Source organism: Schistocerca nitens, chromosome 9 (genome assembly GCF_023898315.1).
Source record: "Schistocerca nitens isolate TAMUIC-IGC-003100 chromosome 9, iqSchNite1.1, whole genome shotgun sequence".
NCBI lineage: Eukaryota > Metazoa > Arthropoda > Insecta > Orthoptera > Acrididae > Schistocerca > Schistocerca nitens.
In genome coordinates, this window is record NC_064622.1 from 444811015 (window position 1) to 444883103 (window position 72089).

General features: G+C 44.8%; 1 non-coding gene across 1 annotated transcript; it reads right to left on the reverse strand.

The window, feature by feature from the left end:
* Window positions 1-28884: 28884 nt before the first annotated feature.
* LOC126204731 (U6 spliceosomal RNA) lies at window positions 28885-28989 on the reverse strand. Its single transcript, XR_007540532.1, has one exon. It is a non-coding gene; the product is annotated as a U6 spliceosomal RNA (small nuclear RNA).
* Window positions 28990-72089: the final 43100 nt, after the last annotated feature.

The following is a 72089-nucleotide window of genomic DNA, read 5'->3' on the forward strand; positions in this document are numbered from 1 at the left end:
GCTCATTTTACAACAGCCGACGGCAAAATGCAAAACTAATCTTCGTTTACGTATAGGCGGGACCGAAGGTGCCCAACAATACTAGGAAGTACACGACTGACGCAGTCTCCACATTGTACGGTCAGGTTACAGTCATACTGCGTCACTACTTCTGCGTACTCTTAAAGTCTGCTAAAACTGACTCTTCGCACAAATGTACGTTATCGTACGCTCACATGGAAAAGTGTTGATTAACGTAGTTCAGTTATGACGACAAGAAAAACGGGAAGGTTTGCTTCGTTTAGAAAAAAATGTAAAAATAGTACATTTCTGGTTGAGAGTCAGGACGTTCTAGCTTGCTGAGCACACTTTCTTAGAAACAAGAGAACGGTGCGAAGAAACGTGCAACTGTCATCTGAACCCCAACTCCAGTTGTCAGATCGTGAAACAACAGTTTTCTTCCAATGGCTCTGAGCACTATGGGACTTAGCTTCTGAGGTCATCAGTCCCCTAGAACGTAGAACTACTTAAACCTAACTAACCTAAGGACATCACACACATCCATTCCCGAGGCAGGATTCGAACCTGCGACCGTAGCGGTCGTGCGGTTCCAGACGGAAGCGCCTAGAACCGCTCGGCCTCTTCAGCCGGCAACAGTTTTCTTTTAATTAATTTTAATTGATAGCACGTGTATTACACATACGCTTCAGTTATTAGACAGTAACACAAGCTTTTTTTCCCCTCACGCTTTCCAGTAGAACAATATGTTAAAAGCAAAAGTACCGTCGTCTCTTAACATTCACAGCGGCACTGTTTGACCTGGAACAAGTTTTATTTTTCTGTTGTTCATTTAGATTTTTTTTCTGCAGACGTGTGTTAACAGAATGTATGTTTATTTTATTTGTTCCCCGTATACCAAGTACAGTTCACGAACCGTCTTACATTTCGATCGAACGCAGTGATTTCGCCCGTGCGTCATTCGAAACAACCAGTAGCAGAACATGTCAACAGTTCGCAGCGCGCTCAGCTTAAACGACAATTGTAAAGTGAATACGTTATACATAAATGAATGAATAAATTCAATAATATAGGTAATGTCGTGAACAAAATAATATGGGTAACACTGTTTACTGAAACCAGGAGTCCGCAGCTCGTGGTCGTGCGGTAGCGTTCTCGCTTCCCACGCCCGGGTTCCTGGGTTCGATTCCCGGCGGGGTCAGGGATTTTCTCTGCCTCGTGATGACTGGGTGTTGTGTGATGTCCTTGGGTTAGTTAGGTTTAAGTAGTTCTAAGTTCTAGGGGACTGATGACCATAGATGTTAAGTCCCATAGTGCTCAGAGCCATTTGAACCATTTTTGAAACCAGGAAGTATAGACTGAGAAAAACATGCAGCCAGCGTGATGTGCTGATGACTCTCGGTGTCTTTCCCTTTCATTAAGTTTTTCTTTCATTTCCAGCTTCGGTTTGTATCTGTAGCAAACGAAGACGAAAAACGCGAGGTGCTCCCTCCGAACAAAACTACAGCCCTTGATTAACACGTAGCTGCCAATCTCCTCACGGACAATCTCCAACATTTCATGTATTTTCCCGACAATGGAGAGACGTAGACTTTTCTTCCAGCGTTAAAAGCAATTTCGATATGTTAGCTACATTTCGTATGCGGTAGTGGTTGGCATAAAACGCACCAGACGTAAACAGGCCAGAGACTACATTTTTCACTGCAAACTTCTCAAAATATAAACGGTGTTGTATTTTGCTTCAAAGTATCACAATAACTACGAGCCACAACGAAAAAAAAAAGAACAAGTACATTATGAAGATGCAATGTATAGTTATAAGATGCGGAAAAGTAATCGTTTCAAATGGTTCAAATGGCTCTAAGCACTATGGGACAACATCTGATGTCATCAGTCCCCTGGACTTAGAACTACTTAAACCTAACTAACCTAAGGACATCACACACATCCATTCCCGACGCAGCATTCGAACCTGCAGCAGTGCGGTTGCGGACTGAAGCGCCTAGAACCGCTCGGCCACAACGGCCGGCCCGAATAGTTTTTTCGAAGTCGAATGACAAAGATGGCATAGCGGAGAACACGTGCAGATACCAAAACAGCGATTTATATATATATATATATATATTGTAAAATTATTACTGAGAACCTCAGAGGTGGATGTAGCCTCGTTTCATCTACATGTAAGCCGGGTGGAGTGGCCGTGCGGTTCTAGGCGCTACAGTCTGGAACCGAGCGACCGCTACGGTCGCAGGTTCGAATCCTGCCTCGGGCATGGATGTGTGTGATGTCCTTAGGTTAGTTCGGTTTAAGTAGTTCTAAGTTCTTGGGGACATGACCACAGCAGTTAAGTCCCATAGTGCTCAGAGCCATTTGAGCCATCTACATATAAAACAATTTCTTGCAGGCAAATCGGATGACCTCAAATTTCACTCCCCATGTACGAGCACTGTGTGATTCGTGTTGTTTGGAGCGACCGGCACCTCAGTGGCGAGGGGAAGTTTGACACACCTTGTGCTGTCCGAAGCCTCCTCTATTTACTTCTATGCTCTGTGAAGCATATTTGCCACAGCATCCATGATTGTGCTTTCTTTCATTATTCTGAGAGATGGCTCCTCGGGACTACAAGGTATGAAATATTAGTTCACTTTATTACATGAAAGAATAGAAAGATCTAGCTAACTTGATACAATCCTTTCCACAGGAGTGCTTGACAATTTACAGCTGTCACTGACTATTAAAACATCGCTTGATGCACTGATTCACAAACGGTTCTCTTGAAGTTCAATGTTCAACATTTACAAAAGTACATTGCCAACTGAGACTTGAACAGCTCTTTAGTCCCAATCGATGATGCTGACTGCTTCAGCTGCGGTCACGAACTGGAGCGGAGTGCTTCCGTGCTCGGCTCTATATTGACCTCCGTGCTACACCGCTGCTGTGCTGACAGAGAGTGTGTGTCTTTTTCAGCCTCTCCCACTCCACATAGCGGAATGCAGAGAGACATCTTTAATGCTTCTGGTGTCGATGTGCATTCCCGACTATGGTGTGGCACCGCCATCTCTGGACGATACCTCACTAGCCAGGGCCTAAACTGTGACTTCCAGCCCGCATCTCGTGGTCGTGCGGTAGCGTTCTCGCTTCCCACGCCCGGGTTCCCGGGTTCGATTCCCGGCGGGGTCCTTAGGTTAGTTAGGTTTAAGTAGTTCTAAGTTCTAGGGGACTGATGACCATAGCTGTTAAGTCCCATAGTGCTCAGAGCCATTTGAACCATTTTGTGACTTCCAGATATCAGCGATTTCTGTGAAAGCTGCTTTTCGGTACCTGCCATTGTAACACGTGTATATTTCTATTGTCTATTGTCAAACCACAATTTATGAAAGATGTTTATATTTTATTAATAGGATTAAGTACGAAAAATTAATATTTGTCATTTTGGAAATAATTGTGGTAGCAGGGAATGTCTGCACCAAAGTATTGTTGGCGGGAGAGACCGCACATTGATATAATTTTAAAAAGGGCGGGAGAGGCTGCGCATGGATACATTTTAAGAAAAGAGCGGGAAAAACCGCGCTTTGATACATTTTGTAATGGTAGCAGGATTTGTCTGCACCAGAAAGCATTGTTGGCGGGAGAGACCGCACTTTAGCGTTCGTAGGAAGTCAGTAGTAAGCGAGATGTGAAGCGAGTTGGTAGCAGGTCTGAAGCGAGAGGTTGAGAGGAGCGGTGTGCCTGCCAGCCACCAGCTATGATTTACAAGAGATTATAAACGGCTGTACAGAGACATCAGCTAACTATTATCATAAGAGGAACTAATATTATTTAATTTTTTTGTTTTGAGAAACTCAGTGCTTGTAGAAAGATTATTGTAAAAAGTAAGTCCCATTTGAACTTTTGTAAAATCATTTCATTACCAACAGTAAATATTTGAAGAATCGTTTTCAAAATATAATTAATTTTTGCCAGCAAAATTGCATTACTGATTATAATCCATCCGAAAAACCATCAACGTAAAACTTTGCAAAATTTTATTGTAGTCAAGAAATAGTTTAAGTATGAATTACGTAACTTCAGTCAATTTAAAGAATAACGTCAGCTTTGCTATTAAAGAATAATGTCAGCTTTGGTAATAAATACAGCCACTTATTATGACAGCCCACCAGCAGCTAATAGCGTACAGTAAAACAGAGTAAGTATATTCATGTTGCAGTTCGATGTAGCAGTCAGATGGCGATCCAGTAACAGTAAAAAAGGTAAGGAACAGTTTTGGGTTATTGCAGGTAACGACTGAGGGCCACGACGACGACACATTCTATATTTCGTCGAAATAATCAGAAAATCACTTTTAATAAGCAGCATTTTAATTTGTATGCGAAGATTGCACTTATTGTTATTGAGAAAGAGAATTAATTTCAAAGGGAAGATTTCATTTGTTATCGTTAAGCAAGAGATAGAAATCCTAAGGGAAGGTTTCATAGGTTATTGTAGAAGGGAAGGTTGCGTAACAAAAGAGATATAGAGGAGACGGGAAGGTTTCACAATTCTTAATCGCAGTTTGTCACAGTTTCAAATCGTAGTTCAGAAATTCACAACTTGTATTCATACGCACTCTACCAAAGGTGAATGGGACTTACGCGATTTATCGCCGTAGATGTTACCGTCCGATTAGCAGCAAGTAGCAACTAACAGGCACTTGCATGCATTCCTGCTAACTGATATTTCTGGCTAGGTGAACTGCGTCAGAGCAACGAATGTGATATATTCACGCCTGTAACGTGTAAACTCAGTGTTCTAATAATGTATCATAGCAGTCGATAGTGAATTGAAAGGAATGGTAACTAAATGTGAAATAGACTGTGAGTGAATAATGGATATTACATTCTCTCCTTGTTTAAACACTCAAATACCCCTAAATTATCTGTTCAAATGTTCAAATGTGTGTGAAATCTTGTGGGACTTAACTGCTAAGGTCATCAGTCCCTAACACTATTTAACCTAAATTATCCTAAGGACAAATACACACACCCATGCCCGAGGGAGGACTCGAAGCTCCGCCTAAATTATCTGCCAAGTAATTTTTGATAAAGACTTGCTTATGTTTTAATGTTGATGGTATATTCGTGGAAAGAGTCAGAAGTACATATTTTCCAGTTCAAAGTTGACACTAGATTAAGTGCAATACTTGAAGATACACACAAAACTTTACCCGTGTATTGTACTGTTAAAAAATAGTGGACAACGACTGCAATTTTAGTATGCACATCACGTGTGCATAATACGCATCAAAATGCTGGTTGGAGCCTTGTCCATTACGTAATACATCTTTTTCTGAATGTACTATGTAGTTTTAGTAGGTCTTGTGATGAAAACTGCGTTTTTGTCGTTAAATATATCGGGATCATAGACATTAGGCTGCACTATATGCCAACTAGCTCTGCAGATGATGAAGAGACTTAAGAAATGTATGATGAGATAAACGAAATTATCAGATAGTTAAAGGAGAGGAAAATTTAGTTGTGATGGGGGAATGGAATTCGATAGTAGGAAAAGGAAGACGAGGAAAATAGTAGATGAATATGGAGCAGGGGGAGGAACGAAAGAGAAAGCCGCCTTGTAGAATATTGCACAGAGCATAATTGAATCATCACTGACACTTTATTTGAGGATTATAAAAAGAGGCTGAATGCTTGGAAGAGACCTGGAGACACCGGGCGGTTTCGGATTGATTATATAATGGTAAGGCAAAGTGGTTCAGATGGCTCTGAGCACTATGGGACTTAACTTCTGAGGTCATCAGTCCCCTAGAACTTAGAACTACTTAAACCTAACTAACCTAAGACATCACACACATCCATGCCCGAGGCAGGATTCGAACCAGCGACCGTAGCGGTCACGCGGCGCCAGACTAAAGCGCCTAGAACCGCTCGGCCACACCGGCCAGCTAATGGTAAGACAGACATTTACGAACCGTATCTTAAATTCTAAGATATTTCCAGCGGCAAATTTGGACTCTCGCCACATTTTATTGGTTATGAAATCTAGATTAAAACTGAAGGAGCCGGCCGCGGTGGCCTAGCGGTTCTATGCGCGCAGTCCGGAACCGCGCGACTGCTACGGTCGCAGGTTGGAATCCTGCCTCGGGCATGGATGTGTGTGATGTACTTAGGTTAGTTAGGTTTAGGTAGTTCTAAGTTCTAGGGGACTGATGACCACAGATGTTAAGTCCCATAGTGCTCAGAACCATTTTTTTGAAACTGAAGGAAAGGTAGTAAATAGAGGAGATATGTCCTGGATAAGTTGAAAGAACCAGGATTGTTGAGAACTAGATAACGTCTGGCTAGAACAGGGGAAAGGAATATAGTAGAAGACCAATGGGTAGCCTCAAGATATGAAGTCGTGAAGGCAGCAGAGGATGATGTAGGTAAAAAGACAAGGCCTAGTATAAATCCTTGGATAACACAGGAGATATTGAATTTAATTCTTGGAAGGAGAACATATAAAAATTAAGCAGGCAAAAGAGAATATGAACGTCTAAAAATGTGACTGACATTCATTGCAAAATGGCTGAACAGGAATAGCTAGAGGACAAATGTAAGGATTTAAAAGCATATTTCACTAGAGGAAAGATACATACCGCCTACAGGAAAATGAAAGAGGCCTTTGGGGCAAAGAGAAGCAGCTGTATGAATATCAAGATCTCAAATGGAAAACTAGTCCTAAGCAAAGAAGGAAAAGCTGTAAGGTGGAAGAAGTACACTATGTGATCAAAAGTACCCGGACACCCCCTAAAGCTTACGTTGCTCATATTAGGTGCATTGTGCTGCCACCTACTGCCAGGTACTCCATATCAGCGACCTCAGTAGTCATTAGACATCGTGAGAGAGCAGAAAAGGGCTCTGCGGAACTCAAAGACTTCGACCGTAGTCAGGTGATTGGGTGTCACCTGTGTCATACGTCTGTACGTGAGTTTTCCACACTCCTAAACACCCCTAGGTCCACTGTTTCCGATGTGATGGTGAAGTGGAAACGTGAAGGGTCACGTACAGCATAAAAGCGTACCGGCCGGCCTCGTTTGTTGACGGACAGAGATGTTCAAATGTGTGTTAAATCTTATGAGACTTAACTGCAGAGGTCAACAGTCCCTAAGCTTACACACTACTTAACGTAAATTATCCTAACGACAAACACACACACCCATGCCCGAGGGAGGACTTGAACTTCCGCCGGGATCAGACGCACAGTCCATGAGTGCAGCGCCTAAGACCGCTCGGCTAATCCCGTGCTGCACGGACAGAGACCGCTGACGGTTGAGGAAGGTCGTAATGTGTAATAGGCAGAAGTCTATCCAGACCATCACACAGGAATTCCAAACTGCATCACGATCCACTGAAAGTACTATAATGGTTAGGCGGGTGGTCGAGCGGCTGCTCACAAGCCACACACCATGCCGGTAAATGCCAAACGACGCCCCCTTAGTGTCAGGAGAGTAAATATTGGACGACTGAACAGTGGAAAAACGTTGTGTGGAGTGACGAATCACGGTACACAATGTGGCGATCCGATAGTAAGGTGTGGGTATGGCGATTGCCCGGTGAACATCATCTGCCAGCGTGTGTAGCTCCAACAGTAAAATTCAGAGGCGGTGGTGTTATGGTGTGGTCATGTATTTCATGGAGGAGGCTTGCACCCCTTGTTGTTTTGTGTGGAACTATCACAGCACAGGCCTACATTGATGTTTTAAGAATCTTCTTGCTTCCCACTATTGAAGAGCAATTCGGGGATGGCGACTGCATCCTTCAACTCGATCGAGCACCTGTTCATAATGCACGGCCTGTGGCGGAGTGGTTATACGACAATAACATCCCTGTAATGGACTGACCTGCACAGAGTACTGACCTGAATCCTAGAACACCTTTGGCATGTTTTGGAACGCCGACTTCGTGCCAGGCCTCATCGACCGACATCGATACCTTTGCTCAATCCAGCACTCTGTGAAGAATGGGCTGCCATTCCCCAAGAAACCTCCCAGCACCTGATTGAACGTATGCCTGCAAGGGTGGAAGATGTCATCAAGGCTAAGGGTGGGCCAACATCATATTGAACTCCTGCATTACCGATTGAGGGCGCCACGAACTTGTAAGTAATTTTCAGCCAGGTGTCCGGATACTTTTGATCACATAGTGTATGTATAGGATCGGTATCAAGCGAGGTATTGTAGAAACAGAAGAGGACTTAACTGAAGATGAATAGGAGATATGATACTGCGAGAACAATCTGACAGGGCTCTGAAAGATATAAGTCGAAACAGGATAATGGGAGTACACGATATTCCGTCAGAACTACTGATAGCCTTGGGGGAGCCAGTCATAACGAAACTCTTCCATCTGGTTTGCAAGATGTGTTAGACAGGTGAAATACACTCTGACTTCAATAAGAATGTAATAATCTCAATTCCGGAAAAATCTGTTGCTGACAGGCGTGAAAATTACCGAACTGTAATACGTCATGGCACTGAGGATTGCATAAAACGACAACGGCAGGGGCAGCTGAATAACCCAATATATATCATCAGAAGTTATCAAAAATAACTTTATTTACGCTACTAGTTTCCACGTCTCAGTATCGTCTTCTTCACGTCATGATACATGGAACGTCTGGAGTATTCCAATTGTATGTATACGTAATATGGCAACTACTGTAGTAACCGGATTTCACAGAACTCTTTCGAACAGTGTGTGCTCTCCGCCCATGTAACAGCAACTCACTATTTCTCTTACACGTGCTGAGATTACACACAATTCTAGACTTCTACGGAATCCAGTTACTACTGTGGTTCCTGTATTACGTACACATACGACTGGAATACTCTGGACGTTCCATGTATTGTGGCCTGAAGACGAGGGCACTGAGGCGTTAAAACTAGTTGTTGTTGTTGTTGTGGTCTTCAGTCCTGAGACTGGTGTGATGCACCTCTCCATGCTACTCTATCCTGTGCAAGCTTCTTTATCAAAAATGGTTCAAATGGCTCTGAGCACTATGGGACTCAACTGCTGAGGTCATTAGTCCCCTAGAACTTAGAACTAGTTAAACCTAACTAACCTAAGGACATCACAAACATCCATGCCCGAGGCAGGATTCGAACCTGCGACCGTAGCGCTCTTGCGGTTCCAGACTGCAGCGCCTTTAACCGCACGGCCACTTCGGCCGGCGTCCTTCTTTATCTCCCAGTACCTACTGCAACCTACATCCTTCTGAATCTGTTTAGTGTATTCATCTCTTCGTCTCCCTCTATGATTTTTACCCTCCACGCTGCCCTCCAATACTAAACTGGTGATCCCTTTATGCCTCAGAATATGCCCCACCAACCGATCCCTTCTCCTAGTAAAGTTGTGCCACAAATTTCTCTTCTCTCCAATTCTATTCAATACCTCCTCATTAGTTATGTGATCTACCCATATAATCTTCAGCATTCTTCTGTAGCACCACATTTTGAAAGCTTCTATTCTCTTCTTGTCTAATCTATTTATCGTCAACGTTTCACTTCCTTACATGGCTACACTCCATACAAATACTTTCGGAAACGACTTTCTGACACTTAAATCTATACTGGATGTTAACAAATTTCTCTCCTTCAGAAATGCTTTCCTTGCCACTGCCAGTCAACATTTTGTATCGTCTCTACTTCCACCATAATTAGTTAGTTTGCTCCCCAAATAGCAAAACTCATTTGCTACTTTAAGTGTCTCATTTCCTAATCTAATTCCCTCAGCATCACCCGACTTAATTCGACTACATTCCATTATCCTCGTTTTGGTTTTGTTGGTGTTCATCTTATATCCTCCTTTCAAGACACTGTCCATTCCGTTCAGCTGCTCTTCTAGGTCCTTTGCTGTCTCTGACAGAATTACAATGTCATCGGCGAACCTCAAAGTTTTTTTTTCCGTGGCTTTTAACACCTACTCCGAATTTTTCTTTTGTTTCATTTACTGCTTGCTCAGTATACAGATTGAATAACATCGAGGATAGGCTACAGCCCTGTCTCACTGCCTTCCCAACCATTGCTTCCCTTTCGTGCCCCTCGACTCTTATAACTGCCATCTGGTTTCTGTACAAATTTTAAATAGCCTTTCGCTCCTTGTATTTTACCCCTGCCACCTTCACAATTTGAAAGAGAGTATTCCAGCAATCTAGTCAAAAGCTTTCCCTAAGTCTACAAATGCTAGAAACGTAGGTTTGCCTTTCCTTAATCTATTTTCTAAGATAAGTCGTAGGGTCAGTATTGCTTCACGTGTTCCAACATTTCTACGGAATCCAAACTGATCTTCCCCGAGGTCGGCTTCTACCAGTTTTTCCATTCCTCTGTAAAGAATTCGTGTTAGTATTTTGCAGCCGTGGCTTATTAAACTAATAGTTCGGTAATTTTCACATCTGTCAACACCTGCTTTCTTTGGAATTGGAATTATTACATTCTTCTTGAGGTCTGAGGGTATTTCGCCTGTCTCATACATCTTGCTCACTAGATGGTAGAGTTTTGTTAGGCCTGGCTCTCCCAAGGCTGTCAGTAGTTCTGATGGAATGTTGTTGAAACTAGTAGGCTAAGTAATAATAATAATAAAAAAACGGCTGTTGGTATATATTTCCATAACAGTCCGACTGGCCCCTGTTGTTCATACCATATTTTTGTGGTGTCAAATCTTCCCTTCTTAAATTTACTGGCGACCCCTGGCTCGTATCGCTTCTCAGCTTTCCGCTCGGTGTGTTCTTTGGCCGCGTGCATCTGCAGCGACGTGGAGCGCCAGCCAGCCAGCACCGCGCCCGCTGCCTGGCACCGGGTTCTGCAGCTCTCTGCAGGCCGTCGGAGGAAGTTGTTCGGCCCGCGCGGCGCTTGTTTCGCAGCCTGACAAGGCAGGCGGACGGACACACAAGAAACCCCGGGCGGGCGCAATCAAGCCGACGCCGACCAATCTGCGCATCTGGCGGAGCGGTCCCCGGCTCTTACAAGCTTCATTTACGCTACGCTGCGTTTCGTAATTTTCTGATGCAAATCGACATCGCGCATGCGCCGGCTCCTTCCTCGCTCTCCGGGCCCCGCCGGCTGCGGCTGGCGAGAATCGCCCGTCGGGTGGTACTGACGGCTTCTCCGGGTCCTTTTCTTCCTTTTCGGTTTAATGACTGCTCCGTGTTAGATGCGGCGTGCGTATCTCGCGAAAGCGGGAGGTTGTTCAACTCTGCGCAGCAAACAAATACCGTTATATCGCATAGGCGAGTGCGCCTGCTAACTTTCGATTTTATCAGGGACGGAGTAGCCCAGCACCGTTCAGAGTGACCAGGGAGCTGGCTGCGCTGTGGTCGTTACTCGTACTGCGAGTGGCGGCCTTAGACAAATCACTAAGAAAAAAAATGGCTCTGAGCACTATGGGACTTAACATCTATGGTCATCAGTCCCCTAGAACTTAGAACTACTTAAACCTAACTAACCTAAGGACAGCACACAACACCCAGCCATCACGAGGCAGAGAAAATCCCTGACCCCGCCGGGAATCGAACCCGGGAACCCGGGCGTGGGGAGCGAGAACGCTACCGCACGACCACGAGATGCGGGCAAATCACTAAGATGGGAAGGCTAGGAGGGGTGACAGGAAAGTACTGTAATCTAGCGCGACGCGTAGTGACGTACGGAAAATGGGGCCACATTTACGCGGTTTTCTTCTCGGAACTTTTAAAAATTTTTTGGGGTAGATTTGTCGTGTTTAAAATCGTTTAGTCTTATAACATGGTTTTTAAAGTATAACTTAGTATGTATGCTTCATATCACATTTAAGAGTGCAAAATAATCTTATACAGCCTTAAGTCGAGTGCACAAACGTGCCACGGCATGGGGCAGGTTTACGTCCCTGTCGGGCATGTTTGCGCAGAACATAGAACACAATATGAATACACTAAGGCGGCCGGTGTGGCCGAGCAGTTCTAGGCACTTCAGTCTGGAACCGCAGGTTCGAATCCTGCCTCGGGCATGGATGTGTGTGATGTCCTTAGGTTAGCTAGTTCTAAGCTCTAGGGGACTGATGACCTCAGGTATTAAGTCCCATATTGCTCAGAGCCATTTGATTTTTGAGTACACAAAACATACTACTACACTTTGCAAAATATGTTTGGTTTGCAGTAAAGAAAATTATAGCTCACATGGTAAAACAAAATAATATTACTGACACTAATGATTGTTTTGACGTGCTTCCACCTGTTAGCATAACACGGTCTACATAGAAGTATCAGTGTTAATTAGGGGGCCATTCATTATCTTTGTCAGAGTAACAGTTTATGCACAAGAAAAATAATATGTTTCCTGTGGTACAATCGTCGTGAACCCAGCTTTTCCATCAAAGGTACTGAGCCAGTTCTTGATTTCTTTTTGGTTGGGTGCATCGTTTCAAGCCGTAAATACGAGGGAAATTTCCTTCCTCTTCGTCTGACTGCTGCAAGCTACAGGAGAAAGAAAGAAGGATGGAGCATAGGCGGGGACGGGAGTGGTTTGTTGAAAGATGCTTTGGATGGAATAGTTTGTGACAAGAAGCGTAAATTATGCGTACGTTAGTGGATGACAGAAGACAGGAGAGCATGGAGACTTACCATGTGAAAATCTGACTTTCTGCAGAACGCTAATGATGACGCAGAAGTAAGCCTATCCACATTTTTCCTTATTGTTGCTTTCAAAAAATTTCTTATCCTTCTTGCTTCAGGTTCATTAGGTTCAAACAGTTTTTATAGCAATTTCTATCTTTTAATGCCCTGTCTCTTCATTTTGTAAGACAGCGTTTCCAGCTGCTGTTCTCTTCAAGTTTCCTTTACTCGGGTATCAGTTAGGATGTGAGTAAGTGTGGCATATGCCTTCAACCAGACAATCGTCGGAGACATGTTTGGAGGCAACCCGGTCAGGCTGAACGCCTTAGACACCCTGTCCAGTGAGTGCAGCAAGGTGGAGGTTCCCTGCTGTTTAGGGGTGGCATTATGTGGGGCCGACGTACGCCGCTGGTGGTCATGGACGGCGCCGTAACGGCTGTACGATACGTGAATTGCCATCCTCCGACCAAAAGTGCAATCATATCGGCGGCACATTGCCGAGGCATTCGTCTTCATGGGCGACAATTCGCGCCCCCATCGTGCACATCTTGTGAATGACTTCCTTCAGGATAACGACATCGCTCGACTAGAGTGGCCAGCATGTTCTCCAGGCATGAAACCCATCTAACATGCCTGGGATAAATTGGAAAGGGCTGTTTATGGACGACGTGACCCATCAACCACTCTGAGGGATCAACGCCGAATAGCCGTTGGGGAGACTGGGAAAATCTGGACTAACAGTGCCTTGATGAACTTGTGGTTAGTATGCCACGACTAATACATGCATGCATCAATGCAAGAGGTCGTGCTACTGGGTACTAGAGGTACTAGTGCGTACAGCGATGTTTACCACCACCTCTGTATGAAGGTCTCGCTGTATGGTGGTACAACATGTGGTTCCATGAGCAATAAAAAGGGCGCCGGCCGCTGTGACCGGGCGGTTCTAGGCGCATCAGTCCGGAACCGCGCTGCTGCTACGGTCAATTATCTCTGGACTTGTTTCATTACTTGAGTATTTTGGCTACGGGTTGGTCTTTCAGGCCGGTAATGCACGATCGCACGACGCCCGCCGACGGACATGTTCATCCAGGAGGCGGAAATCAACCGCCTGGTACCTGCTGACATGCTGACTTGGGCCCGATTAAACATTCTTGGCATCACATAGAACCTACAGTGTGTTGTGGGAGGAACCCCCCTGAACGCCCCCCCCCCCCCTCACCCATTGCATGGGCTGAGGAAGACCACCACCGATGAGACGTACAAGCTAGAGCAGTAATCACCAGCTGCGACACAGTCGCATATACGAACAATGATCCAATACTGTCAAAGTTTTTGTATTCCAGTATTTGATCACAATATCAATTCTTCTGACGATGACCGGTTTCAGTCCGTAATGACCAACCTCAGATCTTTTCTAAACCATGTCCTAAAGTGATAAGGCCATAAAGGCGCCCGCCGGAGTGGCCGAGCGGTTCTAGGAGCTACAGTTTGGAACCGCGCTACCGCTACGGTCGCAGGTTCGAATCCTGCCTCGGGCATGGATGTGTGTCATGTCCTTACGTTAGTTAGGTTTAAGTAGTTCTAAGTTCTAGGGGACTGATGATCTTAGAAGTTAAGTCCCATAGTGCTCAGAGCCATTTGAACCATTTTTGAGCCATAAAGGCATCGTCAAAACAAATAAATCTAGTCAGCAGACGATGCCATTATGGCGTAGAAAAGATCTGAGGATGGTCATTATGGACTGAAACCGGTCATCGTCAAAAGAATTGATATTGTGATCAAACACTGGAATAAAAAACATTAGAGCAGTAATGTCTCGCCGGCCGGGGTAGCCGAGCGGTTCTTGGCGCTACAGTCTGGATTTTCGAATTTTCGAATCCTGCCTCGGGCGTGGATGTGTGTGGTGTCCTTAGGTTAGTTAGGTTTAAATAGTTCTAGGGGACTCATGACCTCAGATGTTGAGTCCCATAGTGCTCAGAGCCAGTAATGTCTCTACCACCTTCTAGACACGACTTCAGAGAGGATTCAGTTACAATGTACGGGGTAAAGCAACACGGCATTCAGTGCTATCCAGCAGCAGACTAATTTTACAAACGTGCGCTTTCAAACAGAGTGTGTTTATTTTGGTTATTGTTAGGGATTTATTCCACTGTACAGCTACTTTTTTTCAGTTTCGCAATGCTTTTCCTTCATTCCCTCCTTCCATCGGATGTCAGCCCACACACATCCACGAGTTCGCAGACATCCAGGCGGGGCACAGTTCCTTTTTGAGGAGTTCAGAATCGAGACGGTGTTTTCAAACGAACTGATTCTTTGCACGATAAGGTGTTGCCTTGGGCGAGGGACAGGCGTGAACCCCGACCGCTGTTAGTACGGGGAATAATTTAGTGTCTGGTTTCTGGTGAGGGACTTAACTAGAAACGACGCAGGCGCGAAATCCCGCCGGGCAGCTTGTCAGCGGCAGACGGCTGAATTACAACTGCGAACACGCGAGCAAGCAATAGCTGTCCGCCGCCGTACCTACCTAGCTCGGCTGCGCCCGTCTCTCGTGCTGCTCGCACAGTAGGCAGCTGGCTAAGCAGCCGGGCCGCACACAAGTCTCACCTCACAACTCTCCCCCTCTCGCTGTTAGCTAGCCGTGTAGCACTGAGACCGGAACTTTTATCCGATTATAACTCGTCCGATTCCGCATGCATGCCACACTGAATGAGCAGTATCAAAGAGCCAGAGCGCGTGTATGTTAGTAATCTGAAGCCTGTGGCATCTACAGTAATGAAAATGGCTGTGGTGTGACATACGGTTGAAGCATCGTTAAGTAGGGGTGCCTCAAGGGTCAGTGCTGGGACCACTGCTGTTTTTTATATCCAGGGCCTTCAGACACCAAACTATTAGTCTCACAGGAAAAGTGAACAGGGCCTTTTTGTGGGCAATTTAGTGTAGTTAAATTCTGTACTGGATACGTTTTCGCTAGAGCCCACGGTCTCATAGCTATGCATCTGAAGGTCACGTTTTTGTGTTCTCCTTGAATAATTCGAAAACTACGGCCTCCAGCGAAAACGCATCTCAATACAATCTACAGAGCTAGTAGCTTATGGATCGCAGAGAATTCGTGTAAATTTTATTTTCATTATTATTAACATTTCTACATGACCCTGCAGATTGGCTCCTTAATTTGTTCTTACAGAAGTGGAAGTGCAAACAAATAAATAAAAAGTTCTGGAAGTCATGGATCAGGGTAATCAGATGGATGTGTAATCCTTTACTTATGAAAAGAATTTGTGACTTAATTGAAGATTTCTTGATAGGCAGGGCGCAGGATGTTATCTTGGATGCCAAATCATCGACGGATGTAGAAATAACTTCAGGAGTGTCTCAGCCAAGTTTGTAGTCTTCTTCATGTTGAGTATTAATGACCTTAGGCTTCACAGACAGCGCCAATACGAACGTCACAGCTATTACAGATGATTCAGTTATCTGTATGTAGTGATGAAGACGTTGGTAACTTGGTTTAAAATACAGAAATGTAAAACTGTTCTCTTTTACTTAAAAAAAAGAACAGAAATAAAAAAAAAGCTGAAAATTAATACCCTAAGACTGCAACATCACTGAGTCATCACTAGAATCAATCAACTTATCAAATTATACAGACGCTTGGGTCCAACAATTTGTAGGTATATGCTCTCAGTCACACGAAAGTCAGATGCCGGACTTCAGTTCAATAGCAAGATACTCGGATAACGCAGTGAGACTACAGAGGGGAACGTTTACAAACCAGTTGCGTGTCCCTTCTTGCAGTATTGCTCAACGGTTTGTGACCCACAATAAATGAGAGCACTGTGGTATATTGATATTTCTTTGTTTCGTTTTAGGGAGCAAAAACAAATAAGGACATACGCGTCCATGTCAGAACCGTAGAATTCGAAGACGAAACATAAGTTAAAAGCGACTACACGTTAAGGCCAATCTACGAAAGGAAAGACAGCTAAAGACAGAGACTCTCTCTTAGGAAAAGGTCCATAAAATACACCATAGAGAGATCTGAGACCCTAAAACTAAAAATTAAATGTCTTTCGCCATATTTCTACGATGGATAAAAAGTAAAACGCGGCCGGTAACTCAGACGGCGAACATAAATTACAAATGGTTCTAATGGCTCTAAGCACTATGGGACTTGACATCTGAGGTCATCAGTCCCCTAGACTTAGAACTACTTAAACCTAAATAACCTAAGGACATCACACACATCCATGACCGCCGGCCGGTGGTGGCCGAGCGGTTCTGGCGCTACAGTCTGGAACCGCGCGACCGCTACGGTCGCAGGTTCGAATCCTGCCTCGGGCATGGATGTGTGTGTTGTCCTTAGGTTAGTTAGGTTTAAGTAGTTCTAAGTTATAGGGGACTTATGACCTCAGCAGTTGAGTCCCATAGTGCTCAGAGCCATTTGAACCATTTTTGAACATCCATGACCGAGGCAGGATTCGAACCTGCGTCCGTAGCAGCTGCGCGCCTAGAACCGCTCGATATAAATTACAACGTACGCGGTTAAAAAAAGGGCGTGACCCTTCAAAGGTTGATGACAATGGGCACAAAGTGGTGTGGAATCATCACTCAACAAATGGCAATGGCTAAAACGATAGTGCCCAATACGCAACCTAGCTAAAATCTCCCGGCGAGAGGACCGAGAGGAGGTAGGCTAATGCACAGCTTGCAGTCCCGGAGCTTGTTTCCATTACGGGAAGACCAGTGGGAATGCCACAGTGACATCACCTGCTGACAGACGGTAACACAGAGATCATTGGAGGCAATGGAAGGACAAGCGGGTCGAGGCACTAGGACAGCAGCCTTGGCAGCAGTGTCAGCAGCCTCGTTTCCCGTCAGACAGACGTGGTGAGAGCTTTCCTGGACCCGTTGCACTAAGGGATTGACGGTGTGCAGTACACAGAGGCCTCGAAGAACACAGAGTGTTGGAGCAAATGACACAACTGAAAAGCCTGCGTCGCCGGATGTACTGTATACAGGGCGAAGAGCTCTGCTGTAAATACTGAGCAGTGTGGGAGGCAACGCAGGAGTTATCAGAGTGGGACAGAAATAGGGTAGAGGTGATGTACATTTACCAACAAACGGATGATTACAATTTCAGAAATATTGGATGGTTTATTCAAGAAAAAGAGATTCAGAAATCGGGCAAATCAATAACCCATCGATCCCCATCTGGCCCTTATGCAATCAGTTATTTGGTTTCGCACTGATTGATACAGTTGCTGTATGTCCTCCTGAGTGAAATCGCACCAAAGTCTGCCTGACTGGTGCGTTAGATCGTCGAAATTTCGAGCTGGTTGGAGGGCTCTGCCCATAATGCTCCAAACTTTCTCAATTGGGGAGAGATCCGACGACCTTGCAGGCCAAGGTGGGGTTTAGCAAGCCCGAAGACAAGCGGCAGAAATTCCTGCCACATGCGGAAGGGCATAGTCTTGCTGGAATGTAAGGGTACTGCGAATAACAACCAAAGTGGTCGTCCTGTGCTGGCGTAAGCTGCCACCAGTACACCGGTCGGCAAAGATGCAGCGCGTAGATTAACAGTAGGAGCTGGATTAAGTGCGCCTATCACGAGAGAGGCCAGAGACACACCCGCAAGCAACAGGCCGCCAACGTCCTCTCGACCGCAGGTATTTAGGCCGCCGCCGCTGACTGGAGGGCCTCAGTTACTCAGGCACTAACTCACTGACTATTCTATTTTGGTGTCTGTTTTTCATTCACAGAGAGGGCTCAGCTTATGACAGTACATAGCAGAGCCAGATTAGTGTAACAGCTAGAGTACCGATATCGTCTGCAAGAGGACTATTACAAAAGAGCTTGTACCACAACACATGGACTCTATTGAAGATAAGTAGCTTCCTGTTTATGCAAATAAAGAACGCTGTTAATCCATGCGTACAGTTGTGTTGTAGAAAGAGGATACCGGCCACCTGTGACATCTTTGCTTCTTGAGGTACAAGACTACAGTGGTGATGAGGATGCTACACCTCCTATGAAAAGAAATGTTATCCCACCGCAGTCCAGGCCGTCTCCAGATACGTTTTTCGATCTGGAACCTCACTGACTGGAATAAAATTGTATTCAGTGATGAATCTCATTTCGAACTGAGTTCCGATGTCCACCGAATATGTCTCTGGAGACGCCCCAGACAGTGGTTGGATACCAATCTGAGTGACGCCCACCGTGCGGCTGTACAATTAGATGTGATGATCTGGGGTGCAATCTCTTTTCGTGGCAGGACCCTTTGGTTGTCATCCGTGCCACTCTTGTAGAACAGTGGTACGTCGGCCATATTCTACTCCCTGTTTCGTTGTCGTTCATGGTAAAGTCACCAGATCTCTCTCCAGTTGAGAACGTTTGGGGCACTATGGACAGGGCCCTCCAACCCACTCGGGATTTTGACGATCTAACGCGCCGATTGGACAGAATTTGGCACAATATCCCTCACGAGAACATCCAACAACCCTATAAGTTCCAAGCCGAGTAACTGGTTACACGAGCGCCTGTGGTGGACCAACGCATCATTGACTTGCTCGATTTGTGGAGCCCTTTCTTTTGAATAAATCCTCCAATTTTTGTGAAATTGTAATCATTTGTTTGGCTGTACACGTACATCAACATCAAACGATTTCCGTCCCATTCGGATAATTCCTTCGTGGCGTGTCATTTTTTTAAAGTGTATTTCAAAGCTTCAAACGGTGAATGAGATGTGCTAGTTGTCACCTCCGGCAGAATACAGCGTTAACGTACTAGTACCGAGCGAAGTCATGTTGTAGTTAAGATAGTGGACTCGTGTTTGTGAGGACGACGGTTAAAATTCCCATCAGCCAATCTGATTTAAGTTTTCCCTTGTTTTACTAAATCGCTTAAACTAAGTTCCGGGATTGTTACTTTAATTTCCTTCCCCATCTTTCCCCAACGGAGGTTGTCGACGCTACGTTACGTTAGACTCCCACCGGTGGCTTCCTTTAAATCAGCCAGCAACAGGGAATCTACGATCCGACGTTATTTTGACAGCAACAAGCCTCTAACCTACCAGCGACGACGACTATACCTGCTGGCCAGTCACTGGCACTCTGTTAGCTCGCAGTGAGTGTCTGACAAAAGGCCGGCCGAACGGAGGCTTGAAATTTCCTCGAGAGCGCAAAGCCGCGAGGCAGCGAGTGGTAGGCTGGTGACACAGGGGTGATTAGCGAGCCTGCCGCAATCAGACACGCAGTCGCGGAAATAAATATTCGCGAGACGAGAATAGTGCGCACTCCGTGCAATCATTATAGTCAGGGGCTAACGCGAGTACCTAAGCTCTACGACCACTTGCAGCAGCAAGTAAATACACACAGTTCGCCAGAGGCGCTCGAAGGCACTGCTAATAACCCTGCCGTAATCGGCAGGTTCCTAGTTCTGCCTTATTAGAATATTTAACCAGTTTTCCAGTAATTCCCACTCCTCCAACTTTTTCTTTTTCCCCCTTTGACTGGTCTCAAGGACTCATCCACCTGTTCTTACCCTCCGCTAGACTTTTTTTTTATCTCTTCCGTACCTACACCACACTCGATATTTCCTGTACGTAGTCTTTGCGCACCACTGCAATTTTTTTTCCTCCACTGCTGTTTGAAATGTTTCTTTAGAAAATATACATTTTCTCTTATTAATATTAAGAAGAGAGCCAACCTCTAGTGCCTATGCGCACCACCTTTCCTTAATTGCCGGCCGCTATGCCCGAGCGGTTCTAGGCGCTTCAGTCCGGAACCGCGCAGCTGCTACGGTCGCAGGTTCGAATCTTGCCTCGGGCATGGATGTGTGTGATGTCCTGAGCTTAGTTCTTTTTAAGTAGTTCTGAGTCTAGGGGACTGATGACCTCAGATGTTAAGTCCCATAGTGCTTAGAGCCATTTTTTCCCTTAATTAAGTAAGTATAAATCTAGCCTGAGTCGACACCGTAAAACGCAAACATCGTATTAAAAATACCAACGACATTTAGTTCAAGTCAGAACTTTCGGACGATCAAGAACAAGCGATATTCGTATGCTAAAACTGTTATGGTAATTCTACAGTTTTATGAGCGCTGGCTCATTTCTGCCTGGTCTCCCGTCTCCAGCTCTGCAGACTGTCGTGTATATATTTCTCCACTCCCATTTGCTAATATTAAACTTGACTATGTAATTTACTCGAGTCTTATAATTTATAGAATGATTTCCTTTCCTCGGTCTTTGACATGTATGTATATTATTTCACTGCTTTTCAGAATGTTCAATGGCTGCTACAACAATTTTTTTTTACTTAATTGGCTTTTGCACTGCCCATTCAGACACATGAATAGTGTAATGACAATTATGACAATACGAACGTGAGGAAAACACAACACCCAGTCCCCGAGCGGACCGGTGTGGCCTTGCGGATCTGGGCGCTTCAGTCTGGAACCACGTGACCGCTACGGTCGCAGGTGCGAATCCTGCCTCTGGCATAGATGTTTGTGATGTCCTTAGGTTAGTTAGGTTTAAGTAGTTCTAAGTTCTAGGGGACTGATGACCACAGATGTTAAGTCCCATAGTGCTCAGAGCCATTTGAACCATTTTTTTGAACCCCGAGCGGAGAAAAATCTCCACCCGGCCGGCAGTAAAACCCGAGCCCCTTCGCTTAGCAATCTGCCACGCTGACGAATTGTTGAGAGACGAAATGACCACAAAATACAAAGTGGCCCTGAGATATACCACCTACCATGTAAAGTATCCTGCTGTAATTTTCATGCGAGCTATGATGAGAAATATTCGGTAATTAGTCTCCACTCGATGACGTTGTCGATCTTCAATAGACACAGGCGCCACTATACTATTTTACAGCGATGATGGTAGAAAAAAAAGCTTTAATATTGTCATACTGCGTATCTTGTGCCGAACACACGTACTTCCCTTTCAAAGCACGAACTCGGTGTGATATCAGAATCGCCGTCAAATGAAATGTCGTCGTCTCGAGGCGATTGCTGTCTAGATGAGTTACATACATGCCGTTTCATTTAATTAATACAACTGAATCGGCTCTCTGAAAACTTTTACTACAATAGAGAAAGCGGAGGGAGGAAACATTTCATGTTGCATCTCGCACTATCCTGTCCCTTCTTAGGGCGAGGATTTTCTATAGGCGTTAGCACCGCTATCGCAAACGTCTTAAAATGTGAAAATCCTTTATTTGCATCCGTGAAGATAACAGAATTGTAAACCAATTTAACATAATCGATACGCAGGATGTCTGGCGGTAGGGCTGTTCTGAATTCACCGACAACCGTCGCAGAGGATGACCTCATACCATCCACTCTGAGGAAGGAAGGTCATAATAAATAAACCTCTATCTTAATAATTATTTTCAGATACTTTATTTGATAAAAAGTATGATGGGCCTTGAACGAGTTCAGAAGATCTCCTACCAGAGATCCTGTCATATAAAGGGTGTCCCGTGAAGAACGCGCAACTTTTGAAACCTACGTCATACTTGTGTTAGTAAATTGGCAGCCCTAAACATCTCACGATTTCATCTGTTTTCTTTGTGGTTAGTAATGGAGCGGTTGACGACGGTACAGCGTATCGTCATGGGGAAGATTTAGTAAATCTTATGTTATGCGCAGACGGATCGTAAACTCTGTGCAAAGTTTGGTCAACATTATGCAGCGAATAAGTCGGCCGTAATGAAAGTAACTGCTAAATTTCAGAAAACAGGTTCGGTTGTTGACGTTAAACCTTTGGGGCGCCCTTGTGTAAGTCGTTCTGCGGAAAACGGCTCCGGTGAAATGTATTCGCCGACGTTCACAACACTTGGATAGTTGAATGTATTCTGGAAATCGTCTTAAATAGCTAATTCTGTCATTTTATGATAATAACATGCTTTCTTTGCTTCATGAAATTCATTATTTGTAAAAGAAGGTAATAATATCCAAATAATTTGAAGGCCCGCTAAAACGCTTCATTTGGGTCATGTGATGCCTTTGACGTCATCATCTAGCACGCTGCTCCTGCCGTCTCAAAGCTCATTCAAAGTGATATCTTGTTTCGGGACTTATGTTTCGGAAACAAACATTGTACAAACGCATCTATAAAGACTCATGTAAAATTGTTCTGAGTGCTCCAAAGAAGATGCGTAAAATGTTGCAACTTGCTCGTAGAGATCCAAATGAGTTAGTGGTCATAACGTGCATTTATTTCTGTCAGGTTCATTTTCCGCCTGAACACGTTGTCGATGGCAGTTGTAATAGGTAGCGTGCTGGGCTTCACAAGATTAGTTATTCGGTTCAAGTTTTTTTTTTCTTTTCTTTTCTTAGTGTTTTCCCTTAATACTACGGTATTTTCAAGTTTACTTTATTCGTAATACAGTTATGTAACAACATTAAACTCGGTATCATATTACATTTTAATATATATTTTTATTTATTAGATTCATTTTACACATGATCAGTTTAAGACGTGTAATAAGGGTGGCGTGAAAAAACTGTGTTTCATGCCTGATGTTATTCTGTAAAATCTGAAAAACAATTTCCGACTGCACTCTTCTTTCGAAACAAGTCTTGAAAATAATTTGCCACTTCCACCTATCTCCATTGAGCGTGTTGTAAAACTACATAATTCTGACAAAAGGAGAAATTGAAGACTTTGTTCATAGCTGTAGTTCAGCTGCTGCAGAATATTTGTAAACAAACAGAAAAAGGCAGTCGTCAGCTGCACAAGAAAACCTTTATTGGTTCACTTTACCGTTTTCTTAAAATAGGCTCAAATCATTGATGAACCAGCATCAAAATAAGAATTCGGAAAGAAGTACGTATAAAACAAGTATGTTAAAATCAAATGGACAAAGAATGAATAGCAGAGGTAAAACAGGTTTGTTAAAACAGATGTAAAATAGTTAAGCTTAAGAACTACAACATAACTTTCATACAGAGTCAAAAACAGATCGACATCTCTAAAAATACGAGGGCAGTTCAATAAGTAATGCAACACATTTTTTTTCTGAAACAGGGGTTGTTTTATTCAGCATTGAAATACACCAGGTTATTCCCCAATCTTTTAGCTACACAACACTATTTTTCAACATAATCTCCATTCAATGCTACGGCCTTACGCCACCTTGAAATGAGGGCCTGTATGCCTGCACGGTACCATTCCACTGGTCGATGTCGGAGCCAACGTCGTACTGCATCAATAACTTCATCATTCGCGTAGTGCGTCCCACGGATTGCGTCCTTCATTGAGCCAAACATATGGAAATCCGACGGTGCGAGATCGGGGCTGTAGGGTGCATGAGGAAGAACAGTTCACTGAAGTTTTGTGAGCTCCTCTCGGGTGCGAAGACTTGTGTGAGGTCTTGCGTTGTCATGAAGAAGGAGAAGTTAGTTCTGATTTTTGTGCCTACGAACACGCTGAAGTCGTTTCTTCAATTTCTGAAGAGTAGCACAATACACTTCAGAGTTGATCGTTTGACCATGGGGAAGGACATCGAACAGAATAACCCCTTCAGCGTCCCAGAAGACTGTAACCATGACTTTACCGGCTGAGGGTATGGCTTTAAACTTGTTCTTGGTAGGGGAGTGGGTGTGGCGCCACTCCATTGATTGCCGTTTTGTTTGAGGTTCGAAGTGATGAACCCATGTTTCATCGCCTGTAACAATCTTTGACAAGAAATTGTCACCCTCAGCCACATGACGAGCAAGCAATTCCGCACAGATGGTTCTCCTTTGCTCTTTATGGTGTTCGGTTAGACAACGAGGGACCCAGCGGGAACAAACCTTTGAATATCCCAACTGGTGAACAATTGTGACAGCACTACCAACAGAGATGTCAAGTTGAGCACTGAGTTGTTTGATGGTGATCCGTCGATCATCTCGAACGAGTGTGTTCGCACGCTCCGCCATTGCAGGAGTCACAGATGTGCACGGCCGGCCCGCACGCGGGAGATCAGACAGTCTTGCTTGACCTTGCGGCGATGATGACACACGCTTTGCCCAACGACTCACCATGCTTTTGTCCACTGCCAGATCACCGTAGACATTCTGCAAGCGCCTATGAATATCTGAGATGCCCTGGTTTTGCGCCAAAAGAAACTCGATCACTGCCCGTTGTTTGCAACGCACATCCGTTACAGACGCCATTTTAACAGCTCCGTCCAGCGCTGCCACCTGTCGGAAATCAATGAAACTATTCGAGACGACGCGGGAATGTTTGAAAATATTACACAAGAAATTTCCGGTTTTTTCAACCAAAATTGGCCGAGAAAAAAAATGTGTTGCATTACTTATTGAACTGCCCTCGTATATGATCGAGCGGTGAGTGACAAACAATTACATCTTACGTAGTATGTGCGAGAAAGGTCAACCACCAAACTGATGACACGAAGGGTATAGATCACGCCTATATACAAAGCGCGAGCGCTAATGTACATACAAACTGTAATAAATGGTGCGACAATCGAAGCGCAAGTACATGTTAAACCTTATAAAACCTCATAAAATGATTAGCAAAAGACAATAAACCATGGACCAAGTGTTAAGCAAACAGGCATATAAAAATAACGGCATTACTGTGTAAAGGGACAAACGAAGAAAGGTAAACTGTTGAAATTTTACTATCATTTATTGGCGGCGCCATGGGCCACTGCAACAGCGGCGATGCGTTGAACTGTTCAGCATCGTGGAGGCCGGCTGCTGGACGCACGTTAGCAGGAAAGAAAAGTAAGCGACCTGCAGTCCGGCTTCGATAGCAGGAAATTTTGACATCCATAGGAAATCTACGACGGGTAACACCTCCATGCTTCTTACTGTCACGCGTTTAGGCAAAAAATGTAATTTTTTCATGCTGTGATTGACCGCATATTTGAAGTTCCTATGCTATTGCCACAGAGCTTATCAACCTTAAGTGCATTGCTGTCAACAGCGGCTGTCCGGCTTGTGCAAAAACTATTTGAGGCTAAACCTAGTAAGCACACTAGTTCTTAATCCCTTAACAGATTGCAACGGCATGTCGGCTCGAAATTCAAAAACTTCTCTCTGCCTCTACATACACTCCGGTACAAACTGTTCTGGCCGTACACATCACCCGAACAGGTGACAATCTTCCGCTAGTCGGTACTTCTTTCCTTCAGTCCCAAAATGCAAAAACGAAATTCAGGTACATACAGCAACTGTGATTTATCTCAGAGGTTCATTTCGGCGTACACCGGGGTGAAGTGTGCGAGCTTCGTCTCAAGTGAACGCAGCATATTGCCTTCTATAATGTCTTGTATTTTTACTGGAAACTCGAGAAGTTCGAAGCTCCCATGGCTGCAACAGAACTACGCGGATGCTGATATATAGTACTCATTATACTGCACAGCATAATTGCAGTTAGTTAGCAGGAACACCGTTTCTCTACTCTGGAAAGACACGGGACGTAAAGCTGGCAGGAACAAATTTTAAGGCCGTAGTATAAAGCGCCCTGTAGACGGCGAGAAATGAACCTTTCCTGTTCTGCAGTCACTCAGTGTTATAGCTAACTAAGAGGCACCTACTGCAGCGAAAGGTGTCATTTTATGAACGGTTGAGCCTAGCTTTCGCGGCCCGTAGCACAAGTAAAGCGACACACAACACCGCGTATGTGATAATTAGACGAGGAAACTTGATTTACGGTTTGCTTGTACAGCTAATCTTCGAGAGTATTGTAATTACTCTGTGGTTGCCTGTCTCCGTATGGATAGAGCTATTCTCGTGCGGTATTTTAATTACAGACGAGCACGTGTTAGGGGGTGTTCGTGAGAACTATCTCGAAAGGTAATCATCACTTAAAGAAATGCTCAGTTGGCAACGATTTCCGAGATAAAAAAGATATCTGAAGCACACGTCGCTCACTAAGAGGTGAAGGGGTGGATTGTACTGTACTGACTTGTGTAACTTAGAAAGATGGAAACAATTTTCTGAGTGCATTTCACATTCTGCACTGTCATGTCACGGGTATTTACACATGCAAAGAAATTGGGAAAGCTACTGGTTGAGAATATCAACGACTGTTTCATGAACGAGGAATATGCTTTGAAACGATGTCCTCTTCCCAGTAACAGGGTTGTATCGGAAAAATAGGACCAGAAAAACATTAATGTTGTTGTTGTTGTTGGTGGTGGTGGTAGTGGTGTTCTGCCGTCAGCAGTCCAAAGTCTGGCTCGATGCACCATTTGAACTTGCTTACTGGATGGAGACTAGTATTCGGCACTCCCACACTTCCGGTTAATCATCAAAATGGTTCAAGTGGCTCTGAGCACTATGGGACTTAACTTCTGAGGTCATCAGTCCCCTAGAACTTAGAACTACTTAAACCTAACTAACCTAAGGACATCACACACATCCATGCCCGAGGCAGGATTCGAACCTGCGACCGTAGTGGTCGCGCGATTCCAGACTGTAGCGCCTAGAACCGCTCGGCCACGTTAATCATCAGATCAGCTGTTTATTTAATGAACGTTTGAAAAAAAGCGTAATTCCGACATTTTAAAACATATTACAATGTAATCCAGACCTTTAGCTGCTTACAGCCGTTGATAAATATCAACGGGGACAGTTGAAAATGTGTGCCCCGACTGGGACTCGAAACCGGGATCTCCTGCTTACATGGCAGACTATCCGTCTGAGCCACTGAAGATACAGAGGATAGTGCGACTGCAGGTACTTATCTCTAGCACGCTCCCCGTGAGACCCACATTCCCAACTTACTGTCCACACAATACATTTGCGTGCCCCTGCCCATTATACTCATTACGCGCGGCAGTCAAATGGTTGAAATGGCTCTAAGCACTATTGTACTCAACTTCTGAGGTCATCAGTCCCCTAGAACTTAGAACTACTTAAACCTAACTAACCTAAGGACATCACACACATCCATGCCCGAGGCAGGATTCGAACCTGCGACCGTAGCGGTCTCGCGGTTCCAGACTGTAACGCCTAGAACCGCACGGCCACTCCGGCCGGCCGCGGCAGTCATTCTATCAATTCCCGTAAGAGTTCGGGCAATGTGAGTGCATCCGCACTGAAGAAGATCATTGGCCGGTAAGCCTTATCTATATGAAGATTCATATATTTTAAAACATATGTAAATGTTCTTCATTTTTTAAATTTTTGTATCGCCACTTGTATCTTAAAAATGTTTGCCTTGAGAGCAGGATCTTAAACCACGAAACCGCCGTGCTGTTCGCGTCCACACTCTTGGAGACATTGCAAAGATGAATAATCGCAGACCAATAATTGGAATGAAAGAAATAGAAAGGAAAGGGGCTGGGAAAGAGACAGGAAGGAAATAATGATTTCTAGCCTCACAGTGCTTTGCGGCAATGCAACGGTGAGAGTTGAAAGCTAATGGCGCACCAAGACTTGGTCCCAGATGCTCCGCTTCACTGTCACGGTTGTCTTAACCGCCTATTTTTTTCGTTTTCTCCTTTTTGTTTTTTTCCTGATTGCCCAAAAGAAATCATTTGGCCGAAAAATTAAAGTAAACTCTGTGTCAGTCCAAGAGCAATGTTAAAAAAGTTTTCTTTGCTGGGTTGCAAAAATGATCATTGCATTTGTGCAACCTCTTGTGCAGTGGAACGGAACAGTAAATTTAAAACAAATGCATCGCTCGGGAATCGAACTCAGGCCGCCCACCGAGTTTAATTTTTTATTTAATTTTTTTCTTTTTTATATAATTGAGGAGCACAGTTGGCGCCAGGGTGGAGGAGGCAAAGCTAGAAAATAATCAGCAAGTACAAGGGAGCCATACGCCAAAAGATATGACGATAATGTGAACGAAAAAGGGCCATATTCAATCGATGGAATGTCCGGCGCCGCTGCACACTGTCAGAGACTGTTTCTGTTAGCGAATGGGAATCGTGGAAACATCACTGCTGCAGGTCATCTTCTTCTCACACCCGCCACACACCAGCTGGGCGGTGGGTCCACGAATGAGGATCCCAAATAGTTACGAAAAAGGTTGCGGTATTGGGTTCTGTTCGTTAAGATCATGAACTCGTCCATCATGTATAGCCACAAACCGAGCACTTCCTTTCCACCATCGGGGTACACGTAGTGTATCGTCATTACTTGTACGTAGTTGACCACATTCATCCGGGTCAGCGGGAAATGGACGGCGTCGGGATGAAAGAGGTCCAAGGGCACAATTGAAGCAAAGGGCGGGGGGGGGGGGGGGGTGTTAGGAGGAAAGCCAGTACCTGGCGGATCAGTTTCCAGCACTCGGGTTTAAAAAATGCGGAACGCTTCACGATTTTACGTGTCAACCACGCGCGGAGGACACGCTAATTTTCTCTCTATGGTTCCAAGCCGAAGCGAGTACTTTTCTTTGATTGCAAGGTTGTTACCGCCTAGCTCATCCCGACACGCTCTCACGCAAATTCAAATTCCCAACTTCTTGCTAGCCGCCCAATACTCTCGTACTTGGAGATTTCTGACTTTCGTAAGAGTTCGGACGTTGGTTGTGCATCCGCACTGGAACTTTTTCATCAAATAGCCGTCGCGCCTATCCAACAAAAGAGACACCAGTCATAACTATAACTCCTTCCGTTGTATCACATATTATGATCCATTTACATTGCATTCCCGTAGAGAGCGCAGGGAGAGTGACTAATGTCATTTCCGCAGACCTCGCGGGAGCAGCACGCAGAGGTATTGGTAAGCATTGTCTGATTCCAGCTCTGACTCATTGATGTGTTTTCACGTTTTGTGAAATGCAAGTTCTGCTTCTCTTAGCATGTTATGCAAGTTGCCAATCTTTGCAAGATCTGAATTGATATTTTGTGCCCCTATTACGGATAGTACTTCGCTGTAGATAATTGCATCATCTGTAAGGAGCCTCAGGTTCCTACTATCAGAATAGTCTGCAAGGTCATTGATATACAGCGCGAACAGTACGGGCTCGCGGCACCTTTTCCTAGCTCACGTTAGTTCTGAATCTATTGGTAATACTTCATACAAGATAACATGCTGCGTCCTCTGTGACAAGAAAATCTCATTCAAATCTTCTCATATGAACGGCATTTTTTTTTTCATTACTACAAAAAAGCCATTTCCATCTGCGCGTTGCTGTAAAACACACGACTTACTCGTGGCAGAACTTTTAAATTATAGATTTCCGTTTTTCCTATTACTTTTGCATCTCCTTGTATGTTCACCTTGGGCCAACATCAATATGCCATTAGTCGCACGTTGCTACAGCTGCGCAGCTTTATAATGAACAGAAGAGGAGAACACGTAATGTTACAGAGCCAAGCATGTCGGAACGATTTACCTCGCTTTCGCTCCGCATGTTTACAAAACTGCGTTAATCTATGAGAGAGGCTCTATTAAAACGTTAGGCCGTGAAACTGCTGTCTCCTCCAGAGGGGTCGTTGACGTCTGCCTTTCCTGTTAGGCGCAAAGTTAAGACGTTCAGTATACGCTTCAGCACCGTCAAATAAACGTCCTGGATATAGCTTAATAACACGTTCTGTTCCCAAGTCGAGACTGAGCGGGCAGTCGGCTCTTTTTTACCAAAGTCATCGCTTCTCCCTGTGCCATTTGTGGTGTACTATAACGCACTATGGATTCTTGCAAGTATCCTTTGTTTCATCGTAACGATACGCAAGTTCGCTTCCATTAAAGGACCAGTGGAGCATAACTAAACCGCTCAAAAAGTACTGTTACTCCTGAATATCTGCGGACATGTGTCTGTGATTCAATGGGAGCAAAGAATAAAACAATGGTGATTAGAACATAAAAGAATGAGTTAACTTAAATCAAACACACAAAAATAATCGAAATAAAGGCAGTCCGTACCAAACTGCAAATTTTCCACATCATCTAAATCAAAATGTGTTTTGGATAATATTGTACACCGTGCTGCAGCTCCAAATTCTGTAACGCGTTTTCCCGCATCTCGTGGTCGTGCGGTAGCGTTCTCGCTTCCCACGCCCGGGTTCCCGGGTTCGATTCCCGGCGGGGTCAGGGATTTTCTCTGCCTCGTGATGGCTGGGTGTTGTGTGCTGTCCTTAGGTTAGTTAGGTTTAAGTAGTTCTAAGTTCTAGGGGACTGATGACCATAGATGTTAAGTCCCATAGTGCTCACAAGGGGAGGCCGCCAATTGTGAAATTCAGATTCAATTCATACTGCGCATAATAAAAGCTCATGGCCAGAGGTGTAATGTGGCAAAGCACCAAGACGCACTTCTCAGCCGTTGTCGAGAAAATCGACAGTTAAAATAAACCGTTGCTGTGAAATACTCTCTACGATTAATAATTTTCTACAGCCTCGTGGCGCAGCGGTAAGCGCTCGGGTTCGTAATCCGAAGGTCGCCGGATCCAATCTCGCACCATGCAACTTTTTTTTTTAGTATTTGTTTTTTGTAATTCAAATGTGTGTATACACACACACACACTATATATATATATATATATATATATATATATATATATATATAAAATTCCCGGCAATCAGTTGCAACAATTGTGCAAATAATAAGTTTGTCGTGGAAAAACTGGCGACTTCGAACATCCTTATGTTTTCCGCAAACAAAGTTGTATTTCAACAAATGTTATTAATTATCTTCATAATGTTAACCACGTATAGTTAACGGAAGACGTAGAAACGATATTCCGAAACGAATACGTATAGCGAAGTCAAACGTGCGAATTAGAATAGAATTTTCTGTGGCAGGTATGAAATATAAACTCCGTTACTCGCTCGTTACACTTGAAGGACAGATGTTGAATGGGCCGAAACGAGCCGCCGCATACTGTCGATTTTCTCGACAACGGCTGAGAAGTGCATCTTGGTGCTTTGCCACATTACACCTCTGGCCATGATCTTTTATTATGCGCAGTATGAATCGAATCTGAATTTCACAATTGGCGGCCACCCCTTGTCAGAGCCACTTGAACCAGCCTGTAACGCGTTTGGCTCCTCCTGGCACCCCCCCTCCCCCTCCCCTTCCCAGAAGGTGGTCGTCTGCTGCTTGCTGTGGAAGTCATCCAGTGTGTGGGGAGCGTTCTTGTGACAGCGCACAGCAAGTGTCTACCTGTCCCAAATTTGCTCAATCAAGTTCATATCTGCCGACTCCAGGCCTTTCGACTGATTTCTGCCTCTATTATCTTGAAAGACGAACCGTGTTAACTGTACGGCTGGACAATAGGTTAGAAAATAGTCCCGACACTGCACAGTCCTCGAAATACCGCTGGCAACGAACAGAGGCGTCTGACATCCGTACGTGGTACCGAACCAAAACATGGCCGACCCACCTCCATTACGAACGAATGCTGAGCCGCGTTACAATACGTGCACGCCAGCACGGTCTTCTGCATCTACATATCTACTGTGCTATTCACACTTTAGTGAGTGGCAGAGGGTTCGTCGAAACACTTTCAGACTGTTACTCTATAGGATGAGTCAAAAAGGACTTTACAACTTTGGAATGATATAGAAATTTACTGAGGTAACTTACAGAATTGGTACATGTGTCACTTTGTCGCAAACTAATTTCACAGGAAAGTATCAAGTGTCAGTTTTGTTCTATGTAACTACCATTTGTGATGCAGAAAATATCCCTCCGTAATTAATTTCTTCCCACACTCTTTGCAGCGAATCGGGCGTATCTTGTGAACAACCCGTCTTAACAAAGATCTTGTGCCAAGAGTAAATTGTAGGTTCCTTAGCGTATTCGGTGTGACATTTACGCCGAACAGTTGGTGCAGATTTCGTTTCATAAAACCAAAACATACAGCGAGCACGCTCCGCACCAGCGAAAAATAGCCATTTTAACTGTGCACTACGCTCGCATTCCTGGTGGTGGAATGGTGTACTGATGTACTACGTGGATCAAACTTTAGGTTGTTTGCTGTAAAATGAAACATCTATCGATTCCCGTAAGTTATCTCAATAAATTTTTATATCGTTCTAAAGTTGTAAAGTCCTTTTTGACTCACCCTGTATTTCCGAGCGACCTCTAATTTATCTTATTTCATTACAATGTTCATTTCTGCCTATGTCCGTTGGCTTCAACAAAATATTTTCGCATTCATAGGAGAACGTTGGGGACTGAAATTTCGTGAAATGATTTCGCCGCAACGAAAAACACCTTTGCTTTAATGATCGCCACCCCAACTCGCGTGTCATATCTGTGATACTCTTTGCCCTATATCACAAAAGCAGAAAACGAGTTGCCCTTCTTTGAACTTCTTCAATGTCCTCCATCAGTCCTACCTGGTAAGGATCCCATACACTGCATAGCAGTACTTCAGCAGAGGACGGACAAGCGTAATGTAGGTAGTCGCTTTAGAGGATTTGGTGCATCTACTAATTGTTCTGTTAATAAAAGGCAGCCTTTCGTTCGCCCTACTCACGACATTTTATATATGTCCAGTCCAGTTGAAGTTGTTCACAATTGTAATACCTCGGTATTTAGTTGAATTGACGGCCTTTCGATTTCTGTGATTTATCGTGAAACCGGAATTTAATTGATTCCTTTTAGTACTCATGTGGATCACTTCACACTTTTCATTATTTAGAGTCAGTTGTCTCGTTTCGCGTAGATTAGGAACAGCAGAGGGTGTGAAATACTTCCTTTGCGGGTGCTAGATAGCACTTCTGTTTTACTCGGCTAACAGAACTCAATACCTGAATATAGAGCTAGTTGTTCTTCATAAAAATAATATTTTCTGAATCCGTGCTGACTATGTGTCAATAGGTTCTTGCCTTCAGGATAACTCATAATGTTCGAACACGACTTATATTACAGAATCCTACGGCACATCAGCGTTCGTGATATGTGTCTGTAATTCAGCGGATTACTCCTATCCCCTTTCTTACCTTCGGTGTGAGCGATTGTATAGGATGCTAAGTATGGAACTATTGTATCAGCAAACTGGGAAAGTAACCTACTTGGGCACCGATCACGACCGGAATACTTGTCTTCATTAGGTGATGAAAGCTGCTTCGCTACACTGAGGATATCTGCTTCTAAGCAACTCATGTTGGCAGCTGTTATTGAATAAAATTGTGGAATATTACTTCGTCTTCTTTGGTGAAGGAATTTCGGAAAACCTTATTTTGTACCTCCGCTTTAGTGGGTCTGTCACCGGTAACATTACCGTATTTATTACACAGTGGAGGTATGGATACTGCCTTGCCATTGTTGCACTTGGCGTACGACCTGAATGTCTTTGGTTTTTCTGGCAGATTTCGAGAGAGTGTTTTGTTGTGGGAACTATGAAAACCACCTCAATGTAAAGACCCTGCTAAAGTTCGATCTTCTGTAAAACATCGCCAATCTACGATTGTCAGGCGTCCGACAAACCCTGCTCTCGTCAGTGAAGAGACGCCGGCACCGTTGTCCTAGGTTCCATGGCAGCAGATCCGTTGGGACTTAACATCTGAGGTCATCAGTCCCCTAGAACTTAGAACTACTTAAACCTATCTAACCCAAGGACTTCACACGCATCGATGCCCAAGGCACGATTCGAACCTGCTACCATAGCTGTCGCGCGGTTCCAGACTGAAGCGCCTAGAACCGCTCGGCCACTCCGGCCGGCACCTCGAGGACAAATTCGTCGTGTGGAGACAGGTGTACCTGTTGTTCTGGTCGACGCAGCCATCCCAGTTACTTTCCAAAAATCCTCAGTGTACCAGCGAGTGGTTATCAGCAGCTGTTGTTGTCAAGCACAGACGATTACAGAAGGCAGGTCTTCCGTGTTCTGTGTTGCTCTGAACTCGGCGTGCCGTCTGGCAGCACTCCCTCAGCCTGCCTGGTAGAAGAGCCATGCATCAGTGAGGTAGTGAAAAGCTCTAACTGTCAGCGAAGTCGACCACCAAGGCGTGGCGGGTGTCATGCCACACGCGCTCATGGATGGAAGTGGTGATCATCAGACAGGGGATAGGACGCAGTCCAGTCACACACGGTTTCGTCCTCTAGCGGGAAGATCCACGCATATGCGACGTTTGTAGTATACCACTTTCGGTCTAGCATGTTTCAGCTAGATGTGTTTCCTATGCTGACGTAAGGGCAGTTCTCAGTTTGGGTGGAGACGTGTCCACAATCTCTTCATTCCGAAAGGTTAGGGGAGAGGAACAAGCTCTGAGTGGATAGCTCGACGAGGCGATATAGCATTTTTATTAATCGATTTTAATGTCATAATTTAGTGATCATAAAGGCGGTCTTTTTTTTTTTTGTTTTTACACCTGGTTGTTGGATTTTAACACATTATAAGCAACTTATACCTTGGGAACAGACATTGTCCACCTTTTTCCCGGAGATCTACAAGATAATATCCAGACCGATGGCTGAAGATCGTGGAGTTGAACGCCCCAAATCCATCATCATCATCATTACCATCATATCACAAAAGAGACTTAATATGCAGGGGTGGGCAAAAATAGGGGAACACACACAAAAAAAAACACTCTGCCATGCGTAATACGATGTACGAAAACAGTTGGCATTCAAAACAGCTTGCAGTCCTCTCGGACTGGATAAATACAGGTCCTTTAAGGGCTTCAGGGCAATCTTATACCATTCATCCTGCAAAATATCGCCAAGTTCAGACAACAGTAGTAAAAGTGGATAGCGATCACGCACCCGTCTCTCGCAAGTAGACCGCAAAGGCTTAATCATACTGAGCCCTGGTGACTGTGATAGCGATGGGAGATGCGACATTTCATCCCTGTGTTCACAAAACCTGTGTGAACGGAGCACCTGTCGTCTTGGATCACCTATGGGGAACAAACATTGTACAGTGGGATGGACCTGCTCACCCTGCTCACCCAGCCGGCCGCGGTGGTCTAGCGGTTCTAGGCGCGCAGTCCGGAACCGCGCGACTGCTACGGTCGCAGGTTCGAATCCTGCCTCGGGCATGGATGTGTGTGATGCCCTTAGGTTAGTTAGGTTTAAGTAGTTCTAAGTTCTAGGGGACTGATGACCTAAGATGTTAAGTCCCATAGTGCTCAGAGCCATTTGAAGCCTGCGCACCCATAATTCTCGGCAGTAATACGGCTTTGCAGAGTAACCACGAGACCCATGGAACACTACGATATGGATGCTCAGATCATCACCGAATACCCGTCACCTTTCACTCTTGGGACGCAAAGTCGGCCACAAGTTGGAAACAGTGTGAAACGAGACACTTCCGACCAAATGACTTTCTCCCACTGCTCCCCCGGCTTTTATGGCTTCGACGCCACGTTTTCCTATTAAAGGCATTCTGCTTCACAGTCTCCAGAACGAACACATGAAACAAATAGTAGGACAAGCAGATGTCAGGCTGAGATTTACAGGAAGAATCTTAAGGAAATGTAATTCATCCGTGAAAGACACGGCTTGCAAAACACTTGTTCGACCCATTCTTGAGCGTTGCTTATGAATCGGGAGCCCTTAGTACTTCGGATTAACAAGAGAGGTCGACAAGATCTAGCGAAGAGCGTCGCGATCCGTCACGGGGTCTTTTAGTCGACGCGAGGAGTTGGTCAACAAATTCCAGTGGCAGACGCTACAAAAGACGCATTGTGAATGGCGGATAGGCTTTCCACTGAGTTTCCGAAAAAATACCTTCCCTATCACCGACAATACGACAGACAATGAATAATTCCGCCTGTACTTCGAGAACAAAAACGGGTTCAATAACCGATGTACTAACCAACAGCAGATGACGGTAATAATTATGGAGCGCGAGCACGAAAATGCAGTCGCAGATGTTGTAAATAAGTTCAACAATCTATCGTGACAATAACGCCTTTCTAAACCATTGCACATTTCATATTTTCAGAGTGTGGTTTCTCAGGATTTGGCTAGTACTGACATACGAAACGTTGGAGCCCGATGGATTCCTTTCACAAAGGGGAATGTATTTTCTCTGATAGTCTTTGCTGTACTCTTCGTCAACTTTGGAGACGTCACGACATTGAAGAATATGAATTTTATTGCTGTTCGTTTCATTCACAAGAGTTTAAACGGTCTCTTAGGTTCCTGTCTAGCCAAACACTAGGAAATTGCTGCATTTCTGGAAATAAACAGCCGAATATTTCTTTCATCCTTCGGTTTCCAATGAGACGCAAATGTAAATAACATGTAATATTCCAGAACATACTTGTATTACGTTCATAATGAAGTCCCAGAATGTGTTAAAATGCTAAGACGATAAAATATTAACATATAGTAGGACAGGAACTTACTTTCTTCGACTCTGTACTCTGCGTGTCAATCCTCTACGCTGTGCTGAAGACATGTGTTTTTCGTCTTTTGTGTCGGCTTTCGTAGTACCTCTTGAATGCATATATCGCTGATGCGTCATTAGCTGACATACCGAATGGTCAAAACTAAACTTTCCCTATTTAGCACGTTATAACACAGAAACTAATTACCGTACGAATACCAAACTTGGGAGCATTAATGTCCAGAGTTTGGGATGCATGATTTCAATGCGTCACAGCGCCACCATCCAGTTCCGACTATGACCACCAGGTGCCGTGATCAGCCATCGTGATTCATAGTCTCACAGACCAGATCAGTTGCAGTGCACTTGTTGACGTGTCAACATGAGCTTAGACAAGAGGAGCAGGGCATTTGTTGAAGCTCTATTATCAAATCAACAGTAATGCTGCAGCTGCACTTCGAGAATATCGGCGACTGAAAGTATTACGCAGGGTCCTCTATCTTCACCTGCTGTGCGGAGCAGGATGAAGAAGTTCGAATGAACTGGGCGTCTCTGCAGGAAGAGGTCGACGACCGGTTGCACCATGGGTGGTTGAAGAAATCGTTGTTGCTATGACAGACAACGCTGCACGCAATTCCCAATCGTCAGGCAGTGTGCGTGTGTGTCACGACAGTTCAACATCCCGTGGTCCACTGTACGGAAGGTGCTCCGAACCATTCTCAAATGGTATTCGTACAAGATTCATATCGGACAGCAGCTTGCACCATAGACTAGACTTCGCTCTCTACTTTCTCGGGTCCGCAGCTCGTGGTCTGGCGGTCGCGTTCTCGCGTCCCGAGCACGGGATCCCGGGTTCGATTCCCGGCGGGTCAGGGATTTCCACCTGCCTCGAGATGACTGTGTGTGTGTGTGTGTGTGTGTGTGTGTGTGTGTGTGTGTGTGTGTGTGTGTATTGTCCTCATCATTTCATCATCATTCATGAAAGTGACGAGTCTGGACCGAGCAAAGGTTGGGAATTTGTACGGGCGATGATAACCGCGTAGGTGAACGCCCCACAAACCAAACACCATCATCCACTTTCTCACAAGGATTAAAGTTGACCATCCTATAGACAGCCGAAGCTCATTTTTCTGTCAGGGTGAGGTGAACACACAGAATGGCCGAGTGTGGGGATTTTCACATCCAGTCACTGTGCGTGAACTTCCTCTGTATGGTGAACCTGTCACCATATGGTGTGCCGACCGGAGTGGCCGGGCGGTTCTAAGCGCTACAGTCTGGAACCGCGCGACCGCTACGGTCGCAGGTTCGAATCCTGCCTCGGGCATGGATGTGTGTGATGTCCTTAGTTAGGTTTAAGTAGTTCTAGGGGACTGATGACCTCAGCAGTTAAGTCCCATAGTGCTCAGAGCCATTTGAACCATTTGCACCATATGGTGTGGCTTCACGGTTACGTTCATCAATAGCCCATTCTTTTTTGAACAGGTTGGCGCTCAAGGACCAAAGACGTGCAGTATGACTGGCCACCGTTACTGTGATATGCTTCCCCAACATGTCATACCCGCCCTAGAAGAGAGAGACGCATTGAACACAACAGTTTTCATGCAAGATGAGGCCCCATAGCACATCTCTCGTGTTCACTTTCTTCTCCGAAACGCATTTGGAAACGATCGGCTGATAATTCGGCACGGTCACTTGATCTCACTTCCTGTGATTTCTGGTTGTGGGGCTACCTGAAGGACAGGGTTTTTGCAGGGGAACTTTCACATCTGCAGACGTGAAGCGCTGAGAGGTAGCCAGCATACCTGCAGGCGTGCTTAGTTCTGCTGTGCAGAATGTAATCGTGCGCTTTCAGACTCTTCTGGACACTAGTGGGCGCTATATTGAGCCCTTTTTGTAGCAATAATGATACCGGTATGTAATGGTACGATGTACGGTAGCACCACATTAAAAGTATTTCAGATGAATTGATTCTGCATTATTTCTCCTCACCATGTTCTTGAAGGGTACAAAGTTTGGCGCGCGTATGGTAATTAGCTTCCGTGCTAGGAAAAGTTTAGTTATACCCACTCGGTATGATATTGTAAGCGTTGCGTGTTTGTAATAAATCTCCAACGTGCCGTTGCCTCAAAGCGGCATACTACTAGATTTTGGGGCCTCAAATACTGCCGTAACACGAAAAGTCAGTATGGCGTCTCCAAAGCTGTCTAAAATATCAGTATAGCAAAGACCATCAGTGGAAATTTACTCATCTTTGTAAGGGGCATAATTACATCAGCTCGCAACATCTACTGTCCACACGGCCGCCGACAGCGACGGAAGCGGACCGCCAGCGTTGTGTGGAGGCGGTATATCGCTGCCCCGCCTGTGGGACATGGCCGGCTGTGCCGCGCACCCGCCCACGCTGCTCGTTTCCGGCTCATTTGCGGCGGGCAATTTGTCGGCGACCCTCAGAGGGGCCGCGTCCCTTTGTCGGCGGCTTTTGCCCGCAGGTAGGCCGATTGTCGGGCCACAGTGTGCTAAACGCCCACAATGGGGTCCCTGCGGCGCCGCTAAACACCCCTCTGCCGCGCGCTTCACAGGGCACAGTCGCGGCCGCCCCTACGGGAGCCTTGTCCGGCCTGCTGCGTCACGCTGACAAGTGGCGGGAACTTTCAACTGAGTTGTCTGCACGGGCATTCGAGGTGTCCCAAGTGCGGTGCAAGTCCTGCGTTAGGAGTTGCGCGGGAGTCGCTAGCCACGGGGACAGGCTGCGATGACCGCAAGGCGCTACGGGCCGTTGCTCGGAAACTGTGGCAGGCGACGTATCGCTTTTAAGAAATCCCACCCGTCTTCGCGTCACAGGCCTGTCCGTCAGGCTAGAAACAAGATTACTACATAGGACGTTGGTTCAATGCATTGTAGCATTCTAGAATTTTCATGTGACGTCATTGTCGAGAAGCGATAGCTTTTAAGAAATTCTTCGGGGAACAGAGACTACTAGAAAAACTTCTGGTAAAAAGATGCCGACGCAGACGTATGCTGTAAACAAAATACGTTTATTTAAAACGTTACACTACCTTTTCAAAAAAAAAAATAAATAAATAAATAAATAATGTTATTTCAACAACATTTTTCACACTGTAGAGTATATATTTTACTTTATTTCGCATCAGAATCCTGCCACTAATCATTACACCAATGTAAAATGGATATTCTTTGCTTTACACTTATTTTCAATTCAAGGCCAATCCTTAACTTCATCTACAGCTACAGATTGCTCTGGTTTGCTATACTGAACAAATTTGTATGCATTATTTCCGGTATATTCCCTCCATTATACACCAGCTGAATCAAATCCTTGCAAACTAAATTGATCTAGCTTGTTACTAACACACAATGTAAACTTTTCCTACCGGTCCCTGTTCATCGAAGAATTTCTTAGTAGCCTCACTGTCATTAGTTATACGCTCCACTCTAACATTAATTCTATACGCATATGTTGTAACCCTATTAATAATAAGATTACTGTAATTATTTTTAACAAACGTTAGATCATCTTTAAAATCGTAATGCTTAAACGTAGACATCTGTTTAGCATACGAATCAAACAGACCCGTACCCTCTTGTATAGTCCTAAAGTAACACACATTCGAAATACTTGCCACTGGGGATGCTTTGATAAACAAACTAAATGTGTGTGATGATAATCTTTTCCAGTTCTCAGTTCGTTTAAGGTGAAAATAATTGTACTTCTAGAACATTTACGAATACACCCTTGGGGGGGAAACACGGTGTGTGCTGTGGAGGGTGACAGAAAGCTCAATAACAGCTCACGCGTGATGAAATGGGCAGTTCTATACAAATGCCGCCAAATACAGGATGCGCATACTGCTATATGGGCATGTAAAGTAAATGAATACGTTACAGCTGAATAATATACAAGAAACTGTTTACCTTCACAGCGTCTACTTGCAAACTGTGAACGAACCGTCGTCTTACCTGTAACAGAGAGAGAACAAAAATTAGCACAGGTATTTGGGTAGCAGAGAAACAGTGTCCTACAAACTGTGATAAGCTACATAAATAAGATGACAAGAGACATATGTCAAGTAGGAGATCATTATTATTCAGAAACATGTATCAGTTGTTGTGAAAACTGTTGTTGGATGATACTTTGTAATATAACTGAGGCGTCGATGGTTCTGGACAGCTGAATCTTCCAAGTGGAAGGAAATTACTGCTCCTGCTTTCCGTTCATCTTTTTATGTTACAGGAGACAGAGACATGTTATGGATTAGCATATTTTATGTCCACGACATGACAACATAGTATGGTTGGTGGCTCAGAAGTCAAGACTAAAAACACTAATACAAAGGATCGAGATACGATTCCTGCTTGAAGTTAGGACTTTTTTTCCCGGACTGTTAAAATAATTTTTTTCAGCGGCAGTGAATTACTTATACGAGAAACTTGATTAGTACCAGTTTCAGATTCCTCCCATTCCGCATTAAACTATAGGATCCTCTCCTAGGTATGCCAGTTCTTAGGTTTGTGGGCGGCAAGGATATACCACCTACAACAAGATCATTTCTAATGAAGCACTACAGTTTTCAATTGAATTTCCAGTTTATAAACTTTTCACTTTTCCGTTCTTGGAACATATGGAAACTTGAGGAATAAGATGACCTAGTTTATAAACTTTTCACTTTTCCGTTCTTGGAACATATGGAAACTTGAGGAATAAGATGACCTAGTTCCTTGACAAAATATTACGTTCAAGTGCAATTTGTGTTTAAAGTAACAACAAAAAACAATTGCAAATGGCTAAAGTGACGACGGACGAATGCAACAATCGGCAGTGGCTTCGTAATGAGTGAGTGCTGGTCCTCAACAACCTGAGATCTATCATCATAACGAGGAAGCACAAAAGAGAGAGGAATATGTCACGTAGGAACGAAAAATGGGAAATGAACGAAAGTCAAGCGGCAATGGTTGCACGAAAAATGTGGATAAATTGAAAAATAAATGGTTGTCGGAAGAACTCATTCGGTGTGAACATTAAGGGTGCAGTGGGAATTTCAGTGTTAAAAGTAGAAGGGGGAGCAGGTAGGTGGCCAGAATACATCGAAACCCTCTACAAGAGGAAGATTTATCTGATTACGAGATCGAAAAAGAAATAGGAGTTGATATGAACGACATAAAGAAGCCATTATTAAGTCCGAGTTTAACAGAGCTTTGGATGACTCTTGATAAGGCAAGGAAAAACGGGTAATAACATTCCTTCGAAAATTCTAAAATCACTGGGGATGTGGCAACCAAACGACTATCTAAGTTGGAGTTTAAAATCTATGAGACTGGAGAATTAGATAAGAATTTCCGTACAATGTTATCCACAGAATTCGAAGATACCAAGAGATAAGTGCGAAAACTACCGCACAATCAGTTTAACAGCTCATGCATCCAAGTTGTTGACAAGAACGGGATACAGAAATGGAAAACGAAATTGGGGATGTGTTAGATGACGATCAGTTTGGCCTCATGAAAGGTGAAGGTACCACAGAGGCAGTTCTGACGTTGCGCTTGATAATGGATCCAAATTTAAGAAAAATCAAGAGACCTTCTGTAGGATTTGTCGACTAGGGATACAACACGCTAGTGCAACAAAATCTTGAGTTCAGAGGTGCGGTGTTAAGATCGTAAAGGGTCGATATAGCTCATGAGACAGTGACGCTAGGGGAACTTCAATGGGAATCTTTGGAAGAAAGTCTAGGTAATTCTCGCAAAATCCAGTTGGGTGCATTAAGAGTACCTAGTTTGGAAGGCTGAGTGACTGTCCATCACATCCGTCGCCTACGTAATATGAGAATAACGTAAGAGAGGTTTTGGATGGTACAGAAGTATACAGACAGACATTTTGCACTCGCTAATATACAAGGGGTCAAAGAAAATATAGACTCACCGCGAGAAGTGTTTGCTTGAACATAAACAGATGCCGGCCAAGCCCGCAGGATGCCCTGTTGTATTTGACCACGAAAGGCACCTGTGCAATGTCCTCAATACATTCCAAGTGTCATTCGTGGTCAGGACAGTATTCTGTGTAGATGTGGGTGCATTACGTTGTAGCTAAGTGAATTGGAAAGCGGGCTAATTGTTGATGCTCGAATAGTGGGTACTTCAGAAACCAAGTATAGTTCAAATGGCTCTGTGCACTATGGGACTTAGCCGGCCGGTGTGACCAAGCGGTTCTAGGCTCTTCAGTATGGAACCGCGCGACCGCCACGGTCGCAGGTTCGAATCCTGCCTCGGGCATGGATGTGTGTGATGTCCTTAGGTTTAACTAGTTCTAAGTTCTAGAGGGCTGATGACCTCAGATGTTAAGTCCCGTAGTGCCCAGAGCCATTTTTGAACTATGAGGCTTAACATCAGTCCCCTAGAACTTAGAACTACATAAACCTAACTAAGGACATCACACACATCCATGCCCGAGGCAGAATTCAAACCTGCGACCGTAGCGGTCGCGCGGTTCCGGACTGAAGCGCTTAGAACCACTCGGTCACACAGCCGGCTGAAACCAAGAGACCAGAATTGTTTGGTGTTTCAAGATGGCCAGTATCGAAGATTTATACTGTTCCAGAATGAGATTTTCACTCTGCAGCGGAGTGTGTGCTGATATGAAACTTCCTGGCAGATTAAAACTGTGTGCCGGACCGAGACTCGAACTCGAGACTTTTGTCTTTCGCCGGCCGATGTGGCCGTGCAGTTTTAGGCGCTTCAGTCTGGAACCACGCGACCGCTACGGTCGCAGGTTCGAATCCTACCTCGGGCATGGATGTGTGTGATGTCCTTAAGTTAGGTTTAAGTACACTCCTGGAAATTGAAATAAGAACACCGTGAATTCATTGTACCAGGAAGGGGAAACTTTATTGACACATTCCTGGGGTCAGATACATCACATGATCACACTGACAGAACCACAGGCACATAGACACAGGCAACAGAGCATGCACAATGTCGGCACTAGTACAGTGTATATCCACCTTTCGCAGCAATGCAGGCTGCTATTCTCCCATGGAGACGATCGTAGAGATGCTGGATGTAGTCCTGTGGAACGGCTTGCCATGCCATTTCCACCTGGCGCCTCAGTTGGACCAGCGTTCGTGCTGGACGTGCAGACCGCGTGAGACGACGCTTCATCCAGTCCCAAACATGCTCAATGGGGGACAGATTCGGAGATCTTGCTGGCCAGGGTAGTTGACTTACACCTTCTAGAGCACGTTGGGTGGCACGGGATACATGCGGACGTGCATTGTCCTTTTGGAACAGCAAGTTCCCTTGCCGGTCTAGGAATGGTAGAACGATGGGTTCGATGACGGTTTGGATGTACCGTGCACTATTCAGTGTCCCCTTGACGATCACCAGTGGTGTACGGCCAGTGTAGGAGATCGCTCCCCACACCATGATGCCGGTTGGCCCTGTGTGCCTCGGTCGTATGCAGTCCTGATTGTGGCGCTCACCTGCACGGCGCCAAACACGCATACGACCATCATTGGCACCAAGGCAGAAGCGACTCTCATCGCTGAAGACGACACGTCTCCATTCGTCCCTCCATTCACGCCTGTCGCGACACCACTGGAGCCGGGCTGCACGATGTTGGGGCGTGAGCGGAAGACGGCCTAACGGTGTGCGGGACCGTAGCCCAGCTTCATGGAGACGGTTGCGAATGGTCCTCGCCGATACCCCAGGAGCAACAGTGTCCCTAATTTGCTGGGAAGTGGCGGTGCGGTCCCCTACGGCACTGCGTAGGATCCTACGGTCTTGGCGTGCATCCGTGCGTCGCTGCGGTCCGGTCCCAGGTCGACGGGCACGTGCACCTTCCGCCGACCACTGGCGACAACATCGATGTACTGTGGAGACCTCACGCCCCACGTGTTGAGCAATTCGGCGGTACGTCCACCCGGCCTCCCGCATGCCCACTATACGCCCTCGCTCAAAGTCCGTCAACTGCACATACGGTTCACGTCCACGCTGTCGCGGCATGCTACCAGTGTTAAAGACTGCGATGGAGCTCCGTATGCCACGGCAAACTGGCTGACACTGACGGCGGCGGTGCACAAATGCTGCGCAGCTAGCGCCATTCGACGGCCAACACCGCGGTTCCTGGTGTGTCCGCTGTGCCGTGCGTGTGATCATTGCTTGTACAGCCCTCTCGCAGTGTCCGGAGCAAGTATGGTGGGTCTGACACACCGGTGTCAATGTGTTCTTTTTTCCATTTCCAGGAGTGTAGTTCCAAGTTCTAGAGGACTGATGACCTCAGATGTTAAGTCCAATAGTGCTCAGAGCCATTTGAACCTTTGTCTTTCGCGGGCAAGTGCTCTACCAACTGAGCTACCCAAGCACGACTCACGCCCCGTCCTCACAGCTCTACTTATGCCAGTATTTTTTATTTATACTGTTGTCAGGGAAAGTGGGAAAATATCATCCGCTAAGTTTCGACGCGAACGAAAGTGTCTGTTGAGTGCTCGTGAAACACGGCCGTTGAAGATGACTGTAATAAAAAATAAGAACACGACAGCTGCAAAATTCATTGCAGAACTGGGTGTGGCACTCGTGAACCTTCTCAGCACCAAAATAAGACGAAGGAAGCTCTATAAGAAGAGGCATTGCAAGGCGAGCTGGAATTTCAAAACTACTCGTCAACGATGCAAATCCTCGTAACAGGAAGACTTGTTGCCGAAACCATAAAGCCTGGTGTATGAAGCAATGGAATAAAGTCATTTCGTCGAATGAGTCTTGTTTCACAGTTTCCAACGTCTGATCGAGTTTACATTTCAAGAGTGAAACATGGCGGGAGATCGGTGATGATTTGAGCAGTTGTATCGTGGTATAACATGTGAGCATTTTGGCTGCTCAGGTCTATTCCAGGTAAAATTTTTGTTCGTCAATGGTGATGCTGCGTTCCAAGACGAGAGCGCCCCTATTCAGACAGAACGCGTCGTCCAGGACAGTTTTCGTGAGCAGGAGGCCCACCACAGTCGCTGGATATCAGTATCATTGAGCCATTGTTGTCTATTCTGCAGTGAAGGGTGTTCGATCGCTATCCACCTCATCACCGTTACCTGGACTTGCCACTATTTTGCAGTAGCAATGTATAAGATACCCTTGAAAACATATAGGACCTGTATTTACCCATTTCGGGAGGACTGGAATCTGTTTTGAATTCAAACGGGTTTGCTATATCGAATTACGAATGGTAGTGCGTTGTCTTTTTAGTGTTTCCATATGTCTGTGCAACCTCTGTAGGTGCGAAGTAAACTCCACCGTGCTCTCTGATTAGGCTTGCAAAGGAGGTATCTACACTACTGGCCATTACAATTACTACACCACGAAGATGACGTGCTACAGACGCGAAATTTAACCGACACGAAGAAGACGCTGTGATATGCAAATGATTAGCTTTTCAGACCATTCACACAAGGTTGGCGCCGGTGGCGACACCTACAACGTACTGGCATGAGGAAAGTTTCCAACCGATTTCTCATACACACACAGCAGTTGACCGGCGTTGCTTGGTGAAACGTCGTTGTGATGCCTTGTGTAAGGAGGAGAAATGCGTACCATCACGTTTCCGACTTTGATAAAGGTCGGATTGTAGCCTATCGCGATTGCGGTTTATCGTATGGCGACTTTGCTGCTCGCGTTGGTCGAGATCCAATGACTGTTAGCAGAATATGGAATCGGTGGGTTCAGGAGGGTAATACGGAACATCGTGCTGGATCCCAACGGTCTCGTATCACTAGCAGTCGAGATGACAGGCATCTTATCCGCTTGGCTGTAACGGATCGTGTAGCCACGTCTCGATCCCTAAGTCAACAGGACAACAACCACCTGCACGAACAGTTCGACGACGTTTTCAGCAGCGTGGACTATCAGCTCGGAGACCATGGCTGCGGTTACCGTTGACGCTCCATCACAGACAGGAGCGCCTGCGATGGTGTACTCAACGACGAACCTGGGTGCACGAATGGCAAAACGTCATTTTTTCGGATGAATGCAGGTTCTGTTTACATCATCATGATGGTCGCATCCGCGTTTGGCGACATCGCGGTGAACGCACATTGGAAGCGTGTATTCGTCATCGCCATACTGGCGTATCACCCGGCGTGATGGTATGGGGTGCCACTGGTTACACGTCTCGGTCACCTCTTGTTCGCATTGATGGCATGTTGAACAGTGGACATTACATTTCAGATGTGTTACGACCCGTGGCTCTACCCTACATTTCAGCAGGATAATGCACGACCGCATGTTGCAGGTCCTGTACGGGTCTTCCTGGATACAGAAAATGTTCGACTGCTGCCCCGGCCATTACATTCACCAGATCTCTCACCAAGTGAAAACGTCTGGTCAATGGTGGCCGAGCAAATGTCTCGCCACAATACGCCAGTCACTACTCTTGATGAACTGTGGTATCGTGTTGAAGCTGCATGGGCAGCTGTACCTGTACACGCCATCCAAGCTGTGTTTGACTCAATGCCCAGGCGTATGAAGGCCGTTATTACGGCCATAGGTGGTTGTCCTGGGTACTGATTTCTCAGGATCTATGCACCCAAATTGCGTGAAAATGTAACATGTCAGTTGTAGTATATTTGTCCAATGAATACCCGTTTATTGTCTGCATTTCTTCTTGGTGTAGCAATTTTAATGGTCAGTAGTGTAGCTTTAGGAGACAGGTAGGCCGCCTTACTAGGCGGCGCAAGCTATTGGGCAGAGGCATAGCGACGTCTAGGTATGGAAAGTGAGGACTGAAGGTTGCGTCTCTGTATCTCAAGTGTATATTATGATGTCACATAGACCGCAGCACCTCACAGTTTGAAGCGGCTCTGTCATCGTATAACTGTGTATCTTTACAAAGTCTTCTTACGGTCTCCCAGCGTCTGAGGTGAAGACATTACCTTCGTCTGGAACGTTCACTTAGTCGCCGGAGAAGCAAATGAAAATGAAGCCGGACGTGGGTGCGGCGCATTCGTGATGTTAGAGAGAGAGAGAGAGAGAGAGAGAGAGAGAGGGGGGGGGGGAGGGGTTTACAGGGCACAGCACACAGAACCAACAAATGAAGCGGCGTTAAAAGCCTCTGCGATCGTAAAGTTGTGCCGGGCGCGTAATTTACTGCGCCTTCTGCGGCTAATGCTGTGGGGGGCAGGAGGCAGCTGGGGCGGAAGACTCTCCAGTGCGTCGGGGGGCGGGGGACGGAGGAGCGGGGAGCCACGCCGCATATAACTCTGCCACCGATTCGTCGCGCGGAACCGCAGCCGGCCGATGCGAGCAGCGCGGCCCAGGGCCTAAACCGGCCGCTACCGGCCGAGGCTGCACGCCGCCGACACTTGCAATGCGTGCGCAACTCGTCCAGACACTCTGTCCACTCACGTTAACATCACATACACGGCTTGACGGACGATTTGTATGTGATTTGCACTGGCGACGTGGATCCAATAAGGTCTTGGCAGGCTGTGTGTGCGCCACCTGGCTGAAATACTCCATCGAAAAGAAGCCTACAAACTCCAGCGACTGACCACCCAAGAGAAACGCTAAAACTACTAACCGACCGAACGTACAGGCCTACAACACTCCCATCTGCTCCACCCTCACTCATGCAAAGGTCGCATGGATCTCCACCTGCCCCAAGTTTAAGCACTTAGCTTCCCTTACCCGTTTTACCTCAGCCGTAACTGTCGACCTTACAGCAGCATACGACACAATTTGGAGACAGAGTAAGTGATTTCCTGCAAAATCAGCACCAAACTTGTCACTGTCATGCTCTGTAGTAGATGCTTCCAAGTGATCGCCGATAATACACTCAGCACTCAAATGAATCTGCAGAACAGTCTTCTGTGGAGATCTGTTCCGGATCTCCTTTTATTCAGCCTTTATAAAGCTGATATACCGAAAACATCTCACAGGACTTTCGATATGCCGACGATTGAGCCTTAGACATAGTGATGATGGACTTATATTGGGAAATACACCATTTCAGATTGAAATCCAGTGCCACAAAGACATAAGTATCCATACTCCATCTCAAGAATAAGTTAGCCAACAGGGAACTCATTATTTGCTCTGAGAACAAACTTCGGTCCCGCAGTTGACATCCAGAATATCTAGGGGTCAGCCTGAACTGAACATTGAGTTTCAAGAATCGTCTGTCAGACACAGCAGCCAAACTTAGGATTCGGAACAACATCTTACAGAAACTTTCCGGAACGTCATGGGAGTCCTCAGACAGTCTAAGCGGTAGAGGAATATTTTGCACCGGTTTGACAGAACAGCAGTCAGATTAGTCGCATCTGTGTCGAACTAAATGGAAACACGCGCCTTATAACAGGCACTATAAAGGCGACCCCAACCTATTGGCTCTCTTTTTAATAGATATAACCGCCATTTGATTGCACAACAGGTTTTATTACACAATCTAGATTTCGGTCTTAGGTCGATATCAAGTGTTAGTATTAAAAATCATTAGACCTGAGTAGAACAAAAGTCATCGTCAAAATATGTATCTACGGTTACAGCTTTGTTAGGGAAAGTAACGTAAATTATGAGAGAGGAATTGGCAGCTTCTCTTTGTTTGTTGTTTGTTCGTTTTGCACATAATTGGAACCACACAATACTCCGTCCGTTGTGTATTTTATATCCTTACAAAATATAAGTTGCATTTTATAAGTAATAAAAATTAGTTGCTCGCTTAACTTCTGCGATATTATGTAACCAAAGCAATTACAGGTTACATGCACAAACACAAAAAATTTATACAATTACTGTTGTTACTTTGTGCTTAATAGACCGTTCTTCATCATGATCAAAGACAAGAGTTTCCTATTATCACTGATAACTGCGAAAGTTGTTTAGTGGCAACAGAAACATGTTTTAAATATGTACAACGAAGGATTGAAGCGGTATTTGATACGTTTCTGTTTTGCTTTTTTTAAAGTTTATCTTTTTGGAGGAAACTGCGTTTTCTAGCGCTGCCGCGCGGGGTAGCCTAAAGATACTCTTAGCAGTGCCAGTTGTGTTGACAGTTCGAGCGGAGAGGTCTATTGCCCTACGAATTTGTAACAGTTCTGAAGAGAATGCCGTGAAGTGTTTCCTTCAGTTTAGAAATCGAGTTGAACTCACGAGGGCTTAAGTCATGGGAGTGCAGTAGGTGGTATAGCACTTAGCAGCCCCATCAGTCAAACAAATCAGTAACAGCTTGCACTGTACTTGCTTGAGCACTGTCCTGCAAAATAATATTCAGGTCCTGCAGAAAGTGTCATCACTTCTGTCTCTAAGCTGTTCATTTTTGGAACACAACCTACGGCATTGATTTACTTTAATGTGGAAAGTTGAAAATTTGTGCCAGACCGGGAGTCCAACCCCTTTAGTAGGCAGATGCGCTGACAACTGCGCCATCCTGACACAGTGGTCGTCGCAACCGCACAGACTACCCTAGCACGCCTCCCGTCAGACCCAATTTCTCTGCTTATCTATACACTAGTTATGTGGTGGCCCTTGACTATTATCCATATTACTCGCGCCATTTCGTCGATTCCCGTAAGAGCTCGAACGTCATGTGCATTTGCAATAAAGTGATCAGTTTATCGTACTCACCTCAATTATATATTTGGCGTCTATTCTTTCTGTCATGTCCAAGGAATTAATTACATTAGCTACTAGTGGATAGTGGAATGTAGTCGAATTAAGTCGGGCGATGCCGAGGGAATTAGATCAGGAAATGAGACAAATGGCTCTGAGCACTATGGGACTTAACTACTGAGGTCATCAGTCCCCTAGAACTTAGAACTACTTAAACCTAACTAAAGGACATCACACACATCCATGCCCGAGGCAGGATTCGAACCTGCGACCGTAGCGGTCACGCGGTTCCAAACTGAAGCGGCCGGCCGGCAGGAAATGAGACACTTAAAGTAGTAAAGGAGTTTTGCTATTTGGGGACCAAAATAACTGATGATGGTCGAAGTAGAGAGGATATAAAATGTAGACTGGCAATGGCAAAGAAAGCGTTTCTGAAGAAGAGAAATTTGTTAACACCGAGTATAGATTTAAGTGTCAGGAAGTCGTTTGTGACAGTATTTGTATGGAGTGTAGCCATGTATGGAAGTGAAACATGGACGATAAATTGTTTGGACAAGACGAGAATAGAAGCTTTCGAAATGTGGTGCTACAGAAGAATGCTGAAGATTAGATGGGTAGATCACATAACTAATGAGGAGGTATTGAATAGAATTGGGGAGAAGAGGAGTTTGTGGCACAACTTGACAAGAAGAAGGGACCGGTTGGTAGGACATGTTCTGAGGCATCAAGAGATCACCAGTTCAGTATTGGAGGGCAGCGTGGAGGGTAAAAATCGTAGAGGGAGACCAAGAGATGAATACACTAAGCAGATTCAGAAGGATTTAGGTTGCAGTAAGTACTGGGAGATGAAGAAGCTTGCACAGGATAGAGTAGCATGGAGAGCTGCATCAAACTAGTCTCAGGACTGAAGACCACAACAACAACAACACTATTGGGCACTGATTTAAATCAATGTAGAAAGTTGAAAGTTTAATTTAAATCGAAGCCCACTAGCAGCTAGTGTCATTAACTCCTTTGTGTCTGGAGAACTGAGTGTCTGAAGTTATTTGCAGGAAACCACTCAATAATACTTTTATAGCTTTAGCTTTATTTACCACCTCTTCCGTTTCCTTTTGTATGCCCGGATTGATTATAAACGAGTACCGTCCACAAAAACAGCTAATTTCGATTGTTGTGTATTAGATGGGAGGTCGTCTACATGTATGTGAAACAATACTGGACCTAAAATTGAGCCTTGTGGAACCCCAAAAGTGATTTCTCCCCGTTCGGAAGCATCTTCCCTTGTTACATTGGTTGAACTATTAAGCACAGCTTTCTGAATTGGGGATTATGCTTCGTTGGTACACACAATGGCGACAGTGTCGTGTCTACTACACATTCTCTGGCTACAGAAGCGGAAGCCTGTGCTCCTCTCTTTTTTTCTAATAAAATATGAATGGATAAAAAAGAAACTGTGTGTAGTGCGTGTGTTCGTGCGTGCCGAGGTGCGTGCGAGCTGCCGCCTGACCTTGCCGTGAGTGTCTCCTGTGAGGTGGAATGGAAGGAAGCGGAGCTCCCCGTTGAGTGGGCCTATTATCGACAAGGCGACCGGTCCCCGGTAATTACACCAGTGTCTGTGTCCCCTCGCCAGCCGTCGCGTCGCACCGCGTGGCTGCAAATGTTGCGCCGTATCCGTCGCGTCGACATAATGGCGGGCGTAAAACGGCCGGTTAAATCTGCGTGGTGCCCGGGGTGCGGGCGAACTTTAACGGCGGAGGAGCAGGTGTGCCGCAACTCGCTGGGTTATCGGCGCGGTATCGGCGGCACTTATTTACTATGTATAAGGGACGCTCTTAGGCAGTGCTATTTCATCGGTGCTTTTATAAAAAGCACCAAAAAAGTTTTAAACCTCACCTTCAACCGTTGCCTAATGAAGAGTTTACGAGCGTACGGGATAACACACCAGCTTTGTCGTTGAATCGAAGAATTGCTACAAACACACTGCACAACAAAAAAAGGGCTTTTTTAAAACCCCGTAATTCCCACCCATTGCGACGCTTACGCCTGAAATTTGGCTCTAAGGTGCGCACGGCCTTCCTCTGCAATGGCGTGACGCTCTGAAAACGTCACCCTGGGGCTTGATAACACTTCAAACAGCAAGGTGTCGACACTTGCGAAAAAAAAATGCCGCAGCTCGAAAGGTCATGTGTAAGGTCTGTTAATGATGTCACACTGGCACCAAATTCCATCACAATTCTACCCAATGCCACCGTGAACGTGTGACATGATCGGAAGGTCGTCACAGACCCTCTCACCCACATTTTGCCCCTTCTTTTGACGCCTCTGCGATGAAGGTTAGAATCGCGACGCCCAGCGTCGAAACCGCGCGGATTTCTTATAAGTGGCCGAGGAAAACATTCCAGACAATGCGCCACTTGACAATCGACACGAAAAGACTGCGCGGTGTAGCATAACGGGCGTCAGTGGAACCAGACATGTCACGGTCGAAAACGACAGTTCGCAGTTTGAAGAGCAACAGGAAGACGTACGTTCTTGACAATCGTTTGCTCTGCTTACATCCTCGGTCGTTTCAGCTCTTCCCCAGGGACATTACAGGGCTGCATCCTCTTCGAATGTGATCACACCTATTTGGAGCGCATCACGACCACAGTTTTTGCTCTCGTGTACAGATTGGAGCCAATAAGGACTGTTAAAAGCTATTCAACGAAATTTAAACGTTATCCGAAGCAGCCAAGAATGGTTGGGCTTTTTCAGCACTCCTCTATTGTGTCATGCTGTGGCGTGATAACGGGATGGATGTGACATTGACACATGCATGAACGGAACGGCGAAGCGTCCCTCTAAGAGCCCCCCTCCCCCCCTCCGCAGTTCTGAAAAACCCTCGGCGCCACCCATCCACCTTTATCCAGAGTTTTAAAAATGTACCTCTACAGACAGAAACAGTAACGATGTCATACGCGCTTGCCAACTGGAACCTATTCAACGTTCTCCATTTCCACACGATGTGCTATCAGGAAGAAGAGCAGCAACGTAGCGGCGAGGCAGTAGCAGAATAACCCGCCTGCGTGCGCCCGGTATTCTCTGATGATGTTTGGTTTGTGGGGCGCTGAACTGCGCGGCCATCAGCGTCTGTGCAGAGTCTCAATTTTTACTCAGTCCAAGTTTTACACCGTCAAATCGAGCCAATATTATGTATGATGATAATGATGACGAAATGGCGAGGGCAACACAAACACCCAGTCCCCGGCAGAGAAAATCCCCAACCCGCCGGGAATCGCACGCGGGACAGCGTGATCCAGAGGCAGCAGTGCTAGCCACTTGACCACGAGCTGCGGACGCCTGGTATTCCCGTCACAGGTTCTGCCCGCACAGCGACATTATTGAAATTCTCAATAAATGTGTGCTGAACGGTTTGCCGAACTGGGCGCATTAGCGGGACCCTCTGCCAATTTATTCACGCATGTGTCAGTGTCTTATCCACCCATACTCCACAGAAGGACAGAAATAGGAGAGCTGAAAAAGAATAAGCACCCTTAGCTGCCTTGGATCACGTTCAAATTTCGTCGATTGGTTGTTCCCGCCTGTACACGACAGCAAAAACTGCGGTCGCGTTACTCTCCAAACGACTGCAAGCATATTTGATGTGCATGCACCCCCACAATGTTCTTAGAGAAGAGTTGAAACTTGCAAGGATGTCAGCAGGATCAAAGATTGTGAAAAACATCTTCATGTTGCTCAAGCACAGAGAACTGTCGTTTCCGACCGCGAAATTTCTGGGAATCAACGCGCCTTTATGCCGCCACCCTGCTTCCCCCTCCCAGGCCTTTTCGTGCCGGTTTTGATCGGCGGTCTGTATGGAATATTTTCCTCGGGCTTTTATAAGAAAACCGCGTGGTTTCGACGCTGGTCGTCGCCGTTCTGATCTCCATCGCATCCCATCGTGTGACACGTCCGCGACGGCATTGAGCAGAATTGTGGTAAAATTTGGTGCGAATATGACGTCATTAACCTACCTTGTGTATTGTGTGTTGTGTATTGGACCGGGGACCTAGGAAACCCACCTTACAGGTCACATGAATTTCTAGGCTGTGGATTTGTTTTCGGAAGTGTCGACAGCCTGCGGTTTAAAGCCTCGTCGAGCCCGACGCAGGACGCCACGCTTTTGTACCGTTACAGGGGAACAAAAAATAAACCTTCCTTATGATTTTAATTTATTTAGTCGCTACCGGTTTCAACGCTTCATTGCGTCATCTTCAGGCTGTCTTTGATGCGGTACAGGTTGATAAGTTCCCCATGCATAACCTATTAGTTGCCAGCATTACTGGATACGCAGATAATGTGTCAGCACTCCCACCATCAACTGTTGATAGATGATTAGTGTTAACATTAATGAGCACATTATTATTTTAGTCCCACTCATGCAACTATACATTTTTTATTTCATTTATTTATTACTGGCTATCAGGTTTTAAGTAGGCAGTCATCAGTGGAAGAGAAGGAATTGTCCAGGAAAATAATTTTAAATTAGATGTAAAACTTGCTTCGCTAACTATCAGATATTTCATGTCACTGCACAAATGATCAAAAATTTTTGATGCTGCCTATTGATCATTTCTCTGAGCGAATAACAGCTTTAGCAATAGACAATAAAGGTCACCTTTCCCTCTAGTATCATTGGTATATACATCACTGCTCTTCTGAAATTGTGATGGATAATTTATGACCAATTTCACAAGCGACTGTATGTACTGTGACGGAGCACTTCAAATTCCTTGCTCCTCAAAGAGATATCTGCATGACGTCCGTGGGTGAACATCACATTTTATTCTTACTGGCCGCTTTTGTATAATCAGTACTTGCTTTCTAAGTGACGAGTTACCCAATAAAACTATTTCGTACGACATACTTAAGTGGAAATATACAAAATATCTCAGGAAGTTGATACGTTTATTTCCAAGATTAGTAATTATGTGAAGAACAATAGTAGCCGAATTTAATTTGTTGAGAAGCTCAGTGATATGCTTCTTCCAGTTCAAGTTTTCATCAAATTGTACATCCAGAAATTTGGAGCATTCTACCCTTCCCATTGATCCCTGTTTATGTGCCACATCAGTTATTGATATGACTATTTGTTGCGCAGGTAAACGTAGTCTATTTTGCAAAATTTAAGAAGAGTCCATTTTCAGAGAACTACTTAATAATTCGTTTGAAAAAAAAATTACTTATCAAACATTCTGTTGCTTTCTCTCTAATGGGATTTATCATAACACTATCATCATCTGCAAAAGTACTAATTTTGTTTGTTGCACGTTAAGTGGAGGATCATTCACGTATATCAGGAATAGGCATGGACCCAAAATTGAAACCTACGTGACTTCCTTTGTGATTTTTCCCCCCGTCACTAAAATTTTCAGCACAACTTTTGAATTCTGTTTGTCAAGTGCGATTCAGACCAGTTGCGTACAGCCATCAACTCCATAAAGCCTGGGTTTTTATAAGAGGGCATCATGCTCTACACAGCCAAACGCCTTGAAAGATCACAAAGAATAACAAATGGCGATGTATTAGCATTAAAAAGCTTCTACTATTTAAAGAATGAATGTATAAGTAGCATTGTCAGTCAAACAACCGTTCTGGAATCCAACATTTGTGGAATCCAAAGCGCATTTCCTAAGTAAATTGATTCCAGTTACGGGCGCGACTGTTCTTAAGTACATTACTTTTTCGAATATATTGGGAAAAGGTGGCAGTAAGGCAGCTGGATAATACTTATGTAGGTCTGTCTTGTTGCTTATCTTCTAAAGTGGTTTAAAAATTGCACATTTTAAACTGTCTGGAAAAACTCCGTGTGCTAGTGACGCACTTCATGGATCACTAACGACGTTACTTACTGAGAAGAAATAACTTCTCAGAATTCAGTCTCAGCTTTCATGTGCCCCACAAAAGCTTTTGTTTTTTAGAATTTTTTGTAACTGTATTAAATTCAGTGAGCGATGTTTGATGTACCGGTACTTCTAGGTGCTTAAAGTTTTGTGGTATGACATTTTTAATAGGAGTATGTTCTCTTGCTTCTTCAACTAAACTATTTAATCCTATATTTGCTGCTACGTTTAGAAAGGCAACCACAGAGGCAGGTAGAAACGATAACAATGCGAAGTGCACGTGAACATTTTAATCAGAGATGGACGTTCTTGTAGACGGTCGTAAAACTGCTGGTTGGGGTGCCTACATTGCAGGCGCGCATCAATCGTCAAGGGGCGAAAAGCGAGCCACGACGCCACGATAAAGAAATAGTGGTAGAAGGCCGGCATTGGGAGCAAAATACTAGAAGACTGCAAGAAAACTAAAAATGTAATAGAAATGTAGAGACAAGCAGCAGTGCAGAGTAACTACTACCGCTGTAGAAACGTTCTCTGATACGCAAAGTTTGTGAAAAAAAAAAAAAAAAAAAATATGCAACCCACTTGAACACAAAGGGGGCTCGCATCTGTATGAAACGGCTGAAGCTATCTCAATGAACGTCAAATATCGCCTCCTTTCGGACGTTGGGAGGATGAGGCAATTGCGACGAGTGATAATTGGACGTGTATGGAACGTTTTGACATTTCTGCGTGGCCCAAGACACTTCAGGCTGTTGCTTGCTTTCACGTTCGTCGGCTTCGCCGACTCACAACGAATGTCTCCTTGCACCTAACCTAGACATCTTCTGAAACTGGTAAATGCAAAACAAATTGTCATGAAAAAGGGACAGTCGCAGTTTATTCAACCTTTCAACATATACTAATTCCTAGTAACACGTTGGTAGAATACGACACGCTGTGCCACATTCCTAGACAAGAAACGAATTCTTAGTGTGCCTGTATGCTACCTGCGAAAAGCCACTTACCTCAGCAAGAATCCCAGCTTCCTCCGAAATGCCTCTTTGCAGAGGTGTTCCAACCCCTGAAGCAAGTGCCACACTATTTCCCTCTTACGTTTCAGAACTCTATAGTTATCAATAAATTTAAACTGGAATAAGCAAGGGAGATGGACTCTTCCATCTTATTAAGTTTTCGTGACGGAAAATACACGCATAGAATGCAGAAGAAGATTACCAGATGCGCGTAAAAATATCGTAATCAAGAAACGGAAAATAGATACCAAGGTCTTGTTCTTTGCCGATGAAACTGCTTACTGAATCCGCTAAAAGAGCTAAATGAAAACTCTCTAATTCATAGTGGTATAAACTTGTCTTCGCATTCATAACACTACTCACGACAAGCGACACATCGCCACCAGAATACCTTGCACTGAACAAGAGTATCCGATAGGCCAAGAGTCAAAATAAGTAGGAAAATGGCGGAATCTTAATCTAAAAATAAATAGATTAATTACTTTAAAAATTAAAAAATGTTGGGCATTGTGGAAGACTATCAGGATCAGGGATATAGCACAAGTCTTGTACGAAATTTATGTGTGCCGGTCAATGCTAAACTTATGGACTATAACACGGTAATGAAAGCACAGATTATTTCCGTAGCAGGGAACTTCGACGTTGATTAGAGAACCACCCTGGGAAAGATACTAAGCTCAAGGAGCGACGAAGATTTCCAAAGAGGAACAGTAACTTACGTAAAAGAACATTTAATGGGCTCCATTATCAAAAGACTTCTCGGTTTTATGGACATCCTGAAAGGCTGGACGTAGCAAGATTAACCGGTTCAGAAGGTTGACAGAAGAACCGGAGGTAAGTTGAAGCTGTCGATTCGAGAGCCGTGCACGCATAGAGCGGGTATCCGGGTTCGAGTCCCATTCAGTCATCTTCATCGTCGTCAACAGAGCTAACTTGCGTAACAAAACGTAATTATCGCCGTATGAACAAGAGAAGCAAGTTTTCTAATCATCAGCGTTCCTCATACGCAAATACAAGACATAAAACCTTTGAAAAATAGTGCAAGAGCTGCTACATCCGTTCAAGAACTGCTCAAACAGAGTGCAGATACCAAAAATGCCAACTGCAACTGCGTTAAGACAGTGTAAACATAGTCTGTCATATTATTTACGCGTTCCATAATTTACAGCTTTCTATCGTAATATACCGAAACATCTTTTGTGAAATTTTCTGTAGAATATTTCCTCGTCATGTGAAATGAAATGAAGTCGCGCTCCAAGATTTCAGCCCATCTTTCATACTGTTGTTAGTCATATAGTTCATTTATCATGTTAACAACACTTATCACTTTGTAAGGGTGTGGGAAAAATATAGAAACATCGTGATAAATGCATGCTTGTACATAAACAACATGCTAGCCAAGCCTATAGGTTGCACTGCTGTATTTGACGGCACCTGTGTTATGTCAGCGCGTAGCAAGTGTCAGAATAGTTTTCAGTGTAGCTGTGAGTGCATTATGTCGCAGACAAATGAATTCGAACGTGGGCACATTCTTGGATGTTCGTACGGTGGGTGTTTCGGTAACCAAGGCTGCCTAAGTGTTCGGTACTTCGAGAGCCATCGTCGCGAAGATTTATAATGCATACAGTGCAAGCCCGAAAAGATCATCCGCTTAGTCACAACGTGGACGAAAATGTGTATTGACTGATCGTGGCTGACCGCGGTGGCCGAGCGGTTCTAGGCGCTTCAGTCCGGAACCGCGTAACTGCGACGGTCGCTGGTTCGAATCCTGCCTCGGACATGGATGTGTGTTGTGCTTAGGTTAGTTAGGTTTAAGTAGTTCTAAGTTCTAGGGGACTGATGGCCTCACATGTTAAGTCCCATAGTTCTCAGAACCATTTGACTGATCGTGAGAGGCAGTCACTGACGAGTATTATGACGAAAATAAAGGACGACAGGTGCAAAAAGTCACTATGGAACTGAATATCACAATAAAACACTAAGAAGGCAGCTCCAGCAGTTTTAGAAGGTTGACAGAAGAACCACACAGATATCTTATCTAAATCATTTTGCAATTCATTTTGAACATCTGATGACTTCACAAGACGGTGAATGACAGCATCATCTGCAAATAATCTAAGAGGGCTACTCAGATTGTTTCCTATGTCGTTAATATAGATCAGGAACAATAGAGGGCCTATAACAGTTCCTTAGGGAACGCCGGATATTACTTCTGTTTTACCCGATGACTTTCCGTCTGTTACTACGAACTGTGACCTTTCTGACAGGAAATCTCGCAACTGAGGCGAATACCGTAGGCACACAGTTTGATAGGAGACGCTTGTGAGCAAGTGTGTCGAAAGCCTTCTGAAAATCTAAAAAGTAGAGTCAGTTTGACATAAACTAACTGTTCTCTTGTGGTACAATATAAAACATTTTTCCATCTGAAACTTTAGCTGTCACTGTCCTACCCGATGGTATTGACTGCTGTAGCCGAGGTCTCGAACTGGAACAGAGCTCTTGCTAGTTCGACCTGATGACCTAAGATGTTAAGTCCCATAGTGCTCAGAACCATTTGACTGATCGTGACAGGCAGTCACTGACGAGTATTATGACGAAAATAAAGGACGACAGGTGCAAAAAGTCACTATGGAACTGAATATCATGATGAAACACTACGAAGGCAGCTCCAGCAGTTTAATGCAGCTAAATTTTATACTGGCACATGGTTTCGCTGGAGACTACAGTTTTTGATCTATTCAAGATTAACTGGTTTGCACGTCACTTTTAAACGTTTTTCTTGAATAACTTCCAAACCGTCGCCTTCATCGAAAACGTATCCCAGTGCTAAACTTAACTACATTAAATTTCCTACAAAAAGTCCTGTTCATTTTTTCCGTAGGACTAACAGTTTGCACGTAACGATCTAGAGAATATGAAAATACCGCGTTTCTTTGTGAAAGTGTTGCGGGTTGCTTAAAACCCTTAGGTAGGGGCAAATGGAGAGATGGAAACCACAGTGAATATACGATGAAGCTTCGCACAGATGTAGTTGGCAGTGTCTCTAATATGCCTGTCGGTCGCTTCATGTCGCTCTTTTCAGTTCTGAGCACGCAGTGAGCACGTAAAGATGTCTACAATTATAATGTCTCCCGATAAGTATGGGTGCACGCTGAAAGGTATCGCCTGATTTCATGCAACTCCACATGACGTTTGTATCGTGCATTCCCTTCTTCATGGGAGCACACTGCAGGGGCCTCCAAGACGTTCCTGCAGCGTTTTCGATGGGAAGTGTTTGATCGCCCACCATAGAGCCCGGGCGTGGCTTCCTCGGATTTTCATCTCTGCTGACATGTACCGCTGAACATTTTGGCACAGACAACTATTGTAGAGAAGTGGCGGAAGCACAGGCGGCTGCCTAGTATTACGAAGTATTGGAAGGTCGGTACAACGCTGCGGCAGATGTCTCAGTCGGAGCGGCCACTATGTAGAAAAATAGCTGGAGGGTGTACCTAGCTAACTGTTGCAAAGAAAACCGTTCTGGTTTTCACAATGTTTTCCATTTCGCGACCTATCGGATCTTCCATTTCGCGTAGCTCTCGTATACAGGGTGTTTCAAAAAGGTACGGCCAAACTTTCAGGAAACATTCCTCACACACAAATAAAGAAAAGTTGTTATGTGGACATATGTCCGGAAACGCTTAATTTCCATGTTAGAGATCATTTTAGTTTCGTCAGTATGTACTGCCTCGATTCACCGCCAGTTGGCCCAATTGAAGGAAGGTAATGTTGACTTCGGTGCTTGTGTTGACATGCGACTCATTGCTCTACAGAACTAGCATCAAGCACATCAGTACGTAGCATCAACGGGTTAGTGTTCATCACGAACATGGTTTTGCAGTCAGTGCAATGTTTACAAATGCGGTGTTGGCAGATGCCCATTTGATGTATAGATTAACACGGAGCAATAGCCGTGGCGCGGTACGTTTGTATCGAGACAGATTTCCAGAAGGAAGGTGTCCCGACAGGAAGACGTTCGAGGCAATTGATCGGCGTCTTAAGGAGCACGGAACATTCCAGCCTATGACTCGCGACTGGGGAAGACCTCGAACGACGGGGACACCTGCAATGGACGAGGCAATTCTTCGTGCAGTTGACGATAACCCTAATGTCAGTGTCAGAGAAGTTGCTGCTGTACAAGGTAACGTTGACCACGTCACTGTATGGAGAATACTACGGGAGAACCAGTTGTTTCCGTACCACGTACAGCGTGTGCAGGCACTATCAGCAGCTGATTGGCCTCCACGGGTACACTTCTGCGAACGGTTCATCCAACAATGTGTCAATCCTCATTTCAGTGCAAATGTTCTCTTTACGGATGAGGCTTCATTCCAGCGTAATCAAATTGTAAATTTTCACAATCAACATGTGTGGGCGGACGAGAATCCGCACGCAATTGTGCAATCACGTCATCAACACAGATTTTTTGTGAACGTTTGGGCAGGCATTGTTGGTAATGTCTTGATTGAGCCCCATGTTCTTCCACCTACGCCCAATGGGGCACGTTATCATGATTTCATACGGGATACTCTACCTTTGCTGCTAGAACATGTGCCTTTATGACACAACATGTGGTTCATGCACGATGGAGCTCCTGCACATTTCAGTCGAAGTGTTCGTACGCTTCTCAACAACAGATTCGGTGACCGATGGATTAGTAGAGGCAGACCAATTCCGTGGCCTCCACGCTCTCCTGACCTCAACGTTCTTGACTTTCATTTATGGGGGCATTTGAAAGCTCTTGTCTACGCAGCCCCGGTACCAAATGTAGAGACTCTTCGTGCTCGTATTGGGACAGCTGTGATACAATACGCCATACTCCAGGGCTGCATCGGCGCATCAGGGATTCCATGCCACGGAGGGTGGATGCGTGTATCCTCGCTAACGGAGGACATTTTGAACATTTCCTGTAACAAAGTGAAGTCACGCTGGTACGTTCTGTTACTGTGTGTTTCCATTCCATGATTAATGTGATCTGAAGAGAATTAATAAAATGAGCTCTAACATGGAAAGTAAGCGTTTCTCGACACATGTCCACATATATTTTCTTTCTTTGTGTATGAGGAATGTTTCCTGAAAGTTTGGCCGTACCTTTTTCTAACACCCTGTATATGGTGAACGATAACTCTACCGACACACTTTCGGAGGCGGTGGTTTCGGTTGAAACAAGCAAAAAGTTCTGTTGAAAGTAGGCTATAAAATCCATAAACTGAGAAGTACGAGCACTTTTTCACCTTCACTACTCTGAAACACATCTCTTCTACAGACGTTAAGGTATGCATTGAAGAGCCCATATTTGCTATGTATTTTGACTTTTTTTGTTGTTTTTTTGAGCTCACTAACTCCTCTGAAAGTTTGTCGGGGGATGTACACTACTGGCCATTAAAATTGCTACACCACGAAGATGATTTGCTACCGACGCGAAATTTAACCGACAGGAAGAAGATGCTGTGATATGCAAATGATTAGCTTTTCAGAGCACTCACACAAGGCTGGCGCCGGTGGCGACACCTACAACGTGCTGGCATGAGGAAAGTTTCCAACCGATTTCTCATACACAAACAGGAGTTGACCGGCGTTGCCTGGTGAAACGTTGTTGTGATGCCTCGTGTAAGGAGGAGAAATGTGTACCATCACGTTTCCCACTTTGATAAAGGTCGGATTGTTGCCTATTGCGATTGCGGTTTATCGTATCGCGACATTGCTGCTCGCGTTGGTCGAGATCCAATGACTGTTAGCAGAATATGGAATCGGTGGGTTCAGGAGCGTAATACGGAACGCCGTGCTGGATCCCAACGGCCTCGTATCACCAGCACCTCGTATCACCAGCAGTCGAGATGACAGGCATCTTATCCTCATGGCTGTAACGGATCGGGCAGCCACGTCTCGATCCCTCAGTCAACAGATGGGGACGTTTGCAAGACAACAACCATCTGCACGAACAGTTCGACGACGCTTGCAGCAGCATGGACTATCAGCGGAGACCATGGCTGCGGTTACCCTTGACGCTGCATCACAGACAGGAGCGCCTGCGATGGTGTACTCAACGACGAACCTGGGTGCACGAATGGCAAAACGTCATTTTTTCGGATGAATCCAGGTTCTGTTTACGTCATCATGATGGTCGCATCCGAGTTTGGCAACATCGCGGTGAACGCACATTGGAAGCGTGTACTCGTCATCGCCATTCTGGCGCATCATCCGGCGTGATGGTGTGGGGTGCCATTGGTTAAACGTCTCGGTCACCTCTTGTTCGCATTGACGGCACTTTGAACAGTGGACGTTACATTTCAGATGTGTTACGACCCGTGGCTCTACCCTTCATTCGATCCCTGTGAAACACTACATTTCAGCAGGATAATGCACGACCGCATGTTGCTTTTCTGGATACAGAAAATGTTCGACTGCTGCCCTGGCCAGTATATTCTCCAGATCTCTCACCAATTGAAAACGTCTGGTCAATGGTGGACGAGCAACTGGCTCTTCACAATACACCAGTCAATACTCTTGATGAACTGTGGTATCGTGTTGAAGCTGCATGGGCAGCTGTACCTGTACACGCCATCCAAGCTCTGTTTGACTCAATGCCCAGGCGTATCAAGGCCGTTATTACGGCCAGAGGTGGTTGTTGTGGGTGCTGATTTGTCAGGATCTATGCACCCAAATCGCGTGAAAATGTAATCACATGTCAGTTGTAGTATAATATATTTGTCCAATGAATACCCGTTTATCATCTGCATTTCTTCTTGGTGTAGCAATTTCAATGGCCAGTAGTGTATATTTTACCCTAAATGTGACGTACGTATAAACGCTGCTTACCCATCGATTAATAGGTCGCTAAATAATAACTGTCATGTCCAGTGGTTGTGTATGAAGCGGCAGTGACGCAAGTCCTCGAGAATACTTACGAACTCGTATACTTGCCCTCCTTTCTACATTGCTATATCGACTTGTACCTGACAACAGTCTCTAGCGACGAGTTTTCAGCTAAATGGGTAGTAGCGGAGACAGGCGAGCCTAAGGAGGCGGCGGAGATGACGTCATAGGAGTCGGCGGCGAGTTTAAAACGCCTATACAAAGTTCGTTTCCGATCTCTGCAGCATTTTTCACATCATTTAAGGTTTCCGCGAGAAATTTCGACGACGTCCTCGGGCTCGTTTTGGTCTGCAGAGGAGCTTCCCCGGTGTCCACGAGGACGGGACGGTCGCCGGCTTTTCCCGGTACTCTGTCTCCGGATGCGGCAGCGCGCTTTTCACGAATCCATTGTCTCGTTTGCCTGCCTGCCACGCCGACATAATAACAGTAATCGCGCGCACTTCTTGTCGCCGGCGCAGCGCGGCTCTTTAGCGCAGAGCAGAGCGCTGTGCTGCGCTGCGCCGGCCCGCCCTCTAATCCCGAACGCTTAGCGATAATTTGGAAGACTCGCCTGCCAAGTGAGTGCGCGGCCGGCTGCTGACACACGGCAAATAATGCAAAGCGCAAAGCGGCGCGGCGCAGGTGCTTTCTGGGCCAGTCACCGGCCGCTGCCGGCGCTGTACGATTCGCGCCGCGGTTCGCCGTCTTTCCACTCTGTATGCGTTTTTATTTTATTTACTTTGCTTCTTTGTGCCCATCTAGAGTAAAGCAACTCGGCTGTCAGGCGAGTCACTGCGTATACAGTCCACCGAATATCGATACAGAAAGACAAGGAAAAATGCGTGCAGAGGTGGTTAAGCACTCCGGCAAAGCGCTCTCATCTACAGCGAGAAATGTCTGCACGGAGTGAAACAAGCCTTTCAGCTTGATTCTTACCTCAAAAGTTTAGAAAAGGTTTGAAATTATGTTTAAAATTAGTTGGAAATTGCTAATTGCTCTCATTATCAAACATCGGGTTTGAAAAGTTTGAGTAATTTGCGATTCGTTTTAAGAAAAGCGGGTTTTTCGCATCTCAATGGCTTTTTTTCTTTTTTTTTTTTTTTTTTTTTTTTTTTTTTTTGAGTCATCAGTCATCTGACTGGTTTGATGAGGCCCGCCACGAATTTCTGTCGAGCCGATCTCATCTCAGAGTAGCACTTCCACGCGGGGTAGTAGCGTGGTCTCAGACGCCTTGTCACGGTTCGCGCGGCTCCCCCCGTCTGAGGTTCAAGTCCTCCCACGAGCATGGTTGTGTGTGTGTGTGTGTGTGTGTGTGTGTGTGTGTGTGTGTGTTGTCCTTAGCGTAAGTTAGTTTAAGTTAGATCGAGCACTGTGTACGCTTAGGCACCGATGACCTCAGCAGTTCGGTCCCATAGTACTTACCACAAATTTCCAAATTTCCAGAGTAGCACTTGCAACCTACGTCCTCATTTATTTGCAAGGTGTATTCAATCTCTATCTTCCTCTACAGTTTTTACGCTCTACACGTCCCTCTAGTGCCATGGAAGTAATTTAGTTATGTCTCAACAGATGCCCCATCATCCCTGGCACTTCTCCTCGTCAGTGTTTTCCACATATTCCTTTCCTCTCCGATTCTGCGTAGAACCTCCTCATTCCTTACCTTAGCAGTCCATCTGAATTTCAATATTCGTCTGTAGCATCACATCTCAAATGCTTCGATTCTCCTGTGTTCCGGTTTTCCCACAGTCCTTGTTTCACTATCATACAATGTTGTGCTCCAGACGTACATTCCCAGAATTTTTTTCCTCAAATTAAGGCCGATATTTGATAACAGTAGACTTCCCTTGGCAAGGAATGCCGTTCTTGCGTCTAGTCCGCTTTTGATGTCCTTGTTCGGTTCGTCATTGGTTATTTTGCTGCCCAGGTATTAGAAATCCTTTACTTCATCTACTTCGGGACGATCAATCCTGATGTTAAGTTTCTGGCTGTTCTCATCTCTGCTACTTCTCATTACTTTCTTCTGTCTTCGATTTGCTCTGAGTCCACATTTAAAAAGCTTCTACCTTCAGAACAGACTTCCTAACATTTAAATTTGTATTCCATGTTAAATTTCTTCTTTTTTTCAAAAATACTTTTGCTGCTATTGGCAGTCTAAGTTTCATACGTTCTCTACTGTCATCTTCTGTTATTTTGCTGCGCGAATAGCAAAACTCACGTACTACTTTCAGTACTTCATTTCCTAATCTAACTTCCATCGCAGCGCCTGATTTGATTCGAATACATTATATTATCCTCGTTTTACTTTTGTTTCCGTTCACCTTATAACTATTTTCATAACTCTATGCATTCCCTTCAACTGGTCTTTCAAGTCGTTTGCCGTTTCAGAGAGACTTACAATGTCGTCGGCAAAAAGTTCCAAGTCTTTATTTCTTCTCGCTGAACTGTAATTCTCTTATCAAACTTCTTGGTTGCAACCGCAGTTTGGTCAGTTTACGGACTGAATAACGTAAGAGATAGACTACAGTCCTGTCTCACTGCATCTTCTCAGCTATTGCTCCTGTTTTTTCCTTCTTTATTATTATTTCTTCCCCCTTGCCCCATATGGACGGAGGGAGGGGGGGGGGGAAGAGGCTTGCTGTCAGTAGCACTACACTCGCACTTCAGTCAACATCATTCTTAAAAACAAACTAAAAATATAAGGAGAAAAACATATTTTTCGCTTTTAAATTAAAAGGATTAAAGACGGACAGCTAAATAGACGAAAAACAGATACAATTAAAAAAAACACACAGTTTCAACGTGGTGATGTTGTTCTATGAAAAAGCACTGTAGCATTGGTCTTTCACTTAGAATCTGAAGGACTGCATTGGTTGAGGAGTACTGTAGGAGGAGAGAATAAGTTCTATACGGTTGAGGGGCGTGGGTAAAAAGATAGTGGTCTGTTAGGAAGGAAAACTTGGACAAGATAGTTAACGTGGATGCTGGAAAAACAGTCGTTGTTAAAGACAAAGGGTGAGGAGCAGTGTGATATGGAGTGTGTCTATGTGAATGGACGGAGGGATGTTTTTGTGAAGGCCCGACAGCGTACCAGGGTTGGTGAGCAGAGGGGAGACAGCGGCACGATTGGGATCTAGTTTGTGGACGTATAGGAGATGCAGAGATGTTCGATGTGGGTGAAAAACGGTGGGAATTTGATGAGATTGAAGAAGGTTAAATGATGCGGAATGTGAGATGGAGTGCGTGGCTTCCGAGGATTTGGAGAAACGTACAGAACTTTCCTGGTGCTGAGATCCATACAGCATTTGCGTAGCAGAAGATGCATCGGATGAGGGTTTTGTAGGTGTGGAGATTAGTGAAAGTGTGTAATTCCCTTTGGAGACAGAAGGTGCGGCTGCTTCGTCCTGTAGTTATTGCCTGGGTTTTTGAAGGGCTGATCTTGAGTAGGCATTGGTTACAACAGAAGGTAAACTGATTGAGGTGGATTTGGAAGGATAATTGGGATCTCTAGAGTGTAGGATAGAGAACGAGGAAAGCGGTGTCATTAGCGTATGGGTGGATTGGTGAGGGTGATTTGGGCATGTCAGCAATGTGGAGTAGATAAAGGAGAGGAGAGAGGACGGAGAATTGGGGTACACTTCAGTGGGAAGGAAGGATGCAGTAAGGCGGACAAAGCCAACTGGAAGTGTGTGTGTGTCTGGAGTTCGAAAATGAGACCAGAATACCGTACACCGTCGCAGGTTTTCTCCATGTCGAGGGCTACTGTTTCCTACCGTATCCGAAGATATTCTACTTAAAATCTAATTTTATTAACGCCAGCCTTCCTGTTGCCGGCTGTTAGTCCAAAAAATGAACGAACGGCGAAACGGAAACCACTGACGCTAAGTTGTGGTATTTTTTATCCATTAGCGCTCGCCCTGGCATTCATGGCTGGGGCGCGGGACGAATAAAAACAAGGAGTAACGGGGCAGAGCTTGAAATACGGCGACAACCGGAGCCATTACGTCAACGACGCAGCGCTGCGCTGCGCTCGCTTTCTTCGAATCTGCGCATGCGCTGCCCTGCCCTGCCGCGCCGGCCAATGATCGTAAAAGTAGATGAGGCAGCGACTGAGTGCTCCCATCACAGACACTCATTTCCAGTTCTCGATTCGCGTCACAGCGCTGGACACTCGTATTTCGCGGCTTTGTGATAACGCAGCCCTGATGGTGCTGGCCTCTAACATTAATGGAACGAAGTCCTGAAAAAGAACATAAATAAATAAAAGAAACTCTACCTTAAAGGTGGCTCTCAAGGGGCGACCTTCTCTGTAAGACACGAACCCGATAACGAAACCGTCGAACCTCGATTTTATAACCAAAGAGATCTGTGACCTGAATTTCTGAGGGTAATTTGTTTTTGCTGTGTTCTTTTGACAGAGACAGTGTCCGCATTCGGTTCACTGAGTGGACACGAGTTCTCCAATTCGGACAACGTTGAGAATGGGCCCACTAATCTCCCTACACGAATTCCGTAAATTCCCCTCATGTAGAAGAACGTGTAACGCCGGAAATGCATATCCTCCTATTTCCATCTATTGCACTGCAAATTTTTTTCCTTATTTTGTTACCTGAAGATATAACACTTCCGTGTCTTTGTATATTGTAATTGTTTTACTATTTGTATATATATATGCATTTATGTCGATGTGTAATTGGTTTGTTTTGTGAGTATTATTTGTATTTATACGCAGGGTCTGGCCTAGGGAAAACTATGCTATCGAACGAATGCATCGATAGGTCGTGTGGAGAACCAAAGTGTTTAGGATCTTTGGTAGTGTTAACTCTGTCGCGTCGAGCGCGGCCAGAGGAGGGTCTGGCTGGAGTAGTGCAGTGGAGCAGGTGTGTTGCGTGACGCTCCCGCGAGTTGCCGCGCTTTCGGGGTTTGGCAGCATGTAATTGCGCTCGACTTGCTATGTTAGTTTCTGACACGGTGTCGCGGACGGAAGGCGTTAGCTGGCACACATCAAGAGCCCGTTTCGGCTGGAGACCGTGTCGCGAAGAAGGCGCGCCAACATCCAGCTTCTGCAACAGCGACGGCCGACAATGAGTGACTGTCGCCACCTCCTCGATCGACGACTGCAAACCTTCAATCAACCAACAAGGAAGACTGGAAGCACGTAAAGTTTTAGAACTGTATGGCAGACCTCAGCTTTTAAAATTGTTGCATCACAAAATTACAGCAACTTAGCATGAACCTTTGTTGCTCATTATCCCAATTGCATTACCAAGCAGGGTACCTACCGTTTCCGAAATGAACCCGAGTGTCGTTGAACTCCAGATGCCAGCGTTGAAGTAATATCATTCCCTTTCACTGCTTTAATTTCAAAGTTCAGTTAATGTATTCATAGCTGCCTACAGTATTTAGATTACGCAATCACAAATTAAGAGTGCGAGTTTTGTTACCATATTTTAGCTTACCTGTGACTGCAGCTCGGCTTGGTACGTACTAAATGTTACTACTGTTAATTGTTCAGAATCATTTAATTCAAGTTCAAAGTTAAATCTCTTATTTCCAAATTGCGTAGATTCAAGTAGCTTTTGAAATGAATGTTGAGGTAGCCCAAGACTAACCTTATTTTACTGAATTTCGTAGTGCTTCAGAAACAAATCTCACTATTAATTTCAGTCACTAAATTAACTTTCAATTTTCCGGTTTTATTAATTCTTTTGCTAAATTAAGTCAGAGTGTAGCGAAATTTATTACTTCTGACAAACTTTCAGTTTTCACACAACACGTGTCAACCTTCAGTTGCCACGCTCTTAGTGCTAGTTTTCTTCTGTAGTGGTCAATCCAAGGATTGGTTTGCAACAGCTACAATGGCAGCTTGTCTCCATTTTGTGCGTCTTTCAGCTTTTCTCTTCATTTCTTTATAGGTGTTACATCCCACATCTTTGAAGATTTGATCCATGTACCTCAGTCGTGGTCTTCCTCTTGGTCTTTTTACCTCGACATATCCCTCTATGATTGTGTTCAAGAGTCCTTTATGTCTTAATAGATGGCCTGTAAATTGCACTCTTCTTTTAACAATGAAACTCCAGAAGCTTCTTCTCACCTGCTCTTTCCAGAACCACTTCGTTTGTGACCATGTCGATCCATTTTATTTTGAGCATGCGTCTATAGCACCACACTTCAAAAGAATTTAGCTTCTGCTGTTCCTCTGTCCCGAGAGTCCATGTTTCACACCCATAGCATGCCACACTCCACACATATGATTTCAAAAATCTTTTCCTGGTTTCAAGGCTGATGCTCTTAGATGTTAATATGTTTTTTTTCTTGTTAAAAGCAGCCTTTGCTTGAGCTCTTCTACTTCTCACTTCTGCCTTGCTCCTTCCATCCCTGGTAATATTACTGCCCAGATAAGTAAATTTATCAACTTGTTCAAGCAGTTCATTGCCTACATGAACTTGGACTTTCACTTGATCTTCTTTGTCGAATGCCATTACTTTTGTTTTTGCTTTATTAATTCTCATATTATATTCTTCACCCATAACTTTATCCATTCTATTCAGTAGGACTACAAGATCTTCTTCACTTTCAGCCAGGACAGCTATATCATCGGCATATCTTATCATATCTATTCGTTGGCCATGAATTACTACACCTGTCTGTGAATTTTCCTTTACTTTTTTCAGCGCCTCTTCAATGTATACGTTAAAAATAATAGGGGATAGTGCGTAACCTTGTCGGACACCTTTCCGTATCTGCACCTCTTCTTGTTTTGTCCGTCCACTGCTGTCTCGTTTTTGTACAGGTTCCATATCATTTTTCTATCTTTATGGTCTATTCCTACTTTTTTGAGTACCTCAAACATCTTATCCCATTTAACATTATCAAAGGCTTTCTCTACTTCTACGAAAGCTATGTATGTTTTCAGGTTCTTATCTAGTCGTTTCTCTATTATTAGTTTTAGAGCAAATAATACTTCTCTGGTTCCTCTGTCTTTCCGGAATCCAAACTGGTCTTCGGAGAGTGTAGCTTCGACTTTTTGTTCTATGCGTTTTAGGATAATTGAGGTTAATATTTTAGAGTCGTGTGTAACTAGGCTGAGCGTCCTATAATATTCACATCTTGTAGCATTTGCCTTCTTTGGAATGGGGATCATAATGTTTTTCTCAAAGTCTGTAGGAATTTTACCCTGCTCGTACATGTTGAAAACAAGATTACACAACTCCTGATTCAGTTTTGCTCCTCCAGATTTCAGAAGTTCGGCTGGGATATTGTCTATACCAGGCGATTTGTTGTTTTTCAATTTTTTCAGAGCTAGTTCAAACTCTTCCTTTAATATAGGTTCACCTATGTTGTGTGCATCTACTTCTGTTTCTTCTTCCATGATGTTTTCAGACAGGTCTGGTCCGCTGTACAGTTTTCCTATATATTGCTTCCATCTTCTTGCAACTTCATCATCGTCATCCAACATATTGCCATTTTCATCCATCACACCCCTACACTTGTTTCTTCTGTCTCCAAAGCAATGTCTCACACATTTATAGGCCTTGTCGATATTTCCCTTGCTCAAGTTGTCCTCAACTGAAATACAGAGATCATCAAGGTATTTTTCTCTTGCTTGTTTTGCCTCTCTGTTGATTCTGTTTTTCAGACGTATTTCTCTTGGTCTTCCTTCTTCACAGAATTTTTTAATTTCCTTCTTTCTTCCATCATATTTAGTAGGTCATTAGTGATCCATTCCTTCCTTTTCTCTGTCCTTTCTTTTCCTATTACTTCTTCTGCTGCTTCTAAAATACCAGTTTTTATTTTTTCACAGCTGCTTTGGATGTCATTGCAGCCCTGTGTATTTGTTTTCTTGTCTGTTTCTAGTTGATAGTGCTTCAGTGTATTTTCGTTTT